The 72,089-nt window shown below is 36.5% G+C and overlaps 1 non-coding gene and 1 pseudogene across 1 annotated transcript; both read right to left on the bottom strand.

The window, feature by feature from the left end:
• Positions 1-24,331: 24,331 nt before the first annotated feature.
• On the bottom strand, positions 24,332-63,433 carry LOC100733449 (olfactory receptor 2Y1-like; annotated as a pseudogene).
• LOC111755577 (small nucleolar RNA SNORA2/SNORA34 family) lies at positions 60,454-60,589 on the bottom strand. Its single transcript, XR_002790129.1, has one exon. It is a non-coding gene; the product is annotated as a small nucleolar RNA SNORA2/SNORA34 family (small nucleolar RNA).
• Positions 63,434-72,089: the final 8,656 nt, after the last annotated feature.

The raw sequence follows: 72,089 nt of genomic DNA, 5'->3' as shown, positions 1-72,089 counted from the left end.
TGGAGAAAACAAGCTCAATTAAGAACTTATTGCTGGGGCCCAATAGAATTAAAAATATAAATTGTTTTCTCCAGGGGAGATATGGATAATGCTAACTTCTCCCAGAAGCAGTGAGCACTACCCATCAGAAAATCTTTCCCAATCTCCACATCTGTATGGTTTGTGTTGTTGTGGTGGTGTGGCTGTGGTGGTGAGTATAGCCTATTCAGGAGGCTTGATCTTTTAGACATTTGGACTAAACATATAGCTGACACAAACCTCTCTTGAACTGGAAATAAAACATTTCACCCTCAGTATTTGAATACTTCTCATTTTCCTTTTTGCCTTTTTACTAAAAGTAAAATTAATTAATTTTAGTATATTTTGTGGCTGAATATTACTAAGAATCTCTGTATGAAAAGCATCTTGAATAAAATAGGAATGAAGGCACTATATCTGTTCTATGAATCAGAATTACTTAGCATTTTTCTGGAATTGTGAAGGCATACAATAAATATTCAGTGAAATAAGAAAAAAGAAATTGCCTGGAAAAACACACATTATTATTTCATAAAGGAGAAAATTGTTCACCTTATGAATACATGAAACATTTAGGTAAATCAAGACCACAATCAAAATGTGTGTGATCCAAACAAAACACTAATACTTAAGAATTGTCAAAATTTTCAATATAAGATTGTTAACAACAGAGTTTGGTTAAAATGTATATGACATAACAACAATTGACAAATACCAGGGTGCTTTAAAATACCAGGGAAAAACATTTTCAAACGGAAATAGGATTTACTGAGAACGGAGGGATAGGAAAGAAGGGAAAAGAAAAAATAGAATGAAGGAAAATTGGAAACAAAGTATTTGTGCATAAGAGGGGAAGAGGAATGGAAGGGAGGGCACGGAAATCATTAAAAATTGAATCAAAATACATCATGTAGAGGTTCAAGTTCCCATGATGAATTTAATCATTATGTGTACCGAAAATGTATGTATAAAATTAATTTTAAAATGTTGTGATAGAATATTTATCAAAAGCATAATATTATAGTAAGGACTATACAGCACCTAAAAGAATATTTCACACATGGAAACACTCCCAAAAGTTTTGTTGAAATTTCCACTACTATAATTGGAAATAAAAAGAAAGGAGTTGATTTATGGCAAAACAAAGAACTTTAAATTGATATCTTTAGACGTATTTCATAATAAATAATTGGCAAGTTTAAAAATAGCAATTTTAATATAATGCTTTAAATAAAAGCAGGTACATGGATGAATAGATGTGTGCAATGATATAACAAAATAGTAATAAAAGAGAAATGAGCATGTGGAAACTGATATTTATTTATTCATATACATGTGTACTCCTTATATCACAGAGCTCAAATTTCAAGTCACAATTTAATATTATTTTACTTGTATGGAAAGAGAATTTTGAAAATTAAAATAATTAACTGAAATAAATTTAAGAGGCACTAAATAATTTTTGCATTATCATAAACTTATTTATATAATTCTATATTGGAATGCTTGGTAAAGAAGAGTGAAACAAGATAAAAGTGAATTTTTACTACCTAGATTTTTCTATTTATTATAGTTTTATATGATACAGTATATGCAAAATATTAACAGTGTACCTAGTTAGTTGTGTTAGAAATACAGTACATGGTTAGCCAACTTATCCTGTACAAATCATGGAAAAGTATTTTGAACTAGTGGAAAGAACAAATTCCAAGATATACACATTCCAAAGTACAAGCCAGCAAATAAAATATTTCAAAGAAAATGCTGAAATATACTCACTCCAACTATTAAAGATAATGCAAACATATCAACATCATATTATTTGCAATCAAGTTAGGACCCTTGCTTGAGGTAATTATTAAGGAAATAATACTGCCCTGCCTGCCTGACTGAAATGTCTATTCTTATGTTTCTAGATGTTTCTTTGATACTAAACAAAGAGTATTTCAAATATGGATTGATTTAAGCCCTGACAATTTCATTTTCAGAATATTAGTGGTAGGCTAGGTAACAAAAAAAGACACTGTGTCAAAACCCAGGGCCTTTTCAGGGAAAACTGTTCAGGAATAAAAGTATCAGCAGATATCTGGACATAGTAACAAATATTTAAAAAGAAGCTGGATGTAGTGGCACACACCTGTAATCCCAGCACTTGGTAGGCTGAGGCAGGAGGATCATTGTCAATTCAAGACCACACCCTGTGGTGCAAAATGAGTTCAAGGTCATCCCAAACTGCATAGTGAGACACTGTTTCAAAAAGACCAAAAAAGTATGAGGAAGATACAGACAACATCAATGGAATTATGAGAGAAATATCACATACCTGGATATTCCTGCTCCCAATTATAGGAGCACTAGTGGCTTCAGCACATGATAAAATCCAATCAAACACTCTGTCAGTAGTACCTCGTTTACACACAGGGGTACAGTGAATCTGATAGAGATTTTTTGTGTTGTGCAAAACCCATTAACTTCTTATATACATTGACTGCACAACTGATGTGTTAGTGTCTGAGAACAGAGAATGCCCATGTGTAAGTGTGAATAAGATTCATTCTGGGGGGTAAAAATCACATAGATGAATTGTTCCTCATTTTTGCCCTATTTTCATGTCCAGAAATCAAGGACACAACGAATAAAACCATGATATGCACATTATGGACATAATTGAATATCCTCAGTGCAAGCCTCCCCTTGAAGGAGGTATATGAAATTCAGTGGGGACTGTGTAAGGATGTAAGACATTTTATGCACAATGAAAGAAAATTAGAAGGCATAGCACTCTATACAGGGAATAGTTTGTAGTAGCTTTTTGACAATGAACTCAACCTAAAGTCTCAGCTTCTGATTCTAAAGAACATCAGTCAGTGTCCTGTGCAGTGGCAGCTCAGTTTGGAGAAGAGACATAAATAGTACAGTAAGATAGAGGGTGATATATGCCTCAGCTTCCAACCCTGAAAAGAGGAGGTTAAGAAAACAAGAATTTATGATATCGTTGTTTTTGAAAGTTTAAAAGATTGCGGGGAAATTCACAATAATTCATAGGCAGTATTTATATCTATGAGTGAGGAGGACAGGGAAGCAGTAGGAAAAATATGAATGCAATCACTCACAGATGCTTAGGCATTATCCTTCCTGGTCATGAAAATGAAAACAAAAACATAGAAAAAACACTTACAACATTGCAAATTAGTCCTTCTAAGCCTTCAGATGAAAGACATCAGTGTAGTATATATAAATAAAAAGGGAGAAAAATCCTCCAATCACCACATCCCCATCCTGTACACAATAGTGCTCCTACCAAGTAATCAGGCATTATTTTCAAAATTACAAACCAGGATGGAATTATGCAGGAGAATAAAGTATGATCAACAGGAACATCATAGGCAATGTCTGTAAAAGCTTCTCAGAGTGAAAAGGAACTTTCTGTATCAGCCATGTAAACACATACATCATGTGTGTATCTCTGCATGTGCTATGGTTTTAGATTGATAAAGATACTCTTTTGTCCTGAGTCTTTTCAGCAAAGGCTCTCCGAGGAACCAGAAGGAATTTGCCACCACCTTCCTCGTAGGTTCTGCACTTGAGGTCTGTTGTCCAGGTGAAAAACACAAGTTGGAAATTATATGTGCATATTATACTTTCTCCTGCTGGCACCTGGACTCATTCAAGTACACTGATAGCGAGATTCCAAGGATTAATTTCTCCTGGGGATATTTTCTCCCTATCCACTGTCAATAAGCCATATGGAATGCTATCTACAGATTGCTCTGGAGGTTCATTGCTAGGTGTTCATTGAAGTGGTCTGATATGGTTTAGGTTCAGCCAACTACATTTGTGTAGTATGCAATCCAGACTAAAAACAAGATACACTCTCATACAACTAGGTTTTTGCATCCACTGCTCACTTTCTGTGTGGCCCATGTTCCTTTGCATAACATTCCTTGTGCTGAACTCACATCCAATTACTTCTCTTTTTAGTGGGATGCCCGTAATTTCACTGAATGTGCTAAAACACATCCCTTCCTCAAGATCATTACAAAAAAACCCTTACTTTTTAATTTTACTTTCTGTTAATATAGTTTTTCAATACATGAAATATGTTTTATAAATTTTATTTAAAGAAAACAAAGCAAAACAGAAAAAAGGGTACTAATAATACAGAATTTCAAACAAAAAATAACACTAAGAAATCACTAGTTAATAACTTACACAGTCATGTTAGAAATAGTGGTTCAAGTTACAAAATTAAAGCATGCAAAGTGCACATTCAAGCAGTGAGATTACACAGAGTTCTCTTCAACAATCCCCCAAAATCTTAGTTTTATGGTCATCTAACTTACATACTTAAAAATACATGCAGTTATATACTTTGGAGCACTTTCTTTTCCTCTCTTTTTTACAATAGCAATCACACACTTGGGGTTTTAATTTCCCCTACTGTTCTTGTTACTTTTTATATTACACACACAATTTGATATTTATAAATATGATTCTCATCTATTTCACTTATCAGGATATTCTCAATTTGTCTCCATATATCAGTGCAGGCTTCAAGATAATCCTTTTTATACATAAGTAATATCCTATTGTATAAAATACTACATCTTTTTTAACCACTCTGCAATTGATGGACATTTTGATTGTTTCCAAGAATTAGCTATCACAAATTGTACTTTTATAAGTGCAGGTGCACATATATCACTGTAACATGATGTTTTCTGGGAAAATACCAAGGAGGGGAATAGCTGGATTGAACGGAACTTCCAATCCTAGTCTTTGATAAATCTCTACTCTGATTTCCATAGCAGCTCACCAGCTTACTCTATCACCAACAGAGCAGTAGTGTTTCTTTTTCCCTGCAGCCGCACAAACGTTTCTTATCAGTCATTTTCTTGATGCAGCTATTTTTTTCCAGAGTGAGATGAAGTCTCAATGCTGTTCTAATTTGCGTTTCTCAAATGACCAGTGATGGTGAGCATTTCTTCATTTATGTATTTTCTATTTGTATATGTTTAAAAATTTTTTATTAAAAAAATTAAAAGAAAGAAGGGGATCAAGATAAAAGAAGATATAACAACATAATAACCTAGGTCAAAACAGAACAATTAAAGCAACATAGTCTTTCCCCATAAAATAATCCGACAGAACAGTAGCTACCATAGTGTCACTTTCCTTGAAAAGTTGAGTATAACTTCCTATACTATAGCTTCAAACACAACATGACGGTGTAAAAGCATTCAAGGGAATGAAAGTATTACAGGATATTTAGAACCAACTAACAGAAAATGAACAATGATTTATATATTATCACCTTGTCTATAACAATTTTTATACTATTACATATAATAAAATCCAATGACCTTTATTATATTGAAGTTGAATTCAGTGCCACCATGGAAACTGATGGAGGCAGAAAAACAAAAGCTTCATGGGACTTCAAAATAAGATGAATTTATATCAGCACTAGCTATTATATTGTTTTGTTTTCTTCAAAATAACTGTTCATACTATCACAAACAATAAAATCAAACAAATCAGAAGAGAACCATTCCAATTAATGAAAACATTATAGGGTTTCAAAGCAATATGATGGGGAATCATATTTACCTCATAATTTTATGTATTCTTATCATTTTTTACGCTAGGAAAACTATTTGGTATTTATACATGTGAGTTTGATTTATTTTGCTTATGAGTATGGTCTCAAGCTGTGCTCATTTATTTATAAATATCTACATGTGATCATTCTTTATAGCTGAGTAGTACTCCATTGTATAAAAATAACACAACATTTTAATGCATTCCTCAGTTGATGGACACTTAGGTTGTTTCCAAGATCTGGATATTACAAATTGTGCTGCTATAAACATGGGTGCACATATATCACTGTGGTATGATGTTTTCAGTTTTTCTGGAAAAATCCCTAGAAGTGGAAGTCCCAAATGGGACCTCCAATCCCAGCTTTTTGAGAAATTCTAGACTGACCTACACAATTCTTGCACCCATCTAGACTCCCACCAACAGTACAGGAGAGTTCCTTTTTCCCCAAGACTCTCCAGAATTTGTTCTTGATACTTTTCTTGATCATGGCCATTCTTTCAGCTGTGAGATGGAATCTCAATGTGGTTTTAATTTGCATTTCTCTAATGACTAATGATGATGAACATTTATTCATGTATTTATTTGCCACTTGTATTTCTTCATCTGAGAAGTGTGTATTCATCTCAGATGCCCATTTTGGATTGGATTTTTGAATTTTGGGGGTCTGATTTTTTTTTAAATCCTTTATATGTTTTAGACAGAAGTCCTTTGTCTGAGGGAGAGTTCACTAAGATTTTTTCCCAGTTTGTGAGTTTTCTTTTCACTATGCTGAAAATTTCTTTTGACATGCAGAAACTTTTTAATATGATTCCCAGTTATTGATTCAGGGAAGAATTTACCATGCGGTTGGATTCCTGTTCAGGAATACTCTACCTACCCCTATGTCTTCAAGGTTTCTACCCAATTTGTCTTCCAATAGATTTAGTGTTTCTCTTTTAATATTCAGATCTTTGATCCATTTAGATTTTAATTTGGTATATGGTGATAGGCGTGGGTCTACTTTTAGTTTTCAGCATGTGGAGAGCAAGTATTTCCAACACCATTTATTAAAGATGCTGTCATTCTTCCAGTGAAACTCTTTGGCCCCTTTATCAAAAGTAACGTGGTTGAGAGTGTTTGTAGTTCTGGTTGTATCTTCTAATCAATTCCATTGATCTTTGGCTCTGTTTTGATTCCAGTACAATGTTGATTTTACTAAAGTTGCTTTGTAGTATAACTTCAAGTCAGGGATTGTGATACCTCCATGCTTGCCTTTGCTGATTACAACAGTCTTTGCTATTCTAGGTCTCTTACAGTTCCAGATGAATTTGAGGAGCGATTTTTCTAGATCCATAGGTATGTCGGTGGTGTTTTTAATGGGACTGCATTGAATATATATAGCAGTTTTGGGATAACGGCCATTTTCACAATATTTATTCTTCCTATCCATTAGTGAGAGATGTCTTTCCATTTTCTGAGATCCTCTTCAATTTCTTTTTTAGTGTATTATAATTTTCCCAATATAGGTCTTTCACTTCTTTCATGAGAAAAATTCCTAAATATTTCAATTTTTGTGTGCCAGTGTGAATGTTGTGGCTTCTCTTATTTCTCTCACTTTGATTTTGTTGTCAGTATATACAAATGCTCTTGAGTTTTGAGTATCAATTTTGTTTCCAGGTACATTGCTGAATTTATTTATTATATCTAGGTGTCTACAAATCGAAATTTGGGCACCTTCTATATAAAGTATCATATCATCCACAAATAATAATTTAACTTCTCTTCCTACTTTACCCCTTTTGTTTTGATCTCTTATCTACTTGTTCTGGCTAGTATTTCCAGTACTATATTAAATAGGAGTGATTATAAAGGACATCCTTGTATTGTGCCTGACTTTCAAGTAAATTTCATCAATTTTTGGCCTTTTAGTGTTATACTGGCTGTTGATTTGTTATAGTTGGCCTTCAATATATTGAGGTAAAGACCATCAATTCCAATTTTCTCTAAGGGTCTTATAATAAATGAGTGTTGGACCTTATTAAAAGCTTTTTCTGCATCTATAGGGATGATCAGGTGGTTCTTACTTTTGACTTTATTGATGTGTTGGATTATATTTGTTGATTTACATATGTTGGACCTTCCCTGCATGCCTGGGATGAATTCCACTTAGTCATGGTGTATAATCTTCTTGATGCTTTGCTGAATCGTATTTGCCAAAATTTTATTGAAGATTTTTGCATCTCTGTTCATTAGGGAGATTGGCCCGTAGTTATCTTTTTTAGTTGAGTCTTAGGTTTTTGTACTAGACTAGTCTTTGCTTCCAGGAATGACTTAGGAAGAATTGCTTCCCTTTCAATTTCATTGAAGAGTTTGAGGAGTGTCAGCATTAAGTCTTCTTTGTATTTGTTGTAGAATTCTGCAGTGACCCTGTCTGGGCATGAGCTCTCCTTTGTAGTTAAGGACTTAATCACATTTTCAATTTTATTAATATAAATTGGGTTTTTCAGAAGTTTTACATCTTCTTGACCCTGCTTTGTTATTTCATATGTTTCTTGGAATGTGTGCATTTCCTCTGGGTTATCAAACCTATCAGAGTAGAGGTTTTTGAAATAGGTATTGATGAAATTCTGTATTTCCATAGAGTCTGTAGTGATTTTACCATTTTTATTTCTTATTGTGTGAATTTGAGCTTTTTCTTCCCTTTTTTAATGAGGGGCTTACCAATTTTATTTCTTTTTTTAAAGAACCAACTCTTGGATTCATTGATTCTTTGGATTGTTTTCTTAGTCTCTATTGCATTAATCTCTGCTGTGATTTTTATAATTTCCTTTCTTATTTTGGCTTTGGACTTGAGTTGCTCTTCCTTTTCTAGATGTTTGAGGTGTAGCATCAGGATATTCATTTTTATTCATTCTGTTTTCCTGATGTGGGAACACAGTGCAATAAACTTACCTCTGAGAACACCTTTCATTGCATCCCACAGATTTTAGTAAGTTGCATTTGTATTTTCATTTGCTTGTTGGTATTTTTTAATTTCCTCTTTAATTTCCTCTGTGACTCACTGATGTCTCAACAATGTATTATTCAGTTTGCATATGGTTGTGGGATTTTTGCTGTATCTTTTATCATTACTTTCTAATTTCATGGTGCTATGATTTGATAACACGCAAGGGATAATATCAACTCTTTTGCATTTATTAAATATGCTATGTGGGCTAATATATGATCTATTTTAGATAATGTCCCATGTACTTCTGAGAAGAATGTGTATTCTGACGTTGTTGGGTGCAAGACACTGTATATAGCTATCAAGTATATTTGTTCACATGTGTGATACAGTTCTGTTATTTCTTTGCTGATTTTCTCTCTGGTAGATACGTCCTTTGGTGTCAATGGTGTGTTAAGGTCTCCTCTTATAATTTCTTTATTACTAATTTGGTTTTTCATTTCTGTTAATACTTGCTTTATATAACTGGGTGCTCTGGAATTTGATGCACATATATTTATGATTGTTATAACTTCCTCTTGAAGTTTTCCACTAACCAGTATGTAATGAATTTTTGTATCTCTTCTGAACATTATTGGCTTGAAGTTCACATTGTCTGAAAACAGAATAGCTCCCCCCACTTTTTTGGGCGTTCCTATTTCACGAAGTATTATTTTCTATCCTGCGACTTTCAGTCTGTGACTATCCTTTTGGGTTAGGTGAGTTTCTTGTAGACAGCGTGTGGTTGGATATTGTTTCTTGATCCATTCTGCTAGTCTGTTTCTTTTAATTGGTGCACTGAGACCATTTACATTGCTAGTTATAACTGTTATATGATGGTTTATCATTGTCATGTTCTTTTTCTACTGTTAAATCTTTCTGTTCTGTTTGTCTGCTTTGCTTAGTGGTTTTTTCCTACGTGTATCTAAATTGTCATCCAGTATTTCCATAGGGTTGGCTTGGTGATCATGAAGTTCTTCAAATCTTCTTTGTCGTGGAAGTAACTTATTTCTCCATTGATTTTGAAGGACAGTTTTGTAGGGAAAATCAGTGTAGGTTGGAAATCATTTTCCTTTAGGATCTGTAATACTTAACTCCATGCTCTTCTTGTCTTTAGTGTTTGTGCTGAGAAGTCTGCTGTAAGTCTGATAGGTTTTTCTTTATCAGTGATCTCTCTTTTCTCTCTGACAGCTTTTAATATTCTATTCTTTGGTTGGATTTGTGGTATGATGATTATTATATATCTGGCTGTAATTTTATTTTGGTTATGACTATTTGGTGTTCTATATGATTCTGTCTATCTGATGTCTGTTTGTGTTCTCATGTCTGAGAAAGTTTTAGCTAGTACTTCTCCTAATATCCTCTTGACATCATTTAGGTTGTCCTCTTCTTTTTCATTTATCCCTTTCAATCATATGTGTTTTTCTTTGCATCTTCTTGAAGGCGTTGAATTGTTATTTCCTGATTCCTTGTTTTTTTTTTTTAATATTTTGCCTTTCCTGTTCACTAGCTGCAATCCTGTTTTTGAGGTGTGAAATTCTATCATCACTTTCATTGAGGCAGTTTTTACAACTTTCAATGGAATTTTTGATTTCCTGTATATCTCTTTGCATCTGCTTTATGTATTCTGCTGTTTCTTATATTGTTCATCTAGGGATTCTACCTTTTGGTTTAGTTCCTCCAATTTTGTAACAGTGTCTCCTTTAGATATGTTCACCATCTGTTTCATTTCTTTTATTATTTCTTCTTTTACCTTGGAGATTATTTCTAGTTTAAATTCCTTTAAAGCTTTCTGGAGTTGCTTCTTTATTTCAGTTGCTATTACTTCAGATATTTCAGGTTTATGGCATATATTTTCTTCTATGTTCATAGTTCCTAAGTTTTCTTGGTATGGGCTGGAGTTTTGAGATTGCTTCTAGTGCTTTTGCTTTGTCATTTTCCTATATTTCTATGTTTCAAATGTTTTTCCAAGTCTTCCCCTGGATGTGTTGGAAATTGTCTCCCATATGGTAGGCTCCTTGGACTGAATGGAAGTTGCTGAGCCCTTGTCCATTTAGGCCCTCAGGCCCTCTCATGCCACCTTCAGTGTTTCAGGTAGCTGAGCAGACATCTAACCACTGTGGATGATGGGGTGAAGCTCTCCCAGAGCAAAGACCAATTCCTGGAACTCACTTCACCTATTCTCAAATCCTGTAATTGAAGAAGTTCAGTGTGCTTAATATAGTTGCTCCACAAATCCTCCCAAAGCTAGTCTAGTGTACCTGGGAACTGGACGGGTCCTTGAAATCTGGAAGAGATAAGCTTAAAGTCCCCAGGGGCCCAGGATCATGCAACTTTTCTTCTGCTGCCACTGCCACTGAAGTTCCAGGTTTGGGAGAGGGTCACTGGGCATGTCTTGGGCAGGTGTGAAAACTGCCAAGAACAGCCCAGTGTGGCTGGGCTCTGGCAGACCCTTGAACTCTGGAAGAGATATTCTTAAAGGCCCCCCAGTGCTTGGGATGGCACGTGGGCTTAACCCAACCAGCTGTTTCCTGGTTTGGGAAGTCACTAGATGTGTCCTGGGCAGGCCTGAGACCTACCACGTGCAGCCTAGTGTGGCTGGGCTCTGGGTGGGTCCTTGAGCTCCAGAAGAGATGTTCTTAAAGTCTGCCCTGTGGTTGGGATAGTGTGGATTAACTCCATCTGCCAGCTGAGTTTCCCGATTTGGATAAGGTCACTGGGAATTTTCTGGGCAGGCCTGAAACCTGCCAAGCACAGCCTAGTGTGGCTGGGTTCTGGGCGATTCCTTGAGCTTTGGAAGAGATGTTCTTAAAGTCTACCCTATGCTCTGGTGGCATGGATTCACTTCAGCCACCAGCTGAGATTCCTGGTTTGGAGAAGGTCACTGGGCATGTCCTTGGCAGGCCTGAAACCTGCCCAGCACACCCTAGTGTGGCTGGGCTCTGGGCTGGTCCTTGCACTCTGGAAGAGATTGTTTTAGACACCCCTTGGTGCTCTGGATGACCTGGGGATTTACCTCAGCCGCTGTTTCTCAGTTTGGGAGGTCACTGGGCATGCCCTGGGCAGACATGAAACCTGATAAGCACAGCCTAGTGTGGCTGGGCTCTGGGCAGGTCCTTGAGCTCCGAAACAGATGTTCTTAATGTTTACCCTGTGCTCCAGATGACATAGATTCATTCCAGCTTCCAGTTGAGTTTCCTGTTTTGGAGAAGGTCACTGGGCTTGTCCTTGGCAGGCCTGAAACCTGCCAAGTTCAGCCTAGTGTGGCTGGGCTCTGGAAGGGTCCTTGAGCTCTGGAAGAGATGTTCTTAGAGTATCCCTGGGGCTCTGGATGGCGTGTGGACTTACCCCAGCCACACTTTCCCAGTTAGGGAGGTCACTGGGCATGTCCTGGACAGGCCTCGCCATTTGTGTATTTTAATCATAGAAATGTGTGTTTATCTAAGAAGCCCATCACTGGAGAGGGTCTTTGAATTTGGAGGTAAAATGTTTTTCAATTCTTTATATGTTCTAGATAGAAGTCCTTTGTATGAGGGGTTTCTAGCTGTAATAATTTCCCATTCTGTGGGTTTTCTTTTCACTGTGTTGGTGATTTCTTTTTAAGTGCACAAACTTCAATAATATGAGATTCCAGTTATTGATTCTTTGAATTGTTTTCTTTGCAGTTTCTACCTGGTTCATGAATTCTCTTTTTACCCCTTTGTCTCCAAGTCTTACTACTTACCTTGTCTTCCAGCTGACTTAGTGCTTCTGTTTTAAGATTTAGATCTTTGATCCATTTAGACTTTAGTTTTGTGCATGATGATATGAATGGACCTAGTTTTAGTCTTTGGCATGTGGAAAGTCAATTTTTCCAGCACTATTTATTAAAGTGGCTATCTTTGTTCCTGTCAACATGTTTAGCCCCTTCATCAAATATCAGGTGATTGTCTTTGTAGTTGTGCTTGCATCTTCTAATCAGTTCCATTGGTCCTCAGGTCTTTTTCTTTCAGAGTACCTGCTTTGAAATCTGGGTTTCTTCTGTTTCCAAGTGAATTTTAGGAGTGTTTTCTCTAGATATGTGTTAATTTTGATTGGTTTTGCATTAAATTTGCACAACAGTTTTAGGAGTATGGCCATTTTCAAAATGTTGGTTCTTTCTAGCCATGAGCAAGAAATATTCTTCCATTTTCTAATAGCCTCTTCAATATCTTCTTTAGTGTAGCATATTTTTCAGTATATAGGTCCTTTACATTCTTAGTTAGGTTGATTCCTCAGTATTTCATTGTTTAAATGCTATTTTGAATGGCAATATTTCCATGGTTTCCCTCTCAGTGAGTTTTTTTTGTGTGAAAGACTTTTCAGCATGATAAAAAAGAAAGAATATAAACTAAAAATAGTCTTTACTCCAAGGTCATGGAGAGAATCCATGACCACTGGCATTCTGGCATTCTATGCTTGAATGAGGGGTATGGAATCTCCACATAACTTCTGACCAGGGGTTGTGCTTAGGATGTACATTGATGAGGCTTGAGGAGATGATTTGTGTTTTTTTCATGTGCAAACAGGAAGGGGAGTCCAACTAAGGCTCAGGAAGAAGCAGGAAGTGGTATACAACCATGCTTTGACCTTTCACCGTGTTAGACCACCACCATAATTTCTACTAAATCCAGAACTTTTCATTCCCGTCATTGTATTTTTAGGAAAATGTTGAAGCCTCACTCTTACTACTGCCTGCTGAAAGGTGGGGGGTGCAGTATTGCGGTTTAGGAAGGTTGACAAGATTATGATTGATGCCCATGAAGAAGCTGGTACCAGTTGTTTCAGCCAGGAAAACTTCATCATTGGTGAATGCCTGCATCCTAGACTGGAAAAACAAAGAGACATAGTACTTTGAGGAGACAGGTCAGGTGAGGTATAAAGATAGGTGTCTTTGATTTAAATATGCTGTTCCATCAGGACCATGATGAGATAGAATCATTACCATGGTGAGATAAAATTCTGAAAAATAATTGTGGGGTTAGGAGGAATGAAGATATGAGAAGTAATTATTTCCCCCATATCAAAGGGTAAAAGTTAAGACTGTAGAGAGGTAGTGCTTGACTTTGGACTAGGAGTTGAGCTGGAAAGAATAAGAGGGGTGGGAGGGCCAGAGCTCTGTCACTATAAGGGAAGTAAGAGTGTAGGCCCACAGAAATATCACATTTGAGAGAACTAACACAGTTGTCATGTAGAACAACATGAAGATGATTTTATGCATGATGCAGCAGTCTTTAGGAAAGACTGTTAAGAGTCCTGCTGTAAAAAAGATAATTAATAGAATGTAAGGAATTAGGAACCAAATTGGATAGCGAAACATGACTTAGCCTGAATAGAAATGAGTGGGTGATAGGATAGTTAGTTTTAGGGCTGGGAGGGCACTGCTTGAGTGATGTGGAACCAGGATGAAATTCCAGCAACTTTGATCACTGTCAGGTTGCCAAGAAGACTAGATAGGTGCTGTTCCACATTGGTTGTAGTCCTGTTCAGTGATCTGAGAAATAAAGCCTGGACTGTTATCTGATGGAATACACTAAGGTAGACCAAACTTTGGGATGATTTATTGTAATAAGAATTTAGTAACTATATCAGCAGTCTCCCTGTTGTGAGAAAGGCTCTTATTCATCCTGAAATAGTACAAACAATGGTGAGAAGATATTTGACAGTTTTGTGGTGGAGCATGTGTGTAAAATCTGCCAGTTCTTACCAGTGCTGTGTCCACAAAATTGATGAATTGAAAAGGAAGGGGATGCTATATGACCCTGAGGAACAGTCATAGCACAGAGATGACAGGTGTGAGTCATGTGAAGAAAGATCGCCATTAGAGAAACATGTGTAAGGACTGGGGCTAGGAGTCTGTATAGAGCCTATGATCTAATGGAAACATTTATGTAAGTCAGTGATGATGTAGACCTAGATATCTGACATTTAGGGAGGCTATTTGGGCTTTAGAGGATCCTGTACCCACAACAGGCAAGAAAATTAAGGAGACTAGCCGAATGCTGTCTGGCTGATGTATGGGATGGAGAATATGAGAGAAGGTTGTCTATGTATTCAAGGAGAGTGCTTAGTTTGAGATCAAGTTCTGCAAGGTCAGCAGCAAGAGCTTGGCTAAATAAGTGAGGACTACCCCTGAACCCTTGGGGGAGCACTGTCCAACTGAATTATTGATACTTGATAGTGTCTCGGTCACTCCATGTAAACACAAAGAAATTCTGACAATCAGGGTGCAGGGGATCCTAAAAAAAAGGATCTTTAAGATCTACAACTGTAAAGTGACTGGTGGAGGGAGGAATATGAGAGAACATGTTATAATGGTTTGACACTACTGGGTGGATTATGGTAACAGCACCATGGATTATCCAAAGGTCCAGTATTAGGTAATCAGACACATCAGACATGAGTACTGGGAGAATGGAAGTATTATAGCGGAATGGGTAAGTTTAAGAAAACCACTATCTAAAAGGCACTTAATTATTAGGAAATGTTCCTGGAAATGTTTGGAAGCTATGAGACATTAAAGAACAAAAGGAAAAATTGAAGGATTCCTGAGACAAGTTAAAATAAGCATGGCATGGATAGCACAGGTGGGATTGAAGGTATCTCAAACTATGGGAATGAGTAGAGAAGAAGGGAGTCTGGAACCTGCATGGAATAGGCCCTGTAATGCAAAGGCTCTCTAGGTTGGCCATCAACACCCACTATAGAGACTGAGGACTTAGTAGAGCATCCTGAAAACTCAGGAATAACAATATACATGGCCTTTATGTCCAGAGTACAGAGAGTGTCTTACCTGAGACTTCTTGTGGGACTTGGGGCTCTGAGAATACCTTAATGGAAGACTATGGGCCCCGAGCCCTATCAAATTTCAGCAGTGAGTCCAAGTAGATCTGTCAGCAATGAATCTGGTGGTGATGAGATATCCCATGAGGGTAAGGAGTTAGAGAATGGCTTACCCACTCTTTGTCAACTGGGACAGTCACTCTTCCAATGGCCCTTGAGATTGCAATAGGGGCAAGGCCCCAGAAGAGCATGGGGGTTAGGGCACTCTCTTGTCCAGTGTCCTTCTTTGTTGCACTGTGGCATGATTGAGGAGCGTCTCAGGCAGCTCTACCTTGTCTCAGTTTACCTGCCTCAGAGCTCAAAGTCTCATTGCTCAAAGATCAGATTGTTAATTTCCTTCTGATTTTAATCCCTGTTGTTGAAAACACAAAAAGCCATATTAAAAAGGTCTCCCAGTGAGGTTGAGGGCCAAGTTTAGCCTTTTGGCTTAGGATCTGGCCCACAGTGGAAGGTATCTGTCTCCTCCAAAGTCATAACACATCTGATTTTTATCTTTGTGAGTGTACAGCTTAAAGTCTTAAGGAGACAAAGGCAGAGAATCAATTAAGTATGCAGAAGTCAAATAATAGAATCAACAGGGTATTTATGATTATAAGTTTAGCAATGGCTTCCCATAAAAAGGATAAGGATGAGATCCAGGGAATTTTAGATACTGACATGTCATTCATATGTCATACATACATTTAGGTATTGTAATTACTTCAGTACCTCTCATGCTGTTAGAATGTCTAATGCCATCTGATTTTTGGAGGATGTCTGTTTTATTAATTTTATCTTTTTATTTAGGTGAGAGATAAGATGCAGTGTCATTTAATTCCAGTTGAGTATAGTTAATTATGGCCCCAATATACATTATATAACCTTTTTTGGGAAAGATCTGGTGGATCCCAGCAAAAGGATTTATAATTATATATTAATTTTAGTTGTTGAATATCAAGAAGATTGATAACAGTACAGTAGAAACAGTAAGCTTAACATATAACATTAAATGAAACTATTATTTTCTATTAACCATAAACATTTTGACATTTTAGCACTGAAGAAATTTGTATATATCATATAAATTTTTTTAAAAAATTATTTGACTAGTGACCTTGTGTTGGTCTGTCATTAATCTCCTGGCTGCAGCACAACAAAATGGCAGATGTGTGGTTCTGAAAAAGAATATTTGTCTTCATAAACAATCCCAATTTTATATTGGAAGGCATGAATATACCATCAGATTAGTAACAACGAATTTCTTAGGCTTATAAACTTTAGTTGAGGTGTTTTTCATAAGGCTATGGAGATTATTGGAGCCTCCAATTAATGAACAAGAGCTGTTTAAAGCTATCAGGTGGCCACTTTCTTGTTCATCAGTTGAAGCCCTCACCCCAAGTGATTTTGTTTAAACAATTTTAGCATCATTTTGACCAGCTGGCAACCTAAGAGGAATCACGTTTTTTAAATCTGATCATTTGATTAAATGATCTGAAAATGTAAAAGAGGGGGGAAAATAAAAAGAAACAGGTGTTTACAGAGCAGGCAGATGGACAGAAAACAGATACATAGACTAACAATCTTCTTATAAAATTAGTGTGCACTCAAATATATTTGGCCAATTTGAACTATAATAAATAGAATAGTGCTAACCTTTTGTAAATCCATTAATAGATATGTCTTGAAATAAGAATACCAGGAAAGTAACCTAATTTATGGCTAATTTGAGATAGCTCAGCAAGGGAAAAAAAGGAATGTAAATATTAGCTAATCTCTTGGGAACAGGTCCAGCCTATTGCAGATGCAGCAGCAGAGACTGAGGCTGAGAAGGCTGGCCTTGGAGCAGCCAACCATCCAGCAGGCATGTGTGGGCAATTATCCAATGATTGTCTATAAAGTGGGCACTCACCACCATGTGACAAGGAAATGTAGGCTGTTGGCAGCTCACTGTGTGATCCACGGCAACCTAGTTGCTGCTGGTAACAGAGTGGGGGGGTGCAAGATGGTGGCTGGTCATCATGTGACCTGCATTTGGATAGCTGCTGATCCCAAGATGGGCCACAAGGAGGGGGCAGTTGACCCTGAGACACGTTGCAAGATGGTGGTGCCCTGCCATGTGGCAGTGGGCCACAAGATGGCAGCTGTCCTCAACAAGAACTGCAGCAACATGGCAGCTGACAACCTTGTGTCCTGCCAGAAGGGTAGAAAATAAGACAAGCAGAGAAAATGGTACACAGCAACAAAGAACCCTCTGATGGAACAAACAGCTCAGGTGGGGGGACTTGAGACATTGGAGACTGGGGAGAGACACTAAGGAAAGGCCACTGTGGGTGAGGAATGGGAAAAAGACTGCTCAGGGGGCAAAGAAACCTCTGGCTGAGAAAGCTAAGACATCATATAAGACACACCACGATAATCAACATTCTGATTTATTTCACATAGATTCATGGATTCAATGTGGCTTTCATTTCTTTAAAATGACTCAAATTTAATATTATTTATGATTAATCCTCCATTATGGGTACATAACATGTGTATTTTCTTTTCATTTCTTCATTGAGTTAGAGGCCTCTTGTATAATTAACTATTATGACGTTGGTACTGTAATCACTGGTATGGACTTATTTCTGTAATATAATTAGTTTAACTCTTTTTTAAAAATTTTAAGCAGAAAAGTAAAAAAATAACCTTGTAAAACAACATTTCAAATCACTTTGGTAGGATACACATAACAACAATCAGCACATTGTACACTGTTATATTCAGATTAGTCATTCAAAGTAAAAGAAACAGGAATGAAACACTGTCCAGGATATCTCCAACACAAAATTTTCCCTTCAATGGGCTAAGAGAGACCAATTATAAAACTACCTTAACTGCCTTGCATATATATGGTTTTTCTTTTCCATTCCTTCTTTTCCCCTTTCTCCCATCACAGTTTTACTTTCCTTTTGTAGTTTCTTCTCATTTCACAATATTTATTGTACAATTTGAGCCTTTTTACTCTTTCTGTTTTTCACAGCAGTGGAAGAATAAAACAATTGCACATTTCAGACTGGTTTCTATCACTTATGAATATATTCTCTTTTCATCCGTTTATCTATAAAGTCTCAAGATTATCTTTCTTTATGGCACAGTAGTACTTCATTATATTAAAAATCACATCTTTTTATCCACTACTTGGCTCATGGGCATTGGGGTAGTTTCCAAGATTCAGCTATTACAAATTGTGCTGCTATAAACATGGGTGCATATTAGTATAGCTCTTTAAGGAAGATACAGATGACTCATATTTCTGTGTCAAATGGATAACCCATTTTCAGTTTTTTGAGTGATTTTCATACTGATGCTTATAGTTGGTATACTATATAACATGTTGCATCCTGAAAGTCAATGAAGAAGGAATTCCCATGCGCACAGCCTCAATAGCTGTAATTTCTTTTTTTTTTCCTTTACAGTTTATGATGCCTGCCTTTCTTACTGGAGTAAGATGGAATTGCGAGAGTTCTGTCCATGGAGGTATTCAGGCAGCTTATTCACCTGCCCTCTTGGTAAGCATCTGCAACGTGGGCCAGGAGGAGGACAGAGCTCCAGAGTTCCGGCCATAAAGGGACTCAGGCAGCTTATTCACCTGCCCTCTTGATAATCACCTGCAGCTTGGGCCTGCAGGAGAACCATTAACTGTGAGCCAACTTCCACTCGAGTTGAAAATCAAGCACCCTTCTCCCACCTGCCCCCTCCCCCCTTACCTACTGGGAATGGATATTTCAACAAGTCTAGGGAGGATGACCATATGCAGTATAGCAAATATGGGGGATTTCCTTCTGTCTTCTGTTTGAAGGAATAGGTTGTTTTCAATTTTTGTTATATTTCTTTTGCTCTATTCAGTATTCTCAATTGGTTTTACAATGTTCTATTTTTGGTTTGATTTAACAATACGTAATTGACTGGATAGCTATTGTTAAGTTAAAGAGATATACCATAGTATTTAGTACTAATATCCCATTATCCTACTGTGAAATCCTGTACCAATTTCACTGCTTTGTCTTGATTGGCTTTGTTCTGTCTTGCGCTGTTGCATATTTGCTACTTTCAAAATTAAAAAAAGTAAATAAATAAAAAAACACATGTTAAGACCCATGCATGTGTAGAATCTATAAACAGTCTATGAGAACTTATCTTATGACATTTGATGAGATGAACAGATACTTTGAAGAAAAGAAGACACTAAAATACCCAGTGCTGCTCCTGGAGTGTCATAATGTGAAACCCAGCAACAGTGTTATTCTTTGTTCAGAGTGATATTAGCCTGCTTGGGTTTATTGAAAGTCAACATAATTGAAGATATGGGTAACAGCATATATGTTTAAGTGTACAGGATTGATAACCATATTTTTAAGTTTTTGTTGGATAGTTGAACAGACCTGGTTGCAATCTCACTGTTTGAATCCCCACTTTATATGCTCCAATTTAGTATCTTGAATAACTATTTGTAAGAAGACAATCTGTAATCATCAACTAGTGACTTCTTAATGTTTATTTTTCTTTGAAATTATTTATTATTTCTACCAATTTTCTGGTTTTTTTAGTCTTTCCTTAAATTCAGTTTTAAAAAAAAGACACTACAGTACCGAGTGCTGATCATGGAGTGTCATGAAGGGAAATCCAGCAATACTATTATTCTTTGTTCAAAATGATTTTAACCTGCTTTAGTTTGTTTAATCTAAACATAAATGAAGATATGGATAACTGCATGTATGTTTAAATGTATAGGATTGACAACCATTTTACTAAGTTTTTGTTGGACAGTTGATTAGAACTTTTTGCAGTCTCTCTTTTGAATTCCCACTTTACATGTTCCATTTTTGTACCTTGAACAACTATTTTTAAAATGATAACATCAACTAGTGATTTCTAACTCTTTTTTTCTCTGAACATATGTACTATTTCTACATATTTTCTGTTTTGTTTAATCTTTCTTTAAATAAAAAAAGATGGAATTGCAATGCTACTTTGATTCACATTTCCCAAATGATAAAAATACTTAAATAGTTCATATAAAGGTACACTTAAAGTATCTACTCATTTAAATGTTACGTTTCTGTTTTGGTCTTTTGTTTTAGGAAGTTACAGTATTCTTGCATATTTTTTGACATTTTCTAGAAATTAGTTCTTTGTCCAAGAAGCAGCTGCATTTTTTCCTTTTGAAAATTATCCCTTCACTCTGTTACAGGTTGTCTCCTTTGTAGTATAGAAGTTTCTTTCTTTGTTATTATGTGTTTCCCATGCATACTGATCAGATGGTCTCAATTGTTAATTCATAGAATCATTTCTTGTGAAATTCAGAATCTGCCCACAAAGTCCCTGTTGCTATCTCTGGCTTCAAGGTTTGACATTTTTTATATTTTAGCAGCCTCAGTGTTATACATCTAAGTCCTCATCTCAGTTTTATTTGATTTATCACAGCATAAGGGATATGGGTTTGCATTTATTCTTCTGCAATGTCTAACCAATTTCATTTGCACCTTTTGGTATAGAGGCTACTTTTCTCATGTTTGGTTTTTATTCCCCTTTTTCAAAAGCCGGATAGCTAAGTTTTCATGTGATTGTTTCTGCCTTGTGTTGTATCCAATTGAGAAGCCCATGCAGTTTATTTCAGTACCATAGAGTTTATATTACTCTTGCTTTGAAATTTGTGAGTGTATCAATTCTCATTTTGCTTTCTTTTTTGTTCATATTTTGTTTGCATCTTCTGGCTCTCTTCTCATTCTATTTAAATTTTAGGATTAATTTTTGTACTTTGGTGATTAACTCTGTTGGCTAAAATTATGGAAAATCCACAGATTTTTTGTGCGGACAGGGCCATGTTGACATTGACCCTGCATTCCTTGACTAGGGCATGTCTTTGCATTTTTTACAATTTGTTTCAGTATTTTTTTGGAATGCCATCGGTTTTCCTGAAGAAACTTTTACTTTCTGGGTTATGTTAACTTTGGCTCTTTTATTTTTGAAGCTATTGTGAGATTATTTTTCTGATTACTTTTTCAACATGTAATTATATTGTCCAACAGGAATACTATTATTTTGTTTTCTATTTTATTCTTATTTCTGATTGTATGTGTTTTATTTACATAAAGTTACTTTGAACTAAAAGGGCATGGTAGGTACATGAACATGACACATCTGTGTTCTGTGTAATTCTGGTTCCCCTCCCAGCCACTTCTCTCCCTCCTCCTCTATACCCTTATTCTATTTTTATTTCTTATATTATTTTGTTTGTATTTATGACAGCAAACATTCATTGCATTGTGGTTACTTGGTGCAAGAGTCTCACACATTTCATATCTTTGTACTTTCCTTCCCCTCCAACCTCTCACTCACCCTCCATCACCTGGGCTCCTGTATGTTGCAGAATAAGTGTGATTCTTTTCACTTCTGTCACTCTTTTGTTTTGCTCTTAAGTATAGTTTTCCTGTCTCAGATCAGAGTTTCCATCTGGTACTTAAGATTGGGCAGTTGTTATAATTCATTCAACTTTACATTTTCTAGATACATATTATTTTCCTAAAAGCATCTTAAACTCATTCTTATTTTTGTTGAGTAGTATGCCATTATGTAGAGATAGTGCATTTTTCTTATACTTTAGTTCATCAATGGATGTACAGGATGCTTCCAAAATTACTTAGTTGTGCTAACTTATTATTTGTGGTGTTAAAATCACTGGTAAGTATGCCATTGTTATAATATGATGCATTTGCTTCTTTGGGGAAGATACTTAGAAAGGGAATAGCTGGGTCAAATGTAGTTTCTAATTTTACTTCTTTGAGAAATATCCATACAGACTTCCATAATATTTGTACTATTTTACATCCCAGCAACAATGGGAAAAACATTTTTATTCTTTGTTTTCTTTATAATTGGCATTCTTTCTAATATAAAATGAAATCTTAGCTTTGGTTTAATTGCGTATCTCCTAAGGGCATAGGTATTTAATATTTCTAATGTGTTTGCTGAACATTTATAATTCTTCATCTGAGCTCTGTCTATTCATTTACTTGTCCATTTTAAATGGATATTTTATAGTTTATTATAAATTTTAAATGTTAGGATTAGCTGAAAAAATTTTTTCTGTATGTTAGGAATAGCTAGAAAATTTTTTTCATTCTTTAGATTACCTTCCGACTTAGATGATCATTTTTAATGCTGTGCAAAAGCTTTTTAACTTGATATAATCCATCTTTGATTCTTCGAACTATTTCTTGGGCAATCAATTTTGTACTAGGAAGTCCTTACCTATACTTATAACTTCAAGTATATTAACTAATTAACCTTCAGTAGGTTCATTATTTCTATTTTAAAATTTGATCCATTTTTATTTTACTTGATACATGGTGAGAGATATGGGACCAACTTTGAATTGCATATAAGTAGCCGATGGTTCCAGGACCATTGGTTAACAGGATATCTTTACTCCAATATGTGACTGTAGCTCTTTTGTGAAGAATCAAATAACTAAATATGTGTGGCAATGTAACTGCATCATCTTCTCTTATCTGGACATTTACACATCTGTGTTAGTACCAATAGCATGCCATTTCGATCACTGTTGCTTTGTAATATAACTTGACAAAAGAATCACTATCAATTTTTGTCTTTTGTATCTTCATACATTATTGGCTCTCAGATTCTTCTAGAATTCAGTATTTCTTCTATATAAAATATAACATCATTTGTAAAACAGAGTTGTTTTACATTTTTCTTTCTTATTCCTGCCACATTTCATTCCTTTCTCTTTCTTAATTAGTGTGACTAAAATTTTCAGTACTGTACAAAACAAGAGTGTGACAAAAATCTACTTTTTCACAATTTGAGAGTGAATTATTTTTTTCTCAGGATTAAACTGGCAGTGCATTTGTCATAAAGACACTTTAACAGTTTCAGATAAGGTTGTTCTATGCCTATTTTCATCAGTATTTTTTATCACAAATAGAGATCAGGTGTTATCAAAGTCATTTTTATATTTACTGATAAATTTTGAATTTTTATCCTTACTTGAGTACAAATGGATGATAAAACTTTAACCTTATCTTTTGTGTGTGGAGATTCCTGGATTTTTTATTGCCAAAACTTTTAACTTCAGAAAATTTCCCTGAGTTTTAAATTTTTTTTTCTGCACCTGAATTCTGAAATTCTTGAAAGTGTCCTGGTCTTTGATGCATAACTGCAAGAGGTCAAAGGCTTAGCTTATTTAAGTGAGAAACTTAGCTTCATGCTACTTGTCCCATAAATGTCAGGTCGATTTATTAAATATCCCTCAATGTAAACTTTTTTTCTTTCTTTATCCACAATTTCGTTGAAAAGTATTGCTGAAATATGAAGCACTGAATGATATTTTCATTGTGGAATTACATCAATTATTGATATAAATACTCACCATAAACATGGATTTTTACAGTCTTCTTTATGTGTGGATATGCATTCTTTCATGATTATAGATAAGTACATTTCTGATTCTAGGTGTGCTCTTGCTGTAATTGTGCATTCGTAGGACTAACAGGAATATTCACTTCCAAACAGAGATTTCATCTATGAAATCTTCACATTTCAACAGAATATTGCCTGTAGCTCCTGTATAAAATTATGTCTTAGGAGAATAAGAAGATAGCAGATTGATAAGTAGTAAGGTAAATAGTATCTGTAAGACAAACATCTCAGATACTAGAATTTACTACCATGGAGAAACTGGACAAAAGGATGGAGATTCTCACAACCCAAGAAGAAACTACGGAAAAAGGAAAAAGAAGAAAAAATGAAAAGAAAGAAAAATGTGGTTAGAGCCATTTGCACTCTCACCAGAGCCAGTCTGACTCACAATTGTGGCACTCTCACCTGAGCTGATCCTTCTCACCACAGCCATGCAGTCATGGCACTCTCATTGGAGCTGATCACACTCACAGTCACAGCACTCTCACCAGACTTGCTCTGATCTACAGTCATGGCATTCTCACTGGAGCTGGTCCCTCTCTTTAGAGCCAGTCCAATTTGTGGTGGCAGTGCTTGCACAGGAGCTGATGGTATGAGTCTTATCATGCTGTGAGTCTCATGCTGTGAGTCATGCTGTGTTGCAGGCAGGAGGATGTCTGGGGAGGAGGATGCATCACAACAGAGAACAAAGCCATCATAGTGACCTGAGTTAACCTGCAGTGGATGCTCAGAATTTGGTCACCCCAGAAGGTGGGTGATTGGGCTGGATGATATATTGGAATTGGGAAAGATGGGCCTGCACCAGAAAATGTAGTGGAATTAGTTAGCTGCTCTCCACCCAGAGCAGATTGGTGCAATGTGCTTGGACTGGGTCATGCCCCTGATTGGGACCCAATAGTCAGGGATATAATTGCCCCTTAAGCTGTCCTGAACTGGCTCCATCTGCATGGCATACACTACCATGGTGATGGCCCTGCTAGTTGACTGGCTTGGAGGGGAATGGCCAGCCTACAATACCCCTGCTTGCATTTTAATGATCCATAACAAACTAGAAAGGGCAGCAATCCCTAACCAGCACACTTCAGAAGAATCATAGACAATACAGAAAGATGCTGGGACCTTCTGCAGACATCTCTATGGAAAAACCAGAAACATGACAAGAGAAAAAGTAAGAAAAGGCTCCAGTCACCAACCCAGGGAAGATGGGTTCAGGAGAGGTAAATACACAAGAGATCAAAGGCAGCAATTTGCAATATCAGACACAGTATTAGCTGACATAAAGAAATATATTCATGATATTATAGATCAACTCAAAACTGAAATACTTATAAAAGAAAAGCAAGATATAAAAAGCTTAAAAAATAAATTCTAAGCAGCTGTGAAAAAGACACAGATGGAAGAATAGAGGAACACAGGGAAAAGAGAGAATCCTTCAGGGAAGAAAATTTAAAAACCTAGGATACACAAAACAGATTCAAATAGATTACCAGGAAATTAAAAACTTCATTGAAAGCTGGCAAAATTGCCTGACAGACACTAAAGATCAATTATCAAAACTGGAAGATAGATTTGCAGTGTATGATCATGAAATGAAAGATCTTTTAAAATAATAATGAAATAGGCAGTTACAATACAAAGGCTAGAACATGAAAGAAAGATCTATAACAAGAATAAAAAATGTGAGAGAAGAATGAGTAAACACAAGTGAAATACAAAAGGTATTAACAGAAATTATTAAGGAATACTTCCCAAGAATAGAAAAAGGAAATGATACTCATATGTATGAGGCATACAGAATTCCACCCAGCTACCAGCAAAACAGATCTACACCCAGAAATACAGTAATCAAGATCCCAGAAATTCATCAAAAGAATAGAATTTTAAAAGCTGTTAGAGAAAATAAACAGATCACTTATAAAGGAAAACCCATTAAAATCACCACACACTTAACACAAACCATCAAATCAAGAAGGGCTTGGAATGAAATATTCCAAGCCCTGAAAATAAATAATCTCCAGCCCTGATTGATGGACCCTGAAAAACTGTCTCTAGAAATTAATGGAGAAAAAAGATACTCTCATGACAAAAAAGAACTGAGGAGGTGGTTCATGACCACCATCTAAGCCTACAAAATAAGATGGAGGGAATTCTAGAGAGAGAGAAAAAATACCAGAATTTCAGGAACAGTGACAAATAGGCCTCAAGTAACAGCACAGACAGTGAAATGAAGAAAAAAGGTAGACAACCAATGACAGCAAAATAGCATAACAAAAATGAGGCATAGAATGTTGCCATAATTTCTAACATAGACGGACTTGATACACTAACAAAAAGAAACACAGGCAAAGTAGATCAGGAGATAGAGTCCATCAAGATGCTCCGTATAAGAAATATAATTAACTTGAAAAAGGCTTTATGGAACAAAAGTCAAGTAGCAGAAAACAATACTCTATATGACAGGGAACCAGAGAGAAATAGGGGAAGCTCATCAAGCAATTGAAAAAAGGTTGAAAAGACATGACAACTTTGCACAGTGGAGAACTACTCAGCTATAATTAAGGAAACCTCGAGGCTTTTGTAGGTAAAGGAATACAACTTATGATCAAGATCAGGGGTAAAACGTTTCAGAATCACTTAGGTAATTAGCAGGTAGCTGTCCTAATATAAAAACTAGAGTTAGTGGGATGCAAAATACACAATACATCCTGAGAAAGTGAAAGGGGAGGAATTATCTAAAAAAGGAAGGCAGAGGACATTGTTAATAGTGTATCAGTTTTGGGAGAATGGCCATCTTCACAATGTTTGTTCTTCCTATCCATGAGCAAGGGATGTCTTTCCATTTTCTGAGATCATCCTCAAGTTCCTTTTTCAGTGTATTATAATTTTCACTGTATAAGTCTTTCACTTCTTTTATAAGAGTAATTCCTAAATATTTCATTTTTTTTGCTTGCTAATGTGAATAGTCCAGTTTCTCTTATTTCCCTCTCTGTGATTTTGTTGTTCGTGTATAGGAATGCTATTGATTTCTAAGTATTGATTTTGTATCCAGCCACATTACTGAATTTATTTAATGTATCTAAGAGTCTTTCAATGGAGTTTAGGGGGTCTTATATGTAGAGTATCATGTCATCTGCAAACAATGATAATTTAACTTCTTCTTTTCCTGTCTTTACCACTTTTATTTCTCTTCCTTGCCTAATTGCTCTGGCTAGTACTTCCAGTACTATATTAAATAGGAGTGGTGATAAAGCACATCCTTGTCTTGTGCCTGATTTTAAAGTAAAGGCTTTCAATTTTTGGCCATGTAGTATGATTCTGGCTGTTGGTTTGTCATAAATGGCCTTTATTATATTGAGGTAAAGACCATCTATTCCAATTTTCTGTAAAGTTCTTATCATGAATAAATGTTGGACCTTATCGAAGGCTTTTTCTGCATCTATAGAAATGATCATGTGATTCTTATTTTTGGCTTTATTGATATGGTAGATTACATTTATTGATTTGTGTATGTTGAACCATCCTTGCATTCCTGGGATGAATGCCACTTGGTCATGGTGTATAATCTTCTTGATGATTTGCTGCATCCTATTTGCCAATATTTTATTGAGGATTTTTGCATCTGTGTTCATTAGGCAGATCAGTCTATAGTTCTCTTTTTTAGTTGGGTCTTTCTCAGGCTTTGGTACTAGAGTAATATTTGATTCCAGGAATGACTTAGGAAGGATTACTTCCCCTTCAATTTCATTGAATAGTTTGAGGAGTGTCAGCATTAGGTCTTCTTTGTATTTCTTGTCGAATTCTGCAGTGAATCCATCTGGGCCTGGACTCTTCTTGGTGGGTAAGGACTTAATTACATTTTCAATTGCATTAACAGAGATTGGGTTATTCAACAGTTTTACATCCTCTTGATCTAGCTTTGGTAGTTCATATGTTTCTAAGAATCTGTCTATTTCTTCTGTGTTATCAAACTTTTGAGAGTAGAGGTTTTTGAAATAGGTGTTGATGATCTTCTGTATTTCAATTGGGTCTGTAGTGATTTCACCTTTTTCATTTCTTATTGCATGAATTCGAGCCTTTTCTTCCCTTTTTTAATAAGGTTGGCTAGGGGCTTATCGATTTTATTTATTCTTTCAAAGAACCAACTCTTTGATTCGTTGATTCTTTGGATTGTTTTCTTAGTCTCTATTGCATTGATTTCTGCTCTGATTTTTATAATTTCCTCTCTTCTTTTGGCTTTGGGCTTGACTTGCTCTTCTTTTTCTAGCTGTTTGAGGTGTAGCATCGAGTTATTTATTTGTATTCGTTCTGTTTTCCTGATGTGGGAACTCAGTGCAATAAATTTTCCTCTCAGGACGGCTTTCATTGCATCCCACAGATTCCGTTAAGTTGTATCTGCATTTTCATTTTCTTTTAGATATTGTTTAATTTCTCTGACCCACTGATTACTCAAGATTGTGTTATTCAGTTTCCATGTGTTTGCGGGATTTTTGCAGTATCTTTTATCATTAATTTCTAATTTCAGAGCGCTATGATCCGATAACATGCAAGGGATGATTTCAACTCTTTTGCATTTGTTTAAATATGTTCTCTGAGCTAATATATGGTCTATTTTAGAGAATGATCCATGTACTGCTGAGAAGAATGTGTATTCTGACGTTGTTAGGCGGAACATTCTGTATATGTCTATCAAACCCATTCGTTCACAGGTGTGATTCAGTTCTGTTATTTCTTTGTTCATTTTCTGTCTGGTTGATCTGTCCCTTGGTGTCAATGGCGTATTAAAGACTCCTGTTACAATTGTGTTACTGATAATTTGAGTTTTCATTTCTGTTAATAATTGTTTTATATAACTGGGTGCTCTGGAGTTTGGTGCATATATATTTAAGATAGTTATCTCTTCCTCTTGGAGTTTTCCCCTTACGAGTATGTAGTGACCTTCTTTGTCCTTTATGGTCATTGTTGGTTTAAAGTTCACATTGTCTGCAAACAGAATGGCTACTCCTGCCTTGTTTTGGATTCCTGCTGCATGAAGAATTGTTTTCCATCCTTTGACTTTCAGTCTGTGAGTATCCTTCTGGGTTAGATGCCTTTCCTGTAAACAGCATATGGTTGGATTTTGTTTCTTGATCCATCCTGCTAGTCTGTTTCTTTTGATTGGTGCATTGAGATCATTTACGTTAATGATTATTACTGTTAAATGCTGGTTTATTGTAGGAATGCTATCTCTCTGCTGTTGCATCTTTATCTTTCTGTTCTGTTTAATTATTTGCTTTGCTTAGTGGTTTTTTCCTTTGTGTATCTAAACTGTCTTTCAATGTTATTTGCAGGGTTGGTTTGGTGTTCATGAAGTTCTTCAGCTGTTCTTTGTCATGGAAGTATCGTATTTCACCCTCAATTTTGAATCCTAGTTTTGCAGGATATATCAGTCTAGGTTGGAAATCATTTTGCTTTAGGATCTGGAATACTTCACTCCATGCTCTTCTTGACTTTATTGTTTGTGCTGAGAAGTCTGCTGTGATTCTGATAGGTTTTCCTTTATAAGTGATCTGTCTTTTCCTCTCTGACCGCTTTTAATAATCTATTCTTGTGTTGGATTTCTGGGATGGTGATTATTATATGTCTGGGTGTAGTTTTATTTTGGTTATGACTATTTGGAGTTCTATATGCTTCACTGATCCTGATGTCAGTTTCTGATCTCATGCTTGGGAAATTTTCAGCTATTACTTCTCTAAATATCCTCTTGACATCCTTTATGTTGTCTCCTTCTTTTTCATTAATCCCTGTCATTCTTATGTTATTCTTCTGTGCATTGTCTTGCAGTTGTTGAATTGTTGTTTCCTGATTCCTTGTTATTTTTAAAAGATCTTTCCTTTCCTGTTCACTAGCTGCAATCCTGTCTTCAAGGTCTGAAATTCTATCTTCACTTTCGTTTTGTTTCTTTTTTTTGTCTTTTTCATTTTTATCGGTACCGGGGATCGAACTCACGACCGCCTGCTTGCAAGGCAGGTGCTTATGCCGCTGAGCTAAACCCCCAGCCCCCTATCTTCACTTTCATTAAGGCGGTTTTTACAACTTTCAGTGGAGTTTTTTTTTTATTTCCTGTATATCTCTGTGCATCTGCATTATGTATTCTGTTTGTTTCTTATATTGCTCGTCTAGGGATTCTATCTTTTTGTTTAGTTCCTCCAATTTTTATCTGTGTTTTCTTTAGATATATTTAGAATATATTTCATTTCTTTTATCATTTGTTCTTTTATCTGGGAGATTATTTTGAGTTTGAATGTCTTTAAAGTTTCCTGGAGTTGCTTGTCAATTTCGGTAGCTATTGTGTCCAATATTTGAGGTGGATGGCATATATTTTCTTCTATATACATTGCTCTTAGGGTTTCTTGAGATGGGCTGGAGGTTTGAGGTTGTAATTTGGTCTTTCATTTTGTCATTTTCCTATATTTCTGTGTTTCAAGTGTTATTTGAAAGCTTCCTCAGGATCTGTTGAAAATCCCCTTCTATGATTACAGCTACTGAGACTCTGGCACCACGCTACCCCAAGCCACTGGGCCTGCAGAACCAATGGCCCTCCTCTGCCTGCTCAGAACTCCGCAGTTCCAGACAAGCTGGGCCTCAGGGACATTGTGCGCCCACCTGCCCCTTGGAAGCTCCACAGCTCTCCAATCGCAGCCGGGTTAGGGTACTCACCACAGGCCGTGGTGCCTCAGGAACCTGCAATCCCTCCCTGCTTGCACAGATATCCACAGTCCTCCAGACACACAGAGAGGCCAATGCAGGTGCCCCAGATCCGCCCAGCCCCTCCTCTGCACAACAATGGCTAGGTGCGGCAGCCAAACATGCTGGGCTCCAGGGATATAACATTCTAACCTTAAATTAAAGATAATTAGATCCCCAAATTTCAAAATGTTTCTTGAGAAGCACTGCCCATCCAAAAATGGGCATCTTAGATGAATACATACTTCTCAAATGAAGAATTACAAATGGCAAATAAATACATGAAAAAAATGTTCATCATCATTAGTCATTAGAGAAATGCAAATTAAAACCACACTGAATTTCCAGCTCACTCCTGAAAGAATGGCCAGAATCAAGAAAACCATCAACAACAAATGCTGCAGAGGATGTGGGGAAAAAGGAACTCTCCTGCACTGTTGGTGGGAGTGTAGACTGGTGCAAACATTGTGGAAGTCAATCTGGAGATTTCTCAAAAAGCTGTAATTAGAAGTCCCATGTGTTCCAGCTATCCCACTTCTACGTATATTCCCAGAAGAACTGAAAGCATCATGCCACAGTGATATATTTGCACCCATGTTTATAGCAGCACAATTTGTAATTGCCAGACATTGGAAGCCACTTAAGTGTCCATCAAGTGAGGAATGGATAAAAAAGTTGTGGTAATTTTATACAATGGAGCACTACTCAGCTATAAAGAAAGATCACATGGAAATATTTATAAATAGATGGATGCAGCTTGAGACCATATTCATAAGTGAAATAAATCAAACTCACATGTATGAATACCAAATAGTTTCCCTATTGTAAGAAATGCTTCAAATATATAAAAGTATGTGGTAATCATGATTTCCCATTATGTGGCTTTGAAGCCTTATAAAGTTTTCACTCATTAATTGGAATTGCTTTATTTTGGAATGTTTAATATTATAGCCTGTGATGATTTAAACAGCTATTTTGAAGAAAACAAGACATCATAATAGCTAGTGCTGATTTAATATTATCTTGTTTTGAAGTCTCACCAAACTGTTGTTCTTTTGTCTCCATTGATCTTATCATGTTGTGTCTTACTGGATTTTATTATATGTGATAGTATAAACAAAAACATTTTATAGGCAAAAGGTAATATAGAAACCATTGTTCATTTTCCAATGGCTGGTTCTAAATACCATGTAATACTTTCATCCTCTTGAATGGTTTCACATGGCCTTGATATGTTTGAAGCCATAGTGTAGGAAGCGTTACTCAAATATTTTAAGTAAAGAGACACTGCGGTAACTACTATTAAGTCATGTTATCTTGTTGTGAAGCATTAGATTGCTGAAATTGTTCTGGTTTGACCTGTATTGTTATGTTGTTATGTCCTCTTTTATCTCAATCTACACGTTTTAAGAAAATATTTAATTGTATTATTATTTTTTACTTAAGGGAAAAATTAAAAGAATTAACAGGATATATTAGAGGAACTTTTTAAATTTCCTATTCACTTGATTTGAAGCCCTGTATTGCTTCCACAATCTTGTTTTGATTTATTTTACTCTGTTCTGTGGGGTTAGATAGTATCAAGTTTGAGGGTATAGGCAACTATTTGAAGGCAATGAGAATCACTATGAAGCCCATTCTGGTTGGACTATTATCTTCTTTTGAAGTCCTGTAATGTCTCCAAAGTTTTGGTTTTATTGGTCTTGTTCTGTATGGTTTTGTTCAATTTTATTATACCTAATGATATAGGCATTCTTTTTAAGGTAACAAGAGGCATTATGATAACCATTGCCGATTACCTTGTATTCTGCTTTTACATCATGTTCTGTGTCCACCCTTTGTTTTGACTGACTGCTTTGTTTTGTCTTATTTGGTTTTATTCTCTTCCAAAAAAATGTAATAAGAACTATGGGAGTAATAAAGCCCAAAATGTTTAAATGTTTTGGCAAAAAATAGAGTGGAAAAAAAGTGCTCTAAAGGATACAACTTCAAGTGTGTTTAGGTGATTAAGGTAGATGACCATATTGCTGGGTTTTTGATGGATCATTGAACACAACTGCTTGTAGTCTCACTGTTTGAATGTCCACTTTGTATGCTTTAATTTTTTAACTTGAACACCTATTTCTAAGATGACAATATGTAATCTATTAATAGTGATTTCTTATTGTTTTTCCTTTTGAAATTCTGTATGTTGTACCCTTATACTGTTTTGTTTTTTTTTCCTTTTTCCTTTAAATAATAAAAAACGACTTAAAATTTTCCTGTATATTTATTTTGCAGTTTTTTATCACTGTTTTATAGATGACCAGAGATGGTTCTAGTAAACATAATACAAAGGCTCAAGTGTAATTTTAGGCCTATAATGTTTAAAATGGGCAAATAATACTACTGAAATTAATTTATATGTCATAATGGATACTTTCTCCTGTGGTCTACCATGTCAAAGAAGTAGGCAGAAATTCAGAGCACAAAGCTAAATGCAAATGAGTACTGCAAATTTACCTCAATAAACATATTTAACATTTCAGCATCAAATCAGCATTTCCACCTTTCTATTATCTTTTTCTTTTCTTCTTTTAAAATTGGTACTGGGAATCAAACTCTGGACCCTGCACTTGCCAGGCAGACACTGTGCCACCGAGCTAAACCCCTGGCCTTCCCCCTTTTTGTGGAATACATTATTCAGAGGTCATGGGGGAAAATGAAGTTGAATGCCCATTGTCAGAGACACTGAGAAATAGGGAGAACGGTGGGCCACAAAATATTTCTTGAGAAGCACTGCCAAATACATTGGCAATGAAAGCTGAGCATGAACTGAAGAAAATATTTTGTATCTACACACTTAGAAAGAGGCAGAAAAATCTACTTCTCAAGTGAGACATATACTGAAGTCCAATACATTTATTTCAGTGGTAGTGAGGGTATGCATAGAGAGGCAACAAAGTCGGAATTTGCAAAGACAATGAATGACTCGATATGGATCCTAGAGATGTGTCGTTCTTTGCCAAGATTTTGCTATATAATTTAGACAGGCCTTAAAAACATTATGTGGCTAGGTTGCCCAAGCTGGACTTGAACTCGCAGTGATCCTCCTGGCTCAGGCTCCAAGGAGCTTGGATTACAGGTGTGTACCCCCATGCCTGGCAGAGATATGTCATATTTATGAAAAATGTCTCTCCTTATACCAAGTGAGGAGTAAAGGACATTTATCTTCAATGAGCTCTACAAATTTTATGTGTTTTGACTATGGAAAAGTAACAGCTAAAGAAAAATAAAAACCTACACTGAAAAGAAGTGCAGTCAACACTTCGGGAGAACATGGTGGACAAATAACAGCAGCCATGGAGGCTCTCTGAGATTACCAGTTTAGAATCGAGGAGCGGTGCTGTGTGAGGAGTCCTACGCAAGGGGAGTTGTACCCTGCCAATCCAGGAATGAACTAAGCTGAGAAAAACCAACTGGAAATGCAATCCTGATGCTATAACAGGAACAGATAAAATCTCAGTACAGAAGCTGGATCCCGCACCATTGGAAGCCATGATTTGAATTTCCTGCTGATGCTACTGTGTCTCAATCTGCACAGCAGGGAGAGAGATGCACGAAAGCTCTGAGAGCTGGTATCAGTGAACCAAATGGCATTGAGAGCAGGACTGGCAGGGAGCCCTGCATCGACCTGCCATGAGTGAGAGAAATGGGATCCTTTTCCTAGACTAGGAGGCTCTAACAGAGGACATTCAGGGAACAAGCAGACTAGCTGGAACAAGGCCCTGCAGTGACTTTAGTCGCATATTCCCTTCTCAAGTGGGAGTGGTGGGGAGCACTTGGCCTGGTGACACTGTGGAGTGAGATCCAGTAGCCTAGCCCAAATCAGGTCCCTGCACCTGGTGGTGCACCCTAGCAGTGAAGAATTCAGTAGGTTGACATGGAGGGGCAGACCCAGCAGAAGCTGCCCAGGTCTGTGTCTCCCTAGTACACTGCAGTGGGAGAGAACACCGAGCCAGTGAATTCAAACAAACTATAACAGACAAAGAGAAAAAAAACTTTGCCTCCTATATATGCTTGTATGGAAGGAACAAAAAGTATGGGAAAAGGGAGCAACAAGAAAGGGTCCTCAGTCCCCAATTCTGAGAACACTGATCCAGGAAAGATAAATGCAAAAGAGAATGAAGACAGAAAACATGCAATATCCGGCATGGCACCTATAGACATAAAGCGGTATCTCTGGAGCCTCATAGATGAGTTCAAAAATGAAGTATTTAATGAAATAAAGCAAGAAATAAGTAGAATAGTTAGAGAATTGCTAAGCACCGCTCAAGAAAAAACAGATGGTGGAATGGAAGAACAGAAAAAAAGGGGAAAATTGTTTGATGGAGAAAATAGATAAAACATAGAATAAGTGAAGCAGGTTCAAAGAGATTACCAGGAAACTAAAAACTCTATTGAAAGCTGGCATAACAGCCTGAAAGAAACTAAGGATAGATTATCAGAACTGGGGGACAGATTTGTAAGGTGGGAGCATGAAATGAAAAACTTCTGAAAAATGACAAAAAACAAACAGCAATAATACAAAGACTAGAAGATGATACAAGGATCTATAATTTAAGAATTAAGAACATAAAAGAAGAAGTAGGGACTCAAACAAATGAACTATAAAAGCTATTCACAGAAATAATCCAGGAGAATTTCCCTTATTTAGCAAAAGGTAAAGATACTCAGATGTATGAGACATACAGGAGCCCAGCCACCTACAACCCAAACAAAGCTACACCCAGGCATATAATAATCAAAATTTCAGAAATCCAATATAAGAACAGAATATTAAAGGCTGTCAAAGACAAGAAACAGATCACTTACAAGGGAACACCCATCAGAATTACAGCAGACTTCTCGGCACAAGCCATCAAATAATGAAGACCATGAGGGGAAATAATTCAAGCTTTGAAAGATAATAACCTCCAGCCAAAATTGATATATCCTGCACAACTGTCCCTAGAAATTGATAGAAAAACAAGGTGCTTCCAGGATAAAGAAAAACTTGGGGAATTTGCAACCACCAATTCAACTCTATAGAGGTTACTGCAGGATATTCAAAAAATGAAAAAATATCAAGATTCCAGAAACAGTGGCAGAGCAGCCACAATGAATGGAGCAGAAAGTGAAATGAAGAGGACAAACTGACAATTAATGACAGAAAAAGAGCTCAACAGAAATGAGGCAGAGAAGTTTGGATGGTAGGAACAGCTATTTTGGAGAAAACAAGACTTCATAATAGGTAGTGCTGATTTAATATCCTCTTGTTTTGAAGTCCCATCAAGCTTTTGTTCTTTTGTCTCCATTGGTTTTAACGTGTTGTATCTCATTGGATTTTATTATATGTGATAATATAAACAAAAACTTTTATAGACAAGGAGATTATACAGAAATCATTGTTCATTTTCTGTTAGTTGATTTTAAATACCCTGTAATACTGTCCTTCTCTTGAACGGTTTTACATTGTCCTGATATGTTTGATGCTGCGGTATACGATGTTATACCCAAAGATTTTAATGGAAGAGACACTATGATAACTACTATTATGTCAAAATTATCTTGTCGTGAAACACTATTTTGCTTAAATGGCTATGTTTTGACCTGTGTTGTTTTGTTGTTATGCCTTCTTTTTTATCTCAATCTCCTTTTTATTTTGTATTTTTTCATTCTTATCCTTTTAATTAAGGGAAAATAAATAAAAATAGCAGGATATATTATAGTAACCCACTTTGATTTCCTGTTAACTTGATTTGAAACTCTGTATTGCTCTCACCATCTTGTTTTGACTGATTTTCCTCTATTCGGTTATGCTTGATAGTACCAAGTTTGAAAGTATAGGCAACAACTATGAAGACAATAATATTCATTGTGATGCCCATTCTTGTTGACTATTATCTTCTTTTGAAGTTCTCTAATGTCTCCAATGTTTTGGTTTTATTGGTCTTATTCTCTACTGTTTTGTACAATTTTGTTATAACTGATGATATAGACAATTCTTTTTAAGATAACAAGAGGCATTATGGTAATCATTGTTGATCACCTTGTATTTTGTTTTTACAATTATGTATTTTGTTCATCCTTTTGATTTGACTGACTCTGTCCTGGTGTGTCTCATTTGGTTTCACTTTCTTCAAAAAAGAAAAAAAAAAACAGTAGTAAGAACTGTGGGAGTTGGGGGCTGGGGATTTATCTCAGTGGCATAAGTGTCTGCCTTGCAAGCAGGCAGTCGTGAGTTTGATCCCCGGTACCGGTAAAAAAAAAAAAAAAAAAAAAAAAAAAAAAACTGTGGGAGTAATAAAACCCAAAATGTGTAATCATAATTGTACAAAAGAAAGGAAAAGAAAGTTCTGTAAAAGATACAACTGCATATATATTTAAATGTATGAGATAGATAACCATATTACTGAGTTTTGTTGGATCATTGAACAAAACTGTTTGCAGTCTCACCGTTTGAAAGTCCCCTCTATATGCTTTAATTTTGTAACTTCAACAATTATTTCTAAGATGACAATATGTAATTAACTAGTGATTTCCTACTGTTTACTTTTCTGAAATTCTGTATAACTTGTACCCTTTTTCTGGTTTTTTTTTTCTTCTTTTTTCTCTTTAAATAAAATTTAAAAAAAAAAAAAAGAAGTGCAGTCATCCTGTTAGGAAGTGCTGAATATCCTTCATGCAAAATTCCACAAATAGTTAAAAAACCACACCTCCTTCACCAATGAGGTAACAAAAAAAAATGAAAGGTCCTTCACACAAATATTAGAAAAATAAAGATGTGAAAATGAGAAAAAAATTAGAAATAGCTAACACATATCTTAATAAAAGTTGCTAAGAGTAAAAGAATATTAGGAAAAGTATTAATTAGGGCAAAGTGATGATTTTTAAAAACACTAGAAAACAATCACTTTGGACAAAGTGTGAACATAGCAAAGAGACTCAAGTGTTCAGAGAACATAATGTGCGAAAGTAAGATGTGAACCATAGCTTTGCAAAGACTAGATAGCTCAGGGAAAGAAAAAAACTATACTCTTAGTCACTACCAGGAAGACAATCATCTGCTATGTTATCAACACTATAACTGTCCTAGTAACCTGTCTTTAAACTAGGTTTCACTCTTTATCTTTTTTCCCTCTCTTTAAAATTTAAAAAAAAACGTGGCTCAAAGATTTTATACCCATCAAACTTGAGACATGAAGTAGACTAAGAATATTCTCCATGGTCACAGAGAGTCTGGGAATGTGAGTGAGGAGACTCTCACTCACGTGAGTGAGTATAGAGGGGAGTGAAAGAGAAGTAAAAAAGGATTAAGATGTGATTTGGATCTTAACTGCACAGATAAATAATCTGGTTGACTGATGTAGGAAAGACAAATCCTTCAATGTGTCTCAACATCTGAGTTAAAGCCTAGGCTAACTGTAATCTTTTTTTATAGTGAGGATTTTGGGTTTTTTTGTTTTGTTTTGGATATATTTTTGAATTAGGGAACAGATGTTAACTATTGTTTTATAGATAAGTGATTTGTACATGATTAATTATAAATAAAACTGGTACTAAATCTCAACAAAGATGTGATATATATGCATACATATATATATATATATATATATATATATATATATATATATATCAATTCCTCATGATGAATTCTTTGACTATATACTGAAAAATGTAAATAATTTACTTCATTGTCATTAAAAGAAATACTTTTATTTTGGTTCCGGGATTAAATTGATGACCTCATGCTTCCCAGGCAAGTGCTTATGCCACTGAGCCAAATTCCTGGAACCAAAAGCAGTACTTTTATAAACATTACCCTGGCATTGTGCTTTTTGGAATAATTAGACTAATTACCTTTTTAAAGAATTATTGTGATAGAATTATTTTTGTTTCCAGGGATTGAACTTATGACCTCGTGCTTGCTAGGCAGGTGTTTATGCTGCCGAGCCACATCTCTGGCCCAGGGTTATATTCTTGATGTAATGAAGTTGTAACATTTTAACGTTGTTAACCATTTTAATTTTTTCCATTTTATTTTTATTTTAAAGAGAATAAAACCAAGCAAAATAAAACAACAAAACCAATCAAAACCAACTGGTGACGCAAGACTTCAAAGCAATATGAAATCTACAATGGTTACCATAATGCTTCTTAGCTTCAAAATAGCTGCAGACAACTTAAGATGTAGTAAAAATCAAACAGAACAGAACAGACTGGAATGAATAAGAATAAAACAATAAATGCAATAAAGAACTTCAAAACAAGACAATAGTAAATCGAAAATAGCTACCATAAAATATCTTATTGTCTTTGAATCAGCTGCCCATGCCTTTGGATATAATAAATTTGAAAACAAAACAAAACAAAACAAAACAGAATAAATCCCAATCCAGCAAAACAATGAAAATTATACAGGACCTCAAAGCAAGATAATAAAGAATTAACAATACAGTTATTTCATATTTTTATGATTATCTTCTGTCAGAGTGGTGCAGCATTGGCAGAGCACAGTGAAATCACAGTGGAGTATAGGGCAGATGCTTTCAAAATTTAAAACAAGTCAGAGGGCTGGATGGCCAAGCATGAGGGTGCACACCTGTAATCCCAGCACTTGGGAGGCTGAAGCAGGAGGATCACTGCATGATCAAGGCCAGCCTGGGCTACAAAATGAGTTCTAGGACAGCCTAAACTACATAGTGAAACTTTTTCTTGAAAAGATCCCAACCAAAACAAAAGAAAGCAAAACAAGCTGTGGGAAGCCAATGCGTGGTCTCATGAAAGCAAATATTTAAAGGTATTATTTGTACTAAGAATGCATGTCATTAAAAAATCCTGGAGTTTAACAGTTGCTTTGTAGATGAACATCCAGATTTTTATTCAAGAAACAATTGAATCTAGCATCATCTCCAGGTAGAAGGTGAATAAAATATTCAGTTTTCCATGTTTATACCCTAATGTCATTCATGACACAGATGTTATAATGCATAAAATAAAGTAGGCAGATGAAATTGGTCAAGGAGGAATCAGAGTTAGAGGTGATGTTAGCTTGCAGGTTTGTACAGGACTCATAAAGAATCCAAATAATATTGAACACATATAGACATGGGATATGAATTTAACTCTTGGATTTGAAATTCAACTCTGATGTGAAAGGAGAAAATATTAGGCAAATAATTTCAAGTTTGCATGGGCTTTAAAAAATTAAATACTATTGTATTTGCATAGTTGTGAGTAGGCTATGATAATGTAATACATTTATTCAGCATATAATGATCAAATAATGGTCATCAGCATTTTTATTTCCCCAAACAGGTATCATTTCTATGTGCTGGACGCCTTTGGACTCTTCTTATTATTTGGAAGTGTGTCATAAATTACTGTAGGCTGCAGTTACTCTACTTCATGATAGAGTACCAGAACTAATTTTCCCTTCCAGCTATTTTACTATCCATCGTCTATTTTTTTCACTGCCCCTCTTCCCTAACTTACCCATTTTCTAGTGTCCACTGTGTTGCTCTATTCTGTGAGACAGAATTTTGTGGCTTCTACAAAAGAATGAGAATATACAGTACTTGACTTTCTGTGCTTGTCTTATTTTACTTTACATAATGTAACCCTGTCCCATCCAGGTTACTGCAAGTGATAGGATTTATTTTATTTTTATGGCTGAAAATATTCTATTTTGTATACATACCCAATTTTCCTACTCCATTAAAAATATTTCTGGGACACCTGGGAGAAATCGTCCTCTTAGCTCTTCCTAAACACATCTCAATGTCCTTATAAAAGACATATCCTTAAAAAAACCTTGAGATTTTATTGATTCATTTAAGCCTTGAGTTTTATATTGTTTCATTTTTTATCATAGTGCTAGAGCAAGGTTCAATTTAATAAAAATTGACTCAATTATAACCAAGAGGAGCTGTTATGGATTACAGCTCACGTTATACTTTGGAAAAGAATAAAGCAATAGTCAAACAGGCCTATAAAATTCATATTTCTCTCACTGAAGATTTATGTGGTATTCATGAGCTCAAATGTATCGTTGGGAGACACTTAGTATGGAAAACATGTTGATATCTCTTGGAAACTTAAAATATTGTGATTCCCCTCATCACACAGGCTGAGTAGGAAACCTCACTTCCAAAAGGTGGTGACCAGCCATGGCCATGAGAGCAGGACCAAACCTACTTCTCTAACACTTCTCATCTATGCCTGCTATGATGGCAAGCTTTATGGGATAAGCTACTGCAGCAATTTTCACATTGAAATGTTTTAGCCAAATGTAACCAAATTCTCCCCAAGAGCATGAAAATATATGCAGAAAGTACCATAATATATTTAATCTGAGTAATATAATTCCTTTTTGGAAATTTTTATAGAGATGTGTTGCAGACTCTAAGATGGACTTGGATTTATGTCACAGACTCTTAAACAGTCCTGGTTATGTGGCACTCACTCAATAAAAGTTTGTTGAGAGTATCTGGAAGGCACCACTATTAATTGTAAGTAAACTAAGTATCAACAAGTTATTGTTAATTGATGTTAAAGTCATGGCTTTGTTAGCTCAGGCTACTTGTCTACTTAGATTCTTCAGGAGTGTGAATTCATAAGTCATTATGATCTGAGAGTGCTGGCATTCTGTGCATATAGATCTATTTATTCTCTATCCACTATCTGGTAGCTCTGTCCCTCTGTGTAAGCAGAAGCAAGAACCACTCTGACAAGTGGCTCTGGAGAGATGATTCCACGGAGAGAAAAACTATTCTTCTGGGCAGAGGAACCTATGGTGAACCTAGAAGCACCACACCCTACACCTCTGAGAGAGATTCTAAGCCTTTATGGCTTTTCCAAGGTCGTTGAGCCCTAGTACCTAGTTACACCACTTCAAGTTCCCAGTACCAAGCCTTGTGCTCTATCATAGTTATCCCTTTCACCAGCCAGATGGCAAAGAAAGCAAAATTTCCCCATAACCCTGAGATATTTGCATCTCAGGAACAATCAGATCATTGTTTAGCTTTTACATTATTTAACTTTCTTGTTGCTGAGACAGAACACCTGACATCTACAAATTAAAGGAGAGTTTTGCTTTGGTTTATTATTTCATAGGTATCAGTCCATGGTTTACTGGTTCTAGCATAGAAACACCACAGTGGAAGTGGATGTTGCAGGAAATTTGCTCAACTTCTGGTGACTAGGAAACAAAGCAGTGGGGGTGTGGGGGGTGGAGAAGAAAGGGGTAGAAAGTTAGAGGCCAGATGTGGTCTCCAAGGTCAGTGCCATAAACCGCTTCTTCCTGGAAAGTCCTAGCTTCTTCTTTTCTTTTAATCAGAGTTTATTGGTATATTGTAGATACCCATAATGATCATGTTCATCATAGAAAATTTTTTTTTCAATTCCTCAGTTCATGGATACTTGGGTTGTTTCCAAGATCTGGCAATTACAAATTGTGCTGCTAAAAACATAGGTGTGCATCATTCCTGTGGTATGATGCTTTCAGTTCTTCTGGGAATATGCCTAGAAGTGGAATAGCTCAAACAAATGGGACTTTGATTCCCAGCTTTTTGGGAATTTTCCAGACTCACCTCCATAAAGGTTGTACCAGTCTACACTCCCCATAACAGTACAGGAGAGTTTCTTTTTCCCCACACCCTCTCCAGCATTTGTTGTTGTTTGTTTTCTTGATCCTGGCCATTCTTTCAGGAGTGAGATGGAATCTCAGTGTGGTTTTAATTTGCATTTGTCTAATGAATGATGACCACGAATATTTTTTCATGTATTTGTTTGCAATTTGTATTTCTTCATCTGAGAAGTGTGTATTCATCTCAGATGCCCATTTTTGGATTGGATCTTTGAAATTTGGGGGTCTGAATTTTTTTTTTTTAATTCTTTATATGTTTTAGACAAAAGTCCCTTGTCTGAGGGGGAGTTCACTAAAATCTTTTCCCAGTCTGTGGGTTTTCTTTTCACTATGATGGAGATTTTTTTGACATGTAGAAAACTTTTTAATAAGAGGTGATCCCAGTTATTGATTCTGGGAAGTATTTCCCATGCCATTTGAGTCCTGTTCATGATTATTCTACCTAGACATATGACTTCAAGGTTTCTAACCCAATTTGTCTTCCAATAGATTTAGTGTTTCTGTTTTAATATTCAAATTTTGATCCATTTAGATTTCTTTTTTTTTTGTCTTTTTTTGTTTGTTTTTATCAGTACCAGGGATTGAACTCATGACTGCCTGCTTGCAAAGGGAGGCGCTTATGTCGCTGAGCTAAAACCCCAGCCCCAATCCATTTAGATTTCAATTTAGTACATGGTGATAGGCATGGGTCTAGTTTTAGTTTTCAGCAAAAAGAGAGCCAGTTTTTCCAACACCATTTATTAAAGAGACTGTCATTCTTCCAGTCTAATCTGCTTGGCTCCTTTATCAAAGATAAGATTGTTGAGTGTGTTTGTAGTTGTCATTGTATCTTCTAATCTATTCCATTGATCTTCAGCTTTGTTTTGATTCCAGTACCACGTGGATTTTACTACAGTTGCTTTGTAGTTTATCTTCAAGTCAGGGATTGTGATGCCTCCTGCATTGACTTTGCTGCTTAGAATTGCCTTTGCTATTCTAGGTCTCTTCTGGTCCAAGATAAAGTTTAGGAGTGATTTCTCTATACCTATAAGGTATGTTGATGGTATTTTTATTGGGATTGCATTGAATCTATATAACAGTTTTGGAAGAATGGCCATTTTCACAATATTTATTCTTCCTATCCATGAGCAAAGGATGTATTTCCATTTTCTGAGATCATCTTTCATTTCATTTTTCAGTGTATTATAATTTTTCCTGTATAGTTCTTTCATTTCTTTCATGAGAGTAATTCCTAAATACTTCATTCTTTGGTTGCTACTGTGAAGAATGTGGCTTCTATTATTTCTCTGTCTGTGATTTTTTTCTTAGTGTATAGGGATGCTATTTGTTTCTGAGTATTGATTTTGTATCCAGATACATTACTGAATTCATTTATTATATCTAGGAGCCTTTCAATGGAATTTAGGGGGTCTTCTATGTAGAATATCATGTCATCTGCAAACAATGATAATTTAACTTCTTTTCCTATCTTTATCCATTTTATTTCTGTCTCTTGTCTAATTGCTCTGGCTCCTACTTCCAGTACTATATTAAATAGGAGTGGTGATAAAGGACATGCTTGTCTTTTCCCTGATGTTAAAGTAAAGGCCTTCAATTTTTTCCCATTTAGTACGATACTGGTTGTTGGTTTGTAGTAGATGGACTTTACTATATTGAGGTTAAGACCATCTATTCTAGTTTTCTGTAAAGTTCTTATTATGAATGAATGTTGGACCTTAAATTAAAAAAAAAGAAATTTAAGAAATGATCATGTGATTCTTACTTTTGCCTTTGTTGATATGGTGGATTACATTTATTGATTTATATATGTTGAACCATCCCTGCATTCCTGGGATGAATCCCACTTTGTCATGGTGTATAATCTTCTTTACGATTTGCTGCATCCTATTTGGCAATATTTTACTGAGGATTTTTGCATCTGTGTTCATTAGGGAGATTCATCTGTAGTTCTCTTTTTTAGTTGGGTCATTCTCAGGTTTTGGTACTAGAGTAATATTTTCTTCCAGGAATGACTTAGGAAGGATTACTTTCCTTTCAATTTCATTGAATAGTTTGAGGAGTGTCAGAATTAGGTCTTCATTTTATTTCTCATAGAAGTCCGCAGTGAGTCCATCTGGGCCTGGGCTCTTCTTTGTTGGTAAGGACTTCATTGCATTTTCAAATTCATTAATAGAAACTAGGCTATTCAGCAGTTTTACATCCTCTTTATCTAGCTTTTGTACTTCATATGTTTCTAGGAATCTGTCTATTTCTTCTGTGTTATCATTCCTTTGAGATTAGAATTTTTTGAAATAGGTGTTGATGATCTTCTGTATTTCTATTGAGTCTGTAAAGATTTCACCTTTTTCATTTCTTATTACATGAATTTGAGCCTTTTCTTCCCTTTTTAAAATAAGGTTGGCTACAGTCTTATTGGTTTTATTCATTCTTTCAAAGAACCAACTCTTTGATTCATTGATTCATTGAATTGTTTTCATAGCCTCTATTGCATTGATTTCTGCTCTGATGTTTATAATTTCCTCCCTTCTTTTGGCTTCAGGCTTGACTTGCTCTTCTTTTTCTAGCTGTTTGTGGTGTAGCATCAGGTTATTTATTTGCATTTAGTTGTGTTTTCTTGATGTGGGAACTCAGTGCAATAAATTTTCCTCTGAGGACAGCTTTTATTGCATCCCACAGATTCTGATATATTGTATCTGTATTTTCATTTTTTTGTAGGGATTGTTTAATTTCTACTTTAATTTTTGCTGTCACCCACTAATTACTCAAGAGTGTGTTTTTCATTTTCCATGTGTTTGTGGGATATTTGCAGTATCTTTAATCATTAATTTCTAATTCCAAATGCTATAATCCGATAACATGAACGGGATGATTTCAACACATATGCATTTATTTAAATATGTTCTTTGAACTAATATATTGTCTGTTTTAGAGAATGACCCATGTACTGCTGAGAAGAATGTGTATTGTGATGTTGTGGGGTGGAATATTCTGTATATATCTATCAATTCCATTTGTTCACAGCTGTGATTTAGGTCTGTTATTTCTTTGCTGATTTTCTGTGTGGTTGATCTGTCCCTTCTTGCCAATGGTGTGTTAAGGTCTCCTGTCGCAATTATATTCTGATAATTAGATTTTTCATTTTGTTAATAGTTTTATATAACTGGGTACTCTGGAATTTGGGGCATGTATATTTAAGATAGTTATTTCTTCTTCTTGGAGTTTTCCCCTAACTAGTATGTAGTGACCTTCTTTGTCCTTTCTGATAATTGTTGGTTTAAAGTTCAGGTTGTCTGCAAACAGAATGGCTACTCCTGCTTTTTTTTTTTTTTTTTTTTTTTTTTTTTTTTTTTTTTTTTGATTCCTGTTGTGTGAAGTATTGTTTTCCATCCCTTTGACTTTCAGTCTGTGAATATCCTTCTGGATTAGATGAGTTTCCTGTAAACAGCATATGTTTGAATTTGTTTCTTGATCCATTCTCCAGTTTGTTTATATTAATTGGTGCATTGAGACCATTTACATTAATCCTTATAACTGTTATAAGTTGGTTTATTGTTGACATGTTATCTTTCTGCTGTTCCATTTATATCTTTCTGTTCCGTTTAATTGTGTCCTTTTCTTAGTGGTTTTTTCCTTTGTGTATCTAAACTGTCTCTCAATATTTTTTGCAGAGTTGGCTTAGTGATCATGAAATTCTTTAGCTATTCTTTGTCATAGAAATATCTTATTTCTCCACAGGTTTTGAAGGACAGTTTTGTACAGTAGAGCAGTCTAGGTTGGAAATCATTTTGCTTTAGAATATGGAATACCTCACTCCATGCTCTTCTTGACTTTATTGCTTGTGCTGAGAAGCCTGCTTTTATTGTAATAGGTTTTCCTTTATAAGTGATCTGTCTTTTCTCTCTGACAGCTTTTAATAATCTATTCTTGTGTTGAATTCCTGGGATGGTGATTATTATATATCTAGGTGTAGTTTTCTTTTGGTTATGACTATTTGGAGTACTTTAGGCTTCACTGAACCTGATGTTGATTTCTGATCTCATGCTTGGGAAATTTTCAGCTATTACTTCTCTAAATATCCTCTTGACATCCTTTATGTTGTCTCCTTCTTTTTCATTAATCCCTATCAATCTTATGTTGTTTTTCTTTGCATCATCTTGCAGTTGTTGAATTGTTATTTCCTGATTCCTTGTTATTTTTAAAATATCTTTCCTTTCCTGTTCACTAACTGCAATCCTGTCTGCCTGGTCTGAAATTCTGTCTTCACTTTCATTGAGGCAGTTTTTACAGCTTTCAGTGGAGTTTTTGATTTCCAGTATATCTCTGTGCATCTGATTTATGTATTCTGTTTGTTTCTTATATTGCTCACCTAGGGATTCTATCTTTTTGTTTAGTTCTCCAATTTTTAACTGTGTATTCTTTAGTTATATTGAGCATCTGTTTCATTTCTTTTATCATTTCTTCTTTTACCTAAGACATCATTTCAAGTTTGAATTTCTTTAAATCTACCCAGTGTTGCTTCTTTATTTCAGTAGCTATTATGTTTGATATTTGAGGTTTATGGCATATATTTTCTTCTATATATATCGCTCCTAGTGTTTCTTGAAATGGGCTCGAGGTTTGAGGTTTTAATTTGGTCTTTCTTTTTGTCATTTTCCTATATTTCTGTGTTTCAAGTGTTATTCAAAGCTTTCTCAGGGTTTGTTGGAAATCCACTTCTATGTTCGCAGCTCATGAGACTCTGACACCCATTTCCCCCAGGCCTCTGGGCCTCTGGAACCCATGGCACTCACCTGCCTGCTTAGAACTCAGAAGTCCCAGATAGGCTGGGCTCTGGGGACAGTGTGCGCCTGCCCTCTTGCTTGGAACTCCACAGTTCTCTGAGTGCAGCCAGAATAGGGAGGCAGATGTAGGCCCCTCTGACCTGCCTTGCTATTTCACTGTACCCAGAAGGCTTGAGTGTCCTGAACAGGCTGAGACAGGCAGAGAGTACGCGGAACACTTACCCCAGGACACAGGGCCTCTGGAACTGGTGATGCTCGCCTATTTGCTTAGGAATCCACAGTCCTCCAGACACATAGGGAGGTGGATGCAGGCACCCCAGACCAGCCCAGTGGTTCCACTGCACCCAGATGGTGAGAGGGTCCCAAATAGGCTGGGCTCTGGGGACAATGTGTGCCTGCCTGCTTGCTTGGAACTCCACAGTTCTCCTGGAAGGAGAACTTGATTTAGACCTGTATTCAAATTGGTTCTAACGGTTCTGACAGTGAAAGTGGTGATATAACTGCAGAAGTTAATCCAACCCTAGGATATGGGAATTTTGCTGGGGTTGGCAGTGTAACAGTAGCTTTTGAAGCCACTAAACATGCCAGCTATGGGCTGCTCATATTATGATTGGCCATGAAAAGAAACTGGGTGAAAAATGATGGGCCCTGAGGAAACTTTGGATAACTTACCAGCCAAGAAGTAGAACCAGGAAGGGATGATCTCCAAATCACAGAAGAGGGGAGGGACCCTTGTTAGAAGCTAAAAAAAAAAAAAAAAACCAAAAAAAAAAAAAAAAAAACGTTTCGTGCCAAAAAACAATGGTGGTGTGAATCACTTGTACCAGTGGCCTCTGAAATTGTCCCACTATAGTAATGCTTGAAACTATATTTTCAAAATACCAAGATAAAGGATGACACATTAACCACAAAATAAGCTTTTTAAATTAATGTCCAAGTAGTTCAAATAATTTCGACATGCCCAGTGACCTCCTCCAAACCCAGAAAATCTTTTGGTGGCTGGAGGGAATCTGTGCCATCTTGGGCACTGGGTAGATATTAAAAATATCTCTTCTGTAGCACAAGGATCCACCCATACCGAAGCCACACTAGGCTGCACTTGGCAGGGTTCATGCCTTCCCAGGACATGCCCGGTGACCTCCTAACCAGGGAAACAGCTGGTTGGGGTTACTCCACACATCAACCCAAGCCCTGGGGAGACATTAAGGTCATCTATTCTAGGAGTGCAAGGACCTGCCCAGAGCCCAGCCTACTGGGCTGTGCTTGTTAGGTTTCAGGCCTGCCCAGGACATGCCAGTGACCTTCTCCCAAACCCAGAATCTCAGTGGTGATGGAGGTAAATTTGCACTACCCTGATTCACTGGACACTTTAATGCCATGTCTTTGGGAGCTCAAGGACCCATCCAGGGCCCAGGCACACTAGACTAGCCGTGGGAGGTTTTGTGGATGAACTATATTATGCCGTGAACTCCTTCAATTACAGAATTTGAGAGTAGGTGAAATGAGTTCCAGGGCATTGGTCATTGCTAAGGGAGAACTTCAACACATCATCCACAGTGGTTAGATGCCTTTCAAGCAACTTGAAGCACTGAAGGTGGCATGGGCGGGCCTGAGGGACTAACTCGACCAGGCTCAGTAACTTCCACTCAGTCCCAGGTGCCTGTGGCACAGGAGAAAATTTCCAACACATCCATGAGAAGCCTTGGAACACACGTGAAACACAATAATATAGGAAAATGACAAAGCAAAAGATCAAAATGCAATCTCAAACCTCCAGCCCATCCAAAGAAATCTTAGGAGCTATGTATATAGAAGAAAATATATGCCATACAGCTGAAATATATGAAAAAATAGTTAACTGAAATAAAGAAGCAACTCCAGGAATCTTTAAAGGAATTCAAACTAGAAATCTGCAAGGTAAAGAAGAAATGAAAAAAGTAATGGAAGTTATGCTGAACATACCTAAAGAAGACACAGTTTAAAAAATTGGAGGAACTAAACAAAAAAGGTAGAATCCGTGGATGCACAATATAAAAACTAACAAAATTTGTGAAGTAGATGCAAAGAGATATACAGGAAATCAAAAATTCCATTGAAAATTGTTAAGACTTGCTCAAATAAAGTGAAGATAGAATTTCAGACCTCAAAGACAGGATTGCAACTATTGAACAGGAAAGGAAAGATATTTTAAAAATAACAAGGAATAATGAAATAACAATTCAACAGCTGCAAGATGATGCAAATTAAAAACTATATGATTGATAGTGATAAATGAAAAAGAAGGGGACAACATAAAAGATTTCAAGAGGATATTTAGAGAAGTAATAGATGAAAATTTCCCAAACATGAGAACAGATTCTGACATAAGGATCAGTGAAGAATATAAAACTCCAAGTAGTCATAACCAAAATAAAACTACACTCAGACATACAATAATCACCACCCAGAAATCCAACATAAAAATAGAATATTAAAAGTTGTCAGAAAGAAAAGACAGATCACCTATAAAGGAAAACCTATCAGAATCACAGCAAATTTGTCAGCACAAACAATAAGTTTAAGAAGATCACAGAGTGAAGTATTTCAGATCTAAAAGGAAAATGATTTCCAACCTAGATTGCTCTACCGTGCAAAACTGTCCTTCAAAATCTGTGGAGAAATAAGATATTTCCATGACAAAGGACAGCAGAAGATCTTCATGATCACCAAGACAACCCCGCAAGAAATACTGAAAGACAGTTTAGATACACATAGGAAAAAACACCAAACAAAGCAGACAATTAAACAAAACAGAAAAATAAAGATTCAACAGCAGAAAGATAATATATCAATGATAAACAAATCTTTAACAGTTATAACCATTAATGTAAATGGTCTCAATGTACTAACTAAAAGTAGAGACTGGCAGAATGTATCAATAAGCAAAATCCACCCATATGCTGTCTACATGAAATCCATCTAACCCAAAAGGATACACACTGATTGAAAGTCAAAGGATGGAAAACAATACTTCATGTAACAGGTACCTCGCAAAAAAGTGGGGGTAGCTCTTCTATTTGCAGAAAATGTGAACTTCAAGCTAATAATGATCAGAAGAGATAAAGAAGGTAATTATATACTGATTAGGGTAAAACTTCAAGAGGAAGCAATAACAATCTTAAATATATATTCACCAAATTGCAGAGCACCCAGTTATATAAAGCAAATATTAACAGAAATGAAAAAAACAAATTAGTAGTAACACAATTAAAACTCATGACCTTAAAACACCATTGAGACCAAGGGACAGATCAACCAGACAGAAAAGCATTATAGTAATAACAGAACTGAATCATACCTCTGAACAAATGGACTTGATAGATATATACAGAGTGTTTCACTCAACAAAATCAGAATACACATTCTTCTCAGCAGTACATGGGACATTCTCTAACATAGGTCATATATTAGCCCACATAACATATTTAAATAAATTTAAAATGTTGAAATTATATCATGCTTGTTATCAGATCATAGCACCATGACATTATTGATAAAAGATACAGCAAAAATCCCACAAATGAATGGAAACTGTATAACACACTCAGGAGTAATCAGTTGGTCACATGGAAAATTAAAGAAGAAATTAAGAAATACCTACAAGCAAATGAAAATACAAACACAACTTACCAGAATCTGTGTGATGTAATGAAAGCTGTTCTCAGAGGTAAGTTTATTGCACTGAGTTCCCACATCTGGAAAACAGAACAAATACAAATAAATAACCTGATGTTACACCTCAAACATCTAGAAAAGGAAGAGAAAGTCAAGCCCAAAGCCAAAAGAAGGGTGGAAATTATAAAAATCAGAGCAGAAATTAATACAATAGAGACTAAGAAAGCAATCCAAAGAATCAATGAATCAAATAGTCGGTTCATTGAAAGAATAAATAATAATGATAATCCCCTAGCCAACTTCATTTAAAAAAGAGAAGAAAGAGCTCAAATTCATGCAATAAGTAATGAAAATGGTGAAATCACTACAGACTCTGTTTAAATAGAGAAGATCATCAGCACCTATTTTGAAAACCTCTACTCTCAGGTTTGATAACACAGAAGATATAGATAGATTCCTAGAAACATATGAAGAACCAAAGCTAGGTCAAGAAGATGTAAACCTGCTGAATAACCCAATTTCTATTAATGACATCGATAATGTAATTAAGTCCTTACCTACAAAGTATAGCTCAGGCACAGATGGATTCAATGCAGAATTCTAAAAGAAATAAAAGAAGACTTACTGCCAACACTCCTCAAACTCTTCAATGAAATTGAAAGGGAAGCAATCTTTCCTAAGTAATTCCTGAAAGCAAATATTACTTTAGTGCCAAAACTTGAGACACCCAACAAAAAGAAAACTACAGGTCAATATCCCTAATGAACAGAGGCAAAATTCCTCAATAAAATATTGTCAAATAGGCTGCAGCAAATCATCAAGAAGATTATACACCATGACCCCATGGAATTCATTCCAGGTATGCAGCGATGGTTCAGCATACACAAATCAATAAATGTAACCCACCATATTAATAAAGCCAAATGTAAGAATCACATGATCATTTCTATAGATGCAGGAAAAGCTTTTGATAAGATCCAACATTCATTTATGATAAGAACCTTACAGAAAATTGGAATAGATGGTGTTTACTTCAACATAATAAAGGTCATCTATGACAAACCCAATAGCTAGTATTATACTAAATGGCCAAAAACTGAAGGCCTTTACCTTAAAATCAGGCACAAGACAAGCATGTCTCTTAACACCACTCCTATATAACATAGTACTAGAAATACTAGCCATAGCAAATAGACAAGAGACAGAAATGAAAGGGGTAAAGATAGAAAGAGAAGAAATTAAATTATCATTATTTGCAGATGACATGATTCTTTACATAGAAGACCATCAAATCTCCATTGAAAGACTCAGCTATAATAAATAAATACAACAATGTAGATGGATACAAAATCAATACTCAAAAATCAATGGCATTTCTATACACTAACGACAAGATCACAGAGAGACAAATAAGAGAAGCCACATCCTTCACACTAGCAACAACAACAACAAAAAGAAATATTTAGGAATTACTCTCAAGAAAGAAGTGAAAGACCCAAACAAGAAAAATAATAATGCACATAAAATGCAATTGATGAGGATCTCATAATGTGTAAAGTCATCATTGGCTTATGGATAGGAAGAATAAATATTGTGAAACTGGCCATTCTCCCAAAACTGCTTTACAGATTCAATGCAATCCCCCCAAAATACCACCAACTTGTCTTATGGATCTAGCGAAATCACTCCTAAATTTCAACTGCAACAAGAATTGACCTAGAATAGAAAAGATTGTACTTAGCAGCAAAGGCAAGGCAGGAGGTATCACAATCCCTGACTTGAAGTTATACGACAAAGCAACTGTAGTAAAATCAACATGTTACTGGAATAAAAACAGAGCAGATAATCAATGGAATAGATTAGGAGATACAACCACAACTACAAACACATTTAACAACCTTATTTTTGATAAAGGAGCCGAAGAGTTTCACTGGAAGAATGACAGCATCTTTAATAAATGGTGTTGGAAATCCTGGCTCTCCACAGGCCGAAAACTAAAACTAGACCCATGCCTAACAACATATACTAAATTAAAATCTAAATGGGTCAAAGATCTGAATATTAAAACAGAAACACTAAATCTATTGGAAGACAAATTGGGTAAAAACCTTGAAGACATAGGAGTTGGTAGAGAATTCATGAACTGGAATCAACCTGTATTGGAAATACTTCCCAGAATCAATAACTGAGACCACCTCTTTTTAATTTTTTCAGCATGTCAATAGAAATCTCCAGCATAGTGAAAAGAAAACCCACAAACTGAGAAAAATTCTTAGTGAACTGTCCATGAGACAAAGGAAGTATTTCTATAATGTATAAGAAATTTTAAAAATCAGACCCCAAAATTCAAAGATCCAATCCAAAATGGTCATCTGAGATGACTACACACTTCTCAGATGAAGAAATACAAATGACAAATACATAAATAAATAAATGAAAAAAGTTTATCATCAGAGAAATGCAAATTAAAAGCACACTGAGATTCCATCTCTCTGCTGAAAGAATGGCCAGGATCTGGGGGCTGGAGATTTAGCTCAGTGGCATAAGTGCCTGCATTGCAAGTAGGCAGTCGTGAGTTCAATCCGTGGTACCGGTAAAAAGAGAAAAAGACCAAAAAAAAAAAAAAAAGTATGGCCAGGATCAAGAAAACTACCAACAACAAATGCTGGAGAGGCTGTGAGGAAAATGGTACTCTCCTGCACTGTTGGGTGGAGTGTAGACTGGTGCAACCATTGTGGAGGTCAGTCTGTGGATTTCTCAAAATGCTGGGATAGGAATTCCAATTTGGTTCAGCTGTTACACTTCTAAGCATTTTCCCAGAAGAACTGAAAACATCATACCACAGTGATATATGTGCACCCATGTTTATTGCAGCACAGTTTATAAATGCCAGATCTTGTAAACCACCTAAGTGTCCATCAAGTGAGGAAAGGATAAAAAAGTTGTGGTATTTTTATACAATGGAGTACTACTCAGCTCTAAAGCATGATCACATGAAGATATTTATAAATAAAGGGACACAGTTTGAGACCATGCTCATAAATGAAATAAATCAAACTCACATGTATAAATGCTGAATATTTTCCCTAGTGTAAGAAATGGTAAGAATACATCAATGTATGCAGTAAACATGATTCCCCATTATATTGCTTTGAAGCTTTGTTTTCTTTTTTTCTTTCTTTCTTTCTTTTTTTTTTTATTGGTACTGGCGATCGAACTCACGACTGCCTGCTTGCAAGGCAGGCTCTTATGCCGCTGAGCTAAATCCCCAGGTCCATTTTGAAGCTTTATAATGTTTTCATTAATTAGAATGGTTCTATTCTGGGTTTTTGATTTTATTTTTGTGATTGTATGAACAGTTACTTTGAAGAAAATCAGACAAAATTATAGCTAGTGCTGATATAACAACATCTAATTTTGAAGGCCCATTAAATTTTTGTTCTTCTGTCTCCATCAATTTATCATTTTGTATCCTATTGGATTTTATTATATGTGATAGAATAAACAAAAATTTTTATAGACAAGGAGATAATATAGAAATTATTGTTTGTTTTCTGTTAGTTGGTTCCAAAAATACTGTAATACTTTCATTTTCTTGAATGGTTCTACACTATCATGCTGTTTTTGATGCTATAATATGTTAAGTTATGCTCAAATATTTCAAGGAAAGGGATACTAAGGTAGCTACTGCTATGTCAGGTTATCTTGTGGTGAAACACTATGCTGATTAAATTGTTCTGTTCTTTCCTGTGTTATTAGGTTGTTATGTCCTCTTTTATCTTAATCTCTTTCTTTCTTTTATTTTTAATAAAAATACACATAATTTCCATTTATTTATGTATTTATTTTAATTTGAAAGAGATTAAAACCAAAGCAAACAGTGAAAGTGATGTAGGACTTCAAAACAAGATAGTAGGAAATCAACTATGGCTAATACAGTACATCTTGTTATCTTCAAAATAGCTACCTGGACCATCAGACATAATAAAACAAAACACCCAAATGTAGTGACACACACCTGTAACCCAGAATTTGAGAGGCTGTGGCAGGAGGATCCTAACAAGTACAAGATCAGCCTGGACTACTTTAAACGATTTTATTCTATTTAATTTTCTTGTTCATTTTAATTGGCTGTTGATTTCTTGTTAAGATAGTTTGTACTTGGTGTTTATAAATGCTGCTGATTTTTTTGTCTGTTGATTTTGTGTTGTGCAAATTAACTGCATTCACTTAGCAGTTCTGACAGTTTTTGATGGCATCTTTACAGTTTTCTATGTATAAGGTGATGTTAAGGAGACATGCTACATCCTCTTTCCTATTTGAAAGTCCCTTCTGTCCCTCCCCTCCTTCTCTTACTTCATAGGTTTGGCCAGTACTTCTGCCCTATGTTGGTAGGTGTGGTAGGAGTGGCCATCCTTGCAGGGACTGAAACACCATGGTCTTGCTGAGCAAAATCATTAGCTAAGGTGCAGTTATAGCATGGACAGAGGCAAGAGATTGAGAAATGAACTCCAAGCCTGAGTCACAGTGCAAAGTTTGGGCATCACTTTGTAGACAGGCACCTTAGAACAGCTCCTGAAGGAGGCTTGCCAGGTACAAAGAAGAATAAATCTAGTGGAACACCCTTTGTGGACTGGCTTGGGTTTGAGTGATTACCTGCCCTGAATAACTTCCCAAGTTGACTGACTGAGCAACAGCAGCAAATGAAGTCCTGGATGAACATGTTGGAGAAGGGGTCTCATGTTAAGGGTCCCCTCCAGTGTAGGTCTGCTCTGTAGCTCAGGGTCCCTTCTATCCTCTGTCATTTGGATATCATAGCTTCCTTGTTCCACTTTTGGGCTGGTAAGATATTGAAAGTTTGCTTTGGGCCCATTACTTTTTACACAGTTTCTTCCATGGCCATTCGTAATATGAGCAGCCCATATGTGGCATATTTACTGGCTTCAGAAGCTACTGTTACACAGCCAAACCCCAGCAAAATTCCCACATCCTAGGTTTGGAGAAACTTCTGCAGTTATAACACAACTTTCACTGTCTGAACCATTAGAACCATTTTGAATCGAGGTCTAAAAAGCACCCTTCCTAAACACTGTCAAAAGAGCTGCTTTCCTGGGAGTGAGATGTTTTGAACAGCATGCCCAGCTCTGAATTTCAGGGACACCAGATCTACCCAGTCTGCTCAGGGTCCTCTTTGTTTCTCTTTCATTCTCTTCCTCCTTCAGTGGCTATTTCCAGGCCTGGTAAAGTTCATGACATCTCTCAGAGGAAAATTTGCCCTGTACTGATCTTTAAATTCATGGTTAGGCCACAGTGTGATGAACAGAGAGACCAGTGAATACTAAGGTGTTGAGCCCCACTCTGCTCCAAGGACAGAGGACGACAACGTGGCCACATGGTGTGGCAGGGTACCTTACATGCCTGCAGCCTCCTGCTCAGGGACCAGGAGTATTTGAGAGCTGCTCATGGTGCCTTGTGGTAGGTAAAACTTGAGGGCAGACAGGGAGCCACCTTGCTAGAAGCTCACAAAAAAAACATTTCTTGCCAAAAAATAATGGCTTTGTGAACCACGTGCCCCAGTGGCCTCTTAAATTGTCCAGCTATGGTTATATTTGAAACTATATGTTCAAAATACCATGTTAAAGGATGATACATTAAGCACAAAATAAGCTTATTGAATTTATATCCGGCTTCTGGGAGAACATGGCAGACAGATATCAGCAGCTACGGAGGCTCTCTGAAAGACCCAGCTTAGAATTCAGGAATGGTACAGAGTAAGAAATCATAAGCAAGAGGAGATATGCCCTGCTGACCCAAGAATTAACTGGGCTGAGAGAAACCAACTGGGAATGCAATCCTGGTGCTATAACAGGAACAGAAAAACCTCAGTGTGGAAGCTGGAGCCCATGCCATTGGAAGCCATGATTTGGGTTTCCCCCACCGCTGCTGCATCTACACTGGCTCAGCAGAGAGAGAGATGAGAAACCTCTGAGAATGGAAATCAGTGAACAGAGTTGAAAGCAGGACGGGCGGGGAGCTGTGCATTGACCTGTGGTGAGTGAGAGAAACTGGGACTCTTCCACGGTCTAGGATACTCCAACAGAGGACATTCTGGGACTGGGCAGACTTGCAGGAACATGGCACTGCAGTGACTTCAGTCACATATCCTCCTCTCAAGCAGGATTGGTGAGCAGTGCCTAGCCTATGTGATGCTGCTGGCTGAGACCCAGTAGTCTAGCACAACCCAAGTCCCAGCGCCTGAAGGTAGATTGACCTGGAGGGTCGGGCCCTGCATAGGCTGCCTGGTCTGCAACTTCCTGGTATGCTGCGGTGGGCGGGAACACCTAGCTGGCGCAATTCAATCAGACTGTGGCCAACAGGGAAGGAAGCTGGGCCTCCTATATATGCTTACATATATAAGGAACAAAGAATATGGGAAAAGGCAGCAACAAGAAAGGTTCCTCAGTTCCCAATCCTGAGAAAGACGCAGTAGCAGATACAGCACCAATAGATATAAAGAGCTATCTCCAGAGCCTCATAGACAAGTTCAGGAATGAAGTTATTAATGACCTGAAGCTAGACATAAGCAGAACAGTTAGAGAAATGCTAAGCACCACCCAAGAAAAAACAGATGGTGGAATAGAAGAACAGAAAAAGAGGGGAGAATTGTTTAATGAAGAAAATAGAGAAAGCATAGAATATGTGAAGCAGGTTCAAAGAGATTACCAGGAAACTAAAAACTCTATCGAAAACTGGCATAAAAGCTGGAAAGAAATTAAGTACAGATTATCTGAACTGGAGGGCAGACTTGCAATATGGGAGCATGAAATGAAAAACTTCTTAAAAATAACAAAGAAACAAACAGCAATAATAAAAAGACTAGAAGATGATAAGAGGATCTATAACTTAAGAATTAAGAACATAAAAGAAGAAGTAGGAACAAAAACAAATAAACTACCAAAGCTACTCACAGAAATAATCCAGGAGAATTTTTGTAATTTAGTAAAAGGTAAAGATACTCAGTTGTATGAAGCATACAAGACCCCAGCCACCTACAACCCAAACAGAGCAACACCCAGGCATATAATAATTAAAATTCCAGAAATCCAATACAAGAACAGAATATTAAAAGCCATCAGAGACAAGAAACAGATCACTTACAAGGGAACACCCATCAGAAATACAGCAGATTTCTCGGCACAAACCATCAAAGCACGAAGAGTGAGGGGGAAATAATTCAAGCTTTGAAAGATAATAATCTCCAGCCAAGATTGATATATCCTGCACAACTATCCCTGGGAATTGATGGATAAACAAGGTGCTTCCAGGATAAAGAGGAACTAGGGGAATATGCAACCACCAATTCAACTCTACAGAGAATACTGCAGGATATTCTAAAAAAGAAAAATACAAAGAATCCAGAAATAGTGGCAGAGAGGCCACAATGAATGGAGCCGAAAACAAAATGAAGAAGACAAACTGACAACTAATAACAGAAAAAGAGCTCAACAGAAATGAGGCAGAGAAGATTGAATGACAGGAACAGCTATTTTGGAGAAAATGACATCTTAAGAGGTAATACTGACGTCTTAAGAGGTAATCATCTTGTTTTGAAGTCTCGTCAAGCTTTTGTTCTTCTGTCTCCATTGGTCTAAACAGGTTGTATCTTATTGGATTTTATTATGTATGATAGTATAAGCAAAAAGTTTTATAGACAAGGAGATTATAAAGAAACCATTGTTCATTTTCTGTTAGTTGAATCTAAATACCCTGGACTACTGTCATTCTCTTAAATGGTTTTACATTGTTTTGATATATTTGATGCTACAGTATGTGAAATTATACTCAAAGATTTCAGGGAAAGAGACAATATGGTAACTACTTTTATGTCGGGATTATCTTGTGGTGAAACACTATTTTGCTTAAATGGTTATGTTTTGATCTGCGCTTTTTTGTTGTTATGCCCTCTTTTATCTCAATCTCCATTTTATTATTTACTTTTTTATTTTTATCCTTTTAATTAAGGGAAAAATAAATAAAAATAGCAGGATATATTATAGTAACCCACTTGGACTTTCCATTATCTTGATTTAAAGCCCTGTATTCCTCTCACCATCTTGTTTTGACTGATGTTCCTCTATTCTGTTTTGCTTGATAGTACCATATTTGAAAGTATAGGCAACAACTATGAAGACAATAAGGTTCATTGTGATGCCCATTCTGGTTGACTATTATCTTCTTTTGAAGTCCTCTAATGTCTCCAATGTTTTGGTTTTATTGGTCTTATTCTTTACTATTTTGTTCAATTTTATTATAACTGATGATATAGGCAATTCTATTAGTGATAGTGGGAGGCATTATGGTAACTATTGTTGATCACCTTGTATTATGCTTTTACATTATCTATTATGTCCATCCTTTTGATTTGACTGACTCTGTTCTGTTATGTCACATTTGGTTCTACTCTCTTCCAAAAAAGTAATAAGAACTGTGGGAGCAACAAAACCCAAAATGTGTAATTGTCATTGTACAAAAGAGAGGCAAAGAAAGTGCTCTAAATGATATAACTGCATGTATATTTAAGTGTATAAGATAGATAATGATATTACTGAATTTTGTTGAATCATTGAACAGAACTGTTTGCAGTCTCACTGTTGGAATATCCACTTTATAAGCTTTAATTTTGTAACTTGAACAATTATTTCTAAGATGACAATATGTAATCCATTAACTAGTGATTTCCTACTGTTTATTTTTTTCTGTAAATCTGTATAACTTGTACCCTTTCTCTGCTTTTTTTCTTTTTCTCCTTCAATAAAATTTAAAAAAAATTTAAAAAAGAATTTATATCCAAATAGTTCAAATTATTTTCATTGATTTATTTATGTATTTATTTTAATTTTAAAGAGATTAAAACCTAACCAAACAGTGAAAGTGATGTAGGACTTAAAAACAAGATAGTACCATCAACTATGGCTACTATAGTACACCTTGTTATCTTCAAAATAGCTACCTGGATCATCAGACATTATAAAACAAAACAGCCATGTGTGGTGGCAAATACCTGTAACCCCAGAATTCGGGACGCTGAGGCAGGAGAATCATAACAAGTTCAAGATCAGCTTGGACTACAAAGTGAGGTCAAGGCCAGCTGGAAATGCATAGTGAGACCCTGTTTCAAAATGACAAACCAAAACAAAGCAGAATAAAACCAAAGTAAACAAAACAATGGAAATGATACAGGACTTCAAAGCAAGATAATAAGAAATCAACAATGGCTAATATAATGCTGCTTGTTATCTTCAAAACAGCCACCCAAACCATCAGACATAGGTGTGTAAAATTAGCCAAACAATAAAAGAACTAAGTAGAAAACTCGAGTGTGTTCCCTTTAATTTATACTATGTCAGTGTCTCCTCCACTTGTTCTGTGTGGGCTGGAAGTCTTAGGTTGTATTTTGTGTGTTTACCTTTGTATTTTCCTGTATTTTTTCCAGATCAGACCGTTGCTGCTTCCTGGGTGGTTTCTGCATTGGCTGCCAGTACTTTGGTAGAGGGCACTGTAATGGACACCTGTGTATGTCCCATCTGTGGCTCCTGGAATCCTGGAGAGGCATGGGACAGTGGTTCATCAACGTTTCCCTGATTGCTCGGGCATCAGACCATGTTGGATTAGAACTTCATGGCATGGGTTCTTCTCTAGGTTTGCATTGGGCTCTAAGATATTTCTTTATAGTGAATTGATTACAGCATTGCCAAAGTTCTGAAATGGCCAACAGACCCTAGAAGACTTATATCTAGGTTCCTGTTTGAAATTAGCAGCTACAACAAACTTCTTGCCTCGATTCAGGGCCCAGATTTCATTTAGTCATTACATAACACATATTTTTGAAAAGTGTCAATCTTAAAACAGAAGAAAAAAACATTTGACCTATGTAGATTATTGCTTAGTGCCTTCGCCTTCTAAAAACAGAATATGGATACTTAGGTAACAGTTGGTGGGTCAGAAAAGAACAGTTCAGATATAAATCTTGACTCTTCACTTAATGCCTAGGTCACTTCAGGCCAATCAAACTACTGAAATTTCAGCCTCTTGATTAACCCAATCGGGAGGAAAAAATGATTATATTTTTATTGTAAAATAAGGTGACAATTTAGAAAAATGTGTAGCATTGTACTTAAACTATGCTACGATTCCAAGAAAAGAGAACCATTATTGTTGGATATTTGTGCAGGAAAATGAATATGCCCTCTAATCAAAATTTCTGATACTGAGAAGATTCTAGAATTCTTTGACTTATTTGACTAAAACAAAACTGCGAAACACATAAAACTCATATTTGATTGTCTTTCCATTTAACTTTCTTTCCAACCTCAAACTTTATTAAAATTTACTCTCAGTAAAAGAAAAATGAATTGTGTTACAGTAAGAGTTGGATTTGAGGTTACTGAAACTGAATTCTCAACAACATTTCATACTTAAAATGTGAACATATATATGTATTCAAACTCTGTGAGCTTTAGGTTCTTCATGAACAGAGAGTGTAATCAAAGTGACTTTTATGTGGCTGGGTTGTGACGATTTATGCAAGAATAATTTTCAAATATTAAATGTCAATTTTATTGAACTAGAAGATAGTTCATGCATTATGAAACTTACAGAGATTTAAAAGATTATTAACACAGATACCCACACTTTGGCGTGAATCTATCTTTAAAGTCATAGGGTGATGTTGCAGCAGCAGAACTACAAATAACCATCATTGCCATACTTGAGTCTAATTTTTCTAGTACCCCCAATCACTCTCTACAACAAGAATGTCTTTTCTCATTTATGTTTTTCCTTTTTCCTTTTTCATTTTCCACCATTACTTTTTTATAGCCTAGTACTTTTGTGCTCATGTCTTTGGAATCTTGGTTAGGAGGTCAAGAAGTATGGCTGAGATGCTTATTTCCACTAATGACATGCTGATGCTTCCTTTCCTGTGTGCCACTCTAATCCAGTGGAACCTCGGATCATGAACTTAATTCTTTCCATGGTTCTGGTTGCAAACCAGATTGGATGAGAGCAGAATCAGATTTCTCCATAAGGTCCACACTGAAACAATCATCGAATTTGATCCTCTTCTCATCCAACTGAGTCTGGAAGCAGAATCACGGAAAGAATTAAGTTCCTGAGCCGAGGCACTACAGTAGTTTTGCCATATCTTAGCAGGGAAAGACTTTGTATTGGAAACTCTAGATCATGAATTAAGCATATTTGTTTATGATCTTGTTTTCTTCAAATATCATGGAAAGTTAATTATTGTAAAAATTAAAGATGGGTTTGAGATGCAAACTGATGTGGCCAGGGCCATAGCTAATTAAAACAGCAGAGTGAACTTTTACTCTGCATGTCATTGACAACAATGACATTGCAAAACATTGAGAATCATTGATTTAGAATATATTGTCACTTAAAATTAAGTCGTTGATCTCTTTGACTTGCTAAGAATCTAAGCCCATCTCCATGTATTGCCATGATATATCCATTGCTTCCAAAAAGTTGTGATAAACATCAGCACTTATTCTGGGAAGATCAATGGTCCTAAGAAATAAACTAGAAAGAATGCCAAAATCTCCTACCAGAAATATCCAAGCTAGGAAAACACCAAAGTCCTGAGAACTCCATGAGGCTATGTCCTACTCACCAACAGCCTTCCAAGAAGCAGGAAAGAATCCATGATCTTAGAGTTATTACCTATGTTTTATGACTTTCTTTTCCCTACGGCCCCAAGGATCTACCCCTAATTACTACCTTCCATAAAGCACCCTTCATGTTCTTATTTCTTAGGGTGCAAATCAGAGGATTAAGAATGGGAGTTACTATTGTATTAAAAAGAGCAACAATTTTCCCTCATTAAAAGATTAACTGTTGATGAGCTATAGGTATGTATAAATGGCTGAGCCATATAAAAGAAAGACCACAAGGAGGTGGGACCCACAAAAGCTTTTCTGTCCCCAAACGTTTTCTTGACCTTCAGAATAGCCTGAGCAATGTGTGCCTAGGAGAAGAGAATTATTACTTCAGGAAGAGCAACAATTATGACTCGGGCCACAAACATCTTGGCCTCAGTTCCTCCTATGCCCTCACAAGCCAATTTTAGAAATACAGGCATTTCACAGAAGAAGTGGTTGAGGTGGTGGCCACAGAGAGGCATGGTCATCATGAGACCTTTTTGGATCAGAAAGTTTATGAAGCCTTCCACCTAGGAGGAGATAGCTAGAGTATGGCAAAGCTGGGAGTGCATGATGATTGTGTAATGGAGTGGACCACACACAGCAGCATAATGGTCAAAGGCCATCACCATCAGGAGCACACACTCAGTGGAGCCCAGAGAGAGGTAGATGTAAAGCTGGGCCAAGCAGCCTCCATAGGTCATGGTATGGTCCTGTCCCTGAAGGTTGATCAGGAGCTGTGGCACAGTGCTGCTGGTAAAACAGAGGTCCAGGAAGGAGATATGGGAGAGGAAGAAGTACATTACAGTGTGCAGTTGAAGTCCGCAGAGAGCAATGATGGAAGTGTTAGGAAGAGAGTTAGGAAGTAGAAAGTTAGGAAGTAGAAAATGGAAATAAAAACAAATAAAAAGAGTTCCACTTGAGGCCAATCTGAGAAGTGTACCAAATGAAGCCATCTGAAAGTGGTGTTGAAACTTCCCATAGCATTTCACCTGCACGAATTCCATTGACAAGTTAATGGTTCCCATGAAAAACATGGGTTAAATACTATTTCACAGTATTCTTCAAACACTACAGAATCATGCATTTTCCTTTATATTTGCTACTGCATTTTATCTTTTTATTTTTTCTTTTCTGTTTTTAGACAGGAGATTACTGGATTAGGAATGGTATATAACCTTTCTTTGTACCCTAGTCTTCTGCTTATTTTGTTTTGTTTTGACTTTAACTAGGCCATTAATTTTTTGGAACTGATTTTACTTGTATAAAAATAGAAATGATCTGTTACCTCTCTGACAGCATTGGATTGTGAAAATTTCCTTTAAAATCCATTGTGTACTTCATACCCATGTTTATTGAAGCTCATTTTACAATTGCTAAGCTCTAGAAATAATCTAGGTGACCATCATATTTGAATGAATTAAAAATATGCCTTCTCATATGCCATATTCTTAGTTTGACTTTAACTTTGGATTTTTTACTGATATTTCCATATACTAGAGCAGAACTATGTCTGATTTGTTCACTGTTTTAGTGCTGGAATATGACTTCCATATAAAAGCTGAATAATTGGCTCTGGTGTTTGCAGTATGGACCTGTAGTAAATTTTCACAGGACCTTAGGAAGCAATGAACCCAGCATTGGGCTCCAAAGTTTTCCCCTCATTTTTATCTCTGTATCTCAGAAACCAAATGCAGTCTGGCCCTGTTCCAATGGCTCAGGACTTGGGTAGCTGTGAGCATTCATGTGCAGAGTTCCAGTGCATGCAAGTGAGAGAGGGTAAAGACATCACTTGGATGCACAGAGAATATTCACAAGCCTCTCTCCAAACAGCAATCCTCCTTTACTGAGGGAAGTGACTAAAATACCAAGCTTTGCTGGGTTCCCTATTCCAAAAGTTGTATTGACATTTAAAAATGATTACTTCTTTTCCTGTTTCTAACATTATTGCACCAAAAACTAAGATATTAAACTCATATAACTGGGTTATAGTGATTCATCCTATCAATCTCCAGGACACTATCTTTCTTCACATTTAAAGTGTAGTGTGTCGTGAGTGTCTAGAGCACTCTGAACTCCGGGCAAGGTAAACACGCACGCCTTGTCGGGACACGGGGGGTACAGCGCTTGGAAAAGAGAGACAGGAGAGACACCTTTGCTGTCTGCACCGCGTTACACTGCATTGCACTGCACTGTACGCACAATCTTTATTTTAGGATTCATATATAGTAAACCCGATCAATTCACAGAGCCCAGATAATTAAGTAGTGAAAAGGCATTCTTTGTGGCAAGCTACAACGTGACAGACTACAATGTTTATTCTAAAACTATCTAAGTGAAGTAAATAATCACAACCAGTTCTCACAACTTCTCTAGCCCAGGAAGAAATTCATTAGCTCAAGAATGTTGTTAATTTGTCTGCTGTTAGTGTCACAAAGGGTGGCCAGCCACTTCCTCAAGACTTCTGCAAAACAAAGCCAGCTCACAGTATGGATTCCAGAGGGTGAGGGCTCACTGAGAACAGGCATTCCCGTTCTACCTCCTTCTCGCATACCAGGGCGGCTATTGTAAATTGCAGGTTAGAGGGGGTTGGGCCTACAAAGTGACACCTCATCCCCCACACTTCCTTCCTTTTTATTTTTTAACAACAATTTCCATAAGATCAGGTTATTAATAGCATTTCGTCTTATGTAGTAAAAATACACAAGAACTATGGCAATGAGAACTATAATTAAACTAAGTCCCATGCCACTAAAAGTGTGGGTAATGCTCTGCCAGATTCCTTTGGAATCTAATCCTTTCAAAGATTGAGCAAGCAATTGCGCGAATTGTGTTAGAGATTCATCATCATTTTGCTTTGTAAAATCCTTGTCAATTTGATTATGCAAAGATTCTATTTCCTCCTGGGCAGAGGTGTTTCCATTTAAATACATTCTAATCATTTCCCATTCAAGTTCTGTCTGATTATAAGGTCGTTGGGTTATACAGAAAGTAGTTGAATTCCAATCACATTTTAAAAACACTTGATGCTGAAGAGCCAATATTTTTCTACCCATCCATTCAACTGTTTGTTTAAGGAGGTCTATTTGTTGTTGTAGTTTGGCGTTTATTTGCCACTGAGTTAACCAAAGTTCATGAGAATTTTCATGCCATAATTCTACAACATGTTTTTCTTGCAAAGAGGTTTGTAAAGCTATTCCTGAGACTGCTGCTAGAGAGGCTACAGTTATCAGACTTAACAGTACAGCAACCACTATTCCAATAAATCTTTTTGTACGTTTTAACAGATGTTTAAAAAATTCAGTAGTAACAGAAATTACCGGGTCTTGAGACCAAGGTCGAGTTAAATTTACAGGCAACCAAATATGAGTTTTTTGTTGTAACAGCATAACTGTATAAGGCTTAGTGAAATTTAGTGTGCTATTTAAGCATGTAAACAATTGACAATTTAAACAAGTACAAGAAAAATGTGTAAAATTAAAAGTTCCCACTAAAAAGACATAAGGTGGAGGTGCACAAACAGTAATATTATACATTTTAAACCTAGTAAAATTATAAGTAGTAGATACAGATCGACTAGTCCCTGAATATGAAACATTGTACAAGGTTACAGGTTGCATAGCGGCTGGGATCTTCCAAATATGATTTTGAAGGTGATGAGGATATTTTTCGGCTGCAACAGCAGGGTTAGCGATTCCACCATCTCCCCACCACAAGAGAGCCGTCTTTTGTTGAAATATAGGAGCTCCGTCAGTTATTTTCTTTGGATCTGGAAGACTATACACAACAGAGAGATTACATCTTGTCTCATTCCATTCAGCACATCCATTAACGAATTTTCCAAATGGTCCCCAAATAATATACCCATCAATATTTTTAGCAAATTTTCCCATACATAGTTGCCAAATTATGGGATTATAAGAAATATTTTTATAAGTGAATTTAGGGCATACAGGAAATGTATTTGTATCAGGTGCTGTTAAATTTTTCCAGGTAACATTAAAGGTTTGAGCAGCCAAGGCTTGAAGCCTTGTCCTTTTGTTGCCTGCTTTCATTCCATGTTGAATCCAATACTGCCATCCCAGAGGGATGCAAGGCGGTTCCCCAATGCAAATAGGCCTTTGATTACCATAATAAGTAAAATTGAATAGTGTCCCATCATCTTGATTGTGGGGGGTTAAATCAGCCCACGGTGCTGACAAAATTTCTCTAGGTGTGGTATAAAGTAAAATATCACTAGTTCCCCATTTTACAGGTTCTAATAAAGGGGGGTTTGGAATATATGCCCAGTACGAATGCGGAGGTACCTCAGTCCCCGATGCAACGGTGAGCAAGGCACATAAAGCTAAAAACAAGTTTTCAGGGTTTAAAGGCTTTCCTGCTTGAAGGACAAGCCGTTGCCCTTTTATGGTCAATTTCTTTAATTGTCCCCATGTAGGGAGGGGATTTAAATTTGGTCGCTGTGAGCGGCGGGATTTTCTTAGCTTTAATCTGGCCATGGCTGCGATAGGAACAAGCTCAGCATCCTCAGCTTCTAGCTGGTTTTGCGCTCGCTTCTGAAGGCACGGTTCCGGTTTCTTGGGGAGTTGTCTCCGGGGCTGGTGAACAGGATCTGGAGACGCGGGTCCTGATCCATCGTCCAGGGACCCACTGTTGAATTCCATTTTCTGTGGAGATATAACCAAAACCTTTCCCCCTATAGAGCAATGTGCCCCTCTCCCATTCAGCCTCTGGAGCTGTTTTAGTCCAAATAGGTTCATTAATCACAAAAGGCTGTTGTTGCTGTTCAAAATGTTTTTCAGCTCTTGTTAATATTTCACCTTGTGGTAAATTGAGAAAATTTAAAATAAACAATGCTTGATGCAGTAATGTTTTTGGACTGTTTTGCAATTTAAACAGTATTGGTATCTGAATATCCTCCTGACTCCTCCTTTTTAATTTTTTAATTTGCAACTTAAGAGTGCCATGTGCTCTTTTAACAATAGCTTGACCCTGGGGGTTATATTCAATCCCTGTAATATGAATAATATTATGGAGATCACAAAATTGTTTAAATGTTCTGCTAGTATAAGCAGGTCTATTATCTGTTTTGATTTTAGAAGGAATTTCCATAACTGCAAAAGTCTCCAATAAATGTACAATAACATTTTTAGTGGATTCTCTCTGTTGAGCAGTAGCCCATAGAAATGAAGAATAGGTATCAATAACTACATGTACATAAGAAAGCCGACCAAAAGAAGGTACATGTGTAATATCCATTTGCCATAACTCATTAGGTTGAATTTCTCGAGGGTTGACACCTGCGGGAATAATTCTTAAATGTAATGGTCTACAAATAGGGCAAGCTTTTATAATCTGTTTAGCTTTTGTAAAAGGTATCTTATATTTAAGATGCAAATGTCCTGCATTTGCATGATTAAATTGATGTTCTTCAACGGGTGTGGTGAACATAACTAAGGAATCCACTGCATTGTTACCTGATACTAATGGTCCGGGTAACTGAGAATGAGAACGTAAATGAGTAATAAAATAAGAATGATTTCTTTTTTGAACATGTATTTGTAAATTTTGAAATAAAGACAATAAAGCAGGCTTATTAGAATATAACACAGCTGAATAGATATTTGTCACTACTCCAACAGAATAGGCCGAATCGGCTATAATATTAATAGGTTGGTTATGAAAATCTAAAAACACTTGTAATATAGCAAAAAGTTTATTTTGTTGTACAGAGTTAAAATTTGTCTGACGTACCCAGTAAGATTTTTGAGTCCAATATGCAGCTTTATTTTTAGATCCATCTGTAAATATAGTCAAAGCTTGTGGAATTGGCTGTACAGCTAATAAGGTATTAACCACAAATTGTTGACGTCTAAAAAAATCTCATAATTTACTTTTAGGAAAATGATATGAAAAAGTTTTCATGAAATCTGCTAAAGCAATTTGTAAGGTTTCAGTAATTGACAACAAATATTTCCATTGTTCCTTAGTTAAAGGGATAACTATATTGTTTATATCTTCTATCAAAGTTATAGAACGAGCTCTACCATTCATAATTAAAGCTGCAACCATGTCAATATAAGGCATAACATTTTTAGATTGCTTAGTTTTAGTGAATACCCATTCTACTGGCATAGCATTTTGACCTAAAACTGTAGAGGGATATTGAAAAGTATTAATAATATATAAAGTTAGAGGCAATTTAGGATCAATCCTAATTAAAAATGCATCCTTAATTCGTTGTTCTACAAACTGTAATTTTTGCTCGGCTTTTGTTGTTAAAGAACGAGGGCTGGATGGATCTGAAGAGCCCTGTAGAGTAGCAAACAAATGCTGTAATGCATGGGTAGGAATACCTAGTGTGGGACGAAGCCAATTAATATCCCCTAATAATTTTTGAAAATCATTTAAAGTGGATAACTTATCTCTCCTAATAGACATTTTTTGTGGAATCACCTTTTGTCTAGTAAGAATATATCCCAAATAATGACTAACTTTTTTCTTTTGAATTTTATCCTGTGCTATTACAAGTCCAAACGGAGAAAAATATTGAGGTAAAGTTTTTAAAATATCTTTTAAAACATTTTTATCACTATATCAGCATTTTTGTCTTGCCTTTTTTGCACAACCTTCCATAAACCACATGTGCCACTGTAAATATTCTGGCTCTTTTAAAAGAATTTTGGCCAAGGCTTTCCAATCATAAGGAGCAAGATTACCATACTGATCTGTTACCGATGTTATTAATTTTCTAGTGTAATGAGCCTGAGGGCCATAAAGGGTTACAGCCTTTTTTAATTTTGCTAAATCATCCATATTAAATGCTTCCCATCTAGGGGGAACTGCCTCTCCATCTATTGGCTGAGGCCTGATTACAGGGAAAGCAAAGGCAGGCTTTTCCTCATCAGAATCCCCTAATTTTGGTAGATCAGCCAAAGCTAGCTTGGCTTTACTCCAATTAGGGTTAGATGGAGGAGGTGCAGAGGGAACTATAGGCGGGTTTTGCTTAACGGAGAGTTGTTTCACCTCTTGTGTTAAATGTTGTATAGCCTGTAAAATTGGGCGATTGTCATAATTTGATATTGCTGCGGCAGCTAAAGCTGAGTCGGCTGTAGTGGATTTTACTTTTAGTTTGGACGCCTTTTCGCTACTTAAAGCGATAGCGTCATTTTGAACTACATTCTGCTCCTCCTCTGTGAGGGGCAATTTCTGAATAACTGGCTTAATTTCTAGTTGAAGATTTTCTACAATATGTTCATCTTCCATAGCTTTTAATAAAGAGTACACAACCGACCAAATAGCCCAAAAACGTAAAGGAATCTTCTCCTCCTGTTGCATAGCCCTTTCTATACTAACCCTTGCCTTCCTCCATACTTCTACATCCAAAGTTCCTTCATCTGGAAACCAAGGATTATATTCTTTAATTGTATCAATACACATATCCAAGTCAGCTGACCTGAGCGATATGCCATATATAGATAATAAATGTTTAAGAATTTTTAAGAAAGGAGAGGAAGCAGATTGTCCCATTTCCCCGTAATAAAATTATACTTACCTTCCTAAGCGACCTTCGGAGTCCCTGAATTCGGGCGCCACTTGTCGTGAGTGTCTAGAGCACTCTGAACTCCGGGCAAGGTAAACACGCACGCCTTGTCGGGACACGGGGGGTACAGCGCTTGGAAAAGAGAGACAGGAGAGACACCTTTGCTGTCTGCACCGCGTTACACTGCATTGCACTGCACTGTACGCACAATCTTTATTTTAGGATTCATATATAGTAAACCCGATCAATTCACAGAGCCCAGATAATTAAGTAGTGAAAAGGCATTCTTTGTGGCAAGCTACAACGTGACAGACTACAATGTTTATTCTAAAACTATCTAAGTGAAGTAAATAATCACAACCAGTTCTCACAACTTCTCTAGCCCAGGAAGAAATTCATTAGCTCAAGAATGTTGTTAATTTGTCTGCTGTTAGTGTCACAAAGGGTGGCCAGCCACTTCCTCAAGACTTCTGCAAAACAAAGCCAGCTCACAGTATGGATTCCAGAGGGTGAGGGCTCACTGAGAACAGGCATTCCCGTTCTACCTCCTTCTCGCATACCAGGGCGGCTATTGTAAATTGCAGGTTAGAGGGGGTTGGGCCTACAAAGTGACACCTCATCCCCCACAGTAGTGTGATAGACTGCAGCATTTAGGTAGGATTCTGAGCAATATTCAAATTCTTGGTCATAAACTTGGATTAAAATCTTGACAAAATACACAGAATAAAGCACTTCAGGCCTTTAAACATAAAACTCTTGAAAACCTACATGTTAAAACAAATGTTTTAAATTATGTTTTCAGATAATAAAAGAAAATACCTAAGGATAAGCTTGATAGCTGGTGTCCATGTTTAAAGGTCCATTTTATGGGAAAGACTGCAAATTTCTCTCTCTTTCTCAAAAGGTCAAACACCAGGACCATACTGGAGGAAGACTGGGCTCAAAACAGAAAACTTAAAATACTGTGAGGCAGTCTATGTACAGACTAAATGTAGACTTCCTGGAAAGGAAGTGATAAAATTTGGTTACATGAAATTTTCATACAGAGTCTAAAAACTGAATTCATGGGATGTTGTAAAATGTTCTAAAATTAAATGGAAATTGGGTTGAATGGTTTCAAGCATCACACTGGAAAGTTCATTTATTCATTTTTAATGTTAAATTACTTTTTTTTGTATTTAACCCTTAGTCTATATTTCCTTGATGCACTTGAAAGTTTTTGACCTTTTCATGCTTAAATACTATTGATTTCTGTATTAAAAAGATCATTGTTTGCATTTTTATCTCTTTGTTTCTGTTTGTATCTGTGTATATCTGTGTATGTGCATGACATAGGAAAGTAACTAGCAGTGTCTCTTGAGATCCATGCCATGTTGGAGCTTAGGACTCTGGGAATCCAAGCCAGCACCTCCCCTCCCTGGTAAGCTGCGGTAGTTTAGCCCACTTCAGCCCTTCCAGGGGGAGAACTAGCAGTGTCTCCTGAGATCCATGCCATGTTTGAACTTAGAACTATGGCAAGCCAAGCCAGCACCTCCCCTCCCTGGTAAGCTGCGGTGGTTTAGCCCACTTCAGCCCTTCCAGGGGGAGAACTAGCAGTGTCTCCTGAGATCCATGCCATGTTTGAACTTAGAACTATGGGAAGCCAAGCCAGCACCTCCCCTCCCTGGCAAGCGACGGAGGTGTAGCCCACTGCAGCCCTCCAGGGGGAGAACTAGCAGTGTCTCCTGAGATCCATGCCATGCAGGAACTTACGACTCTGGGAAGCCAAGCCAACATCTTCCCTCCCTGGTAAGAGGCAGTAGTTTAGCCCACTGCAGCCTTCCAGGGGGAGAACTAGCAGTGTCTCCTGAGATCCACGCCATGCTGGAGCTTAGGACTCCTGGAAGACAAGCCAGCATCTCCCCTCCATGTAAGCAGAGGCAGGGTGGCAGCCTGCAGCCCTTCCAGGGGGAGAACTAGCAGTGTCTCCTGAGATCCAGGCCATGCTGACTTAGGACTCTGGGAATCCAAGCCAGCACCTCCCCTCACTGGTAAGCAGCTGTAGTTTAGCCCACTGCAGCTCTTCCAGGGGAAGAACTAGCAGTGTCTCCTGAGA

This window comes from Cavia porcellus, unplaced genomic scaffold (assembly GCF_034190915.1).
Source record: "Cavia porcellus strain 051 isolate PalLab524CR breed Dunkin Hartley unplaced genomic scaffold, mCavPor4.1 scaffold_37, whole genome shotgun sequence".
Taxonomy (NCBI): Eukaryota; Metazoa; Chordata; class Mammalia; order Rodentia; family Caviidae; genus Cavia; species Cavia porcellus.
The sequence above is the reverse complement of the archived record's forward strand: the minus strand, read 5'-3'. Positions and strand labels throughout refer to the sequence as shown.